The following is a 72,089-nucleotide window of genomic DNA, read 5'->3' on the forward strand; positions in this document are numbered from 1 at the left end:
AGGGAGCTCCTATACTGCCATCTGCCCAGAAAAACAAAACACAATCTCTTGGCTGTCAATCAGTTTTCCTTAAAGTGCCAGAGGCTGAACGATAGAGATCACAGTTGGTTTCTTGGTTTCTCCGATGAGAAGCTTTGATGTTGAGACTTTCATGGCAGCAGTCAACCATATTCTCTCCCCTTTCAGCAAACAAAGCAAAGATCTAGCCAGTTGCTCAGGTATTAGATTTACCCTCGCAGATTTGGGGCAAACTTATCCCAATGACCTTTATGCAAAGCCTTCTGCTACTTCTTATAGCTGCGGTCGAAGCTTATAAACGGTTTATCTAAAAAGACGAAAACTCTTAAACTTCGAAAAGTATGTAAATTGTCGTAAAAGCTTGGTTAGGAATAGGACTTTTTTTAGTTTAATTTTTAGTTACCGTTTCAGACATAGAGAAAAGTGACACAGTTTGTCTCTAATGTTAAATATTAGATACAATAATAATTGTATTTAATACAATTCTCAGGCATCCCCAAAAGCAAGGATTCCCTCTAAATAGGTGCATTTAGTCATCTGTAAAGGTGGAACAGATGAAAAGCTTTTATTCTGAGCCTTGACGAGTCACCTGAAGATGTGAGAACATCTCCGCATCTTAAAATGGCACAACTTGCAAAGATTCAATCAATGTTTTATTGTTTTTTTAAAGGTCCACATCTCTGGAGATTTCAGCAGGCCTGTGTGAGATTTTGCCACTATTGTCCATGTGTCATTGAGTTCTCACAGCAAAACACTTCATGAGATTTCAGTCATTTTTTTTCCCATTGCATCCAGGGTGTAAAATGTTGCCATCCTTTGCATTATTCTCATTCAGAGTAAAAGGTTTGTTTGGATCTTCCATGAAACAAATTGGTACAAGAGAAAATCTTGGACTATCATATTTTGGCTGCAAATAATCCAGACAATCACTATATGGCAACCAACAGATACAGAAAGTTATTTTTACTGTAATCTAGTGGTTCTCTTGAATTTTGCAGACCAGAGCCAACAATCCTACATAAGCCAGCTTCATTGTATTATTCATTATCCCTATGACAGAATAGAATAGAATAGAATAGAATAGAATAGAATAGAATAGAATAGAATAGAATAGAATAGAATAGAATAGAATAGAGCTGGAAGGGACCTTGGAGGTCTTCTAGTCCAGCCCCCTGCTCAAGCAGGAGAACCTATACCAGTGATGGCGAACCTTTTAGAGACCGAGTGCCCAAAAACTGGCCTTGCCCCCGCTCCGCCCCCACACCGTTCCCCACCCTGCCTGCCCGCAGGGCCATTCACCACCTCCAGGGCCTGCCACAGATTGCCCAGGCAGCCCAGCAGTGCCATGGCAGTCACACCCTCTGCCCACACCCCGCAGCATCAACTGTGCGTGATAGGGCATGAGGGCAGAGTCTTGTCTACACTGCCTGGCTGCCATGTCCTTGGCTGCACTGCTCCACATGGGCCACACTCAGGGGTGACTCCTCCAGGGGGGCTGCTGGTGAGGAGGGGGTCGTGGGGGGAGGCGAAGCTGGGGCAATGGCACATGTGCCCACAGAAAGGGCTCCGAGTGCCGCCTCTGGCACATGTACCATAGGTTCGCCACCACTGACCGATACCATCTCAGACAAGTGACTGTCTAGCCTCTTTTTAAAAATCTCCAGTGATGGAGCGCCCACGATTCCACTGGTTAATTGTTCTCACTGTCATGAAGTTTCTCCTTAATTCCAGTTGCTTTTCTCTTTGATCAGTTTCTAACCATTATTTCTTATCCTGCCCTCTGGTGCTTTGGTGAATAATTTGACCCCATCTTCTTTGTGGGGACCCCTCAAATACTGGAATACTGCTATCATGTCTCTCCTATTTCTTCTTTTCTTTAGACTAGTCAAACCCAAGTCCCGCAGCCGTTCTTTGTATGTTTTAGTCTCCAGGCCTTCGATCATCTTAGTTGCTCTTCTCTGAATTTTTTCCAAACTCTCAACGTCTTTTTTTGTGATATGGTGATCAAATTGGCTGCAGAATTCCAGATATGATCATGAATGTATATTGAATCAATGTATAGATAGTTGATGTCAACTTTGCATATATTCAGTCCTAAATCTGTTCCAGCCACTTTACTCATCCATTATTTGGATGTGTATGTGGGGGTATTTTTGAATTTTCTTGTTTTAATGCATACATTTTACATGCCATTTCCTTTCATATAATAAATACAACTTTCCTCAATAGTCTATTATTTTCATGCAATTTTCAGCCAAAGATAGTTTCTTAAAATGTGGAGCATGACATACTCCAAAGAACATCTGAATTCTGTTTTGCATAGTATTATGAAAAATGTAGATGTCTTTTGATTCCAAGTCTGTCCTGAGTTCCTGGAAATACTGGTTTTTCCCTGGACCCTGTTAGTACCAGGCAAATCTTCTGAACTTCGATTGCTGCTATTGAATGCTTGGTGTTGACTCCCTAATCGGACCTTGACCATGTTTCTCTCTATTGATTTCTTTCTTAAGTTGTCTTTGTTGGTCTTTGACACTGGACTCTTTGACTCTGCCAGAAAATAGTCACAAGATTCTGAGAGGGCTGTAATATTGTGAAGGACACTAAGCTTATTGAGCTGTTATTCCCTCACTGAGTGGGGAAAATCCAATAATTTCGGGTTGCTGCTAGAAAAATTATGTTTTTACTGTAGCAGTAAGACATTATATGGAAGCAAAGTTATTTCAACATAATACATGAAGAATTATCGTATCATGCATATTTTTAAGTAGAGGAAGCATAGAGAGATACCAGAGCCATAAAAATATTCTAGAAACTGCAGTAGGTAAGGTAGAGGAAGAATCAGACAGTTTCAGTCTTTAGCAGGAATGGACATCTTTTGAAAGCTTAGGGAAGCTGTTCACCCATCAAGGCCACAGAAAATATCTGGTAACATCAGCTCATGTCTGGAAAGTCACGGCCAAATATTTTAAACTGGGGAGTGGATTGTAAGAGGGGTGGAATATGGAAGTAGAATGTCTCTGAAAGCAAGCTACAATTATTACTCTATTTAGAATCAATAAATCTTTGGAACATCCTACTCTCCAGGATAAGATCTGCCCCCCACCCTCCTATCCTTCTGCAGGAGCCTGGAGACCTGGCCCCGCTGGTTGGGCTGGAGACCCAATGGGGGGAGTTCCACACTGGAGGCCACCTCTCCTCTTGCTCTCTGCTCTCCACCCGTCCATCTTTTTGTTATTGTATTGATGCATTCCCCTTGTTTTCTTTGTCACTGTTTTATTGTTCTATTATTTTATCTTTGTTTTGTGTAACTCCTCCTCCTCCTCCTCCTCCTCCTCCTCCTCCTTCTTCTTCTTCTTCTGTTTTAAGCCCGAGGGCAATATAGGCAGAAAATATATTCAACAAATAAATAAATCCTAAAAAACTGTGTGAAATCAGATTTTTTTTTAGTTCTTCTTGTGTTCTTTAAGGTGAGACAGGGGGCAAGGAGACCAACTCTAATTTTCTCCCCCTTAAGTGGCCCCACAACTGAACTTTATGACATTGAAATGGCAAATGTGATCAGCCTTTGAAATCCAAAGTGCACTAATGTGATCTTGGAAATCTGGGGGCACAAATGGGGTGCTGGGATTATGTGCATCCTGTAGGTTACCCACCCCTGCCTTCAGCAAAGGCAAAAGGGGAAGTCTCTTGCCAGCTTGGATTAGTGTTGAGGCCTGCTTAGTGGAATGGGAAAATGGCTAGAGAGAGTAGTGAGGCCAATTGATCAATAAGGTTTTATGTCTAATAAATCCAGTTAGCCTCTCATGAAGGATTCTTGGGACTAGAGAGTAGTTTCAATAGATTTGTACTGAACTCAGTAGAAAAATCCTCTTTCAACACTGCAAAAATGAAAGATATACATAAAAATATAGGAAGCTGTCTTTTATATACATATATTCTCTACTCTTATTTGCAGCAGCTCTTTCCATTATTCACTTGATACTGACGGTGCAACCTTAAATCCCAGGAATGGTTGAACTTGGAAACAGAACAAATGGTTTCCTATCAACAATGGATCCAGCAAAGTTAAGCATAGGTGACATATACTCCCATGAAATAACAATAACTTAAAAACATTGAAAATGCTCCAAAAGCTCAAAAATATTAAAATATTGTACATAAAACTTCAAGGGAAATCTATGTTCTATAAGAACCATAACCTAACTTCTAGGTTCAAATGCATATAAAATTTGAAATATCAATTAATCTCTTTCCTTCCTTCCATATGTACATACGTAACAGGTCTAATAGTTTAACAATGAATTATTGACAGATTATATAGCTTTGCATTCCCTTATGGCACATTATGAAATTAATGAATATGCAAACAAAGCTCTTATATTGCTAGTTGTAAGAAACTGGGTGTAAGTTCCATTTAGTAAGGCTTGATTCACATTATATTCATATTGGATTATCTGGCAATTGACGCATGAATTCTGCTTTTACAAGTAAGGGAAGAATACATTATGTACACTTTAATTGATGTTGTTGTGTTCTGTGCTATTATTAATTCTTTTTTGAATACCGTATGTGTTTTGTTGATGGGCAAGGCTTTCAAACCAAAGAAGCTGTGAAAACATTTACCAATCATTTCAAAAATAGTCTTTTCTATGGACATCAGCTTTGCCATCTGCTTGCAAATAAAGCAACTTCTCCTTGGCCTTTTCTCCAGTGCATTCTGGCTCCTTAGAGAGCATTCCTTCTCTAAATTGTATCCAATACAATTAAAGAACAGTGAAGATCCGCACATCTCACACAAAACTGCTTGGAAGAATGCTGCAACAGCTGGGGTTTTTTGGTTTGGTTTTTTTGCTATTGGCAGATAGATCCTGTTTCTTTGTGATGTGGACAGGAACATCTCAAAGGTAGTGCCAAGCTTTGACTACAAAAATTGGAAATGGACAAATGTGAGTGATTTCTTCAGTCACCCATCATGCAGTTTCTAGCAGAATATAGGTTATTTTGTTTTTCAAAGGAAGTAATAACTCTCAGTATGACAAGAATTAGCAAAACATATTTTGGCCGTTAGAGTCTAATTTTTCAAAAGGGGCCACAAATGTTGTCCATATCAGTTACAATCAATGCATCACAGATGACAAGGGATTAAAAAAGGAAATGTTTATTACAGCATATCAATGCATTATATTAATTTATAAAGCAATATGATTTATATAGAGATATAAAATACAGCTGCTTAATGATGTACAATTATTGGACACAACAGAAAAACTGACACAACTGACACTCATGCTTTTAACATGCATATTTGTGTAAACTGTAAGGAAAAAAAATACACAATATACTTGAAGAGACTTTTTGGATTTTCCCCCAAAGTATAAAAGAAAGTAGTGTCAGACAACTGCAATTGTACTGTACACTTAGGATACTGAATTCCGGTTATTGCACCTCAAAAAAAGATATTCGTGAGCTGCAAATGGTGCAGTGAAGGCCACCAAAATGATCCAGGGGTGGGAAGAGCTCCCATACAAAGAAAAGTTTTAAGAGTTGGGATTTGTAGCTTAGAAAACTCATATGAGAAAAGAGAGACATCTAAAATTAAAATACTGGAATCTTCCAGAGAAACTGAAAAATGGGAAATTCAGGAAAAACAAAAATAAGTGTATCATAATCAAATGAAATGGGATTGGTTTTACAAAGATACTGGGCAAATTTGTCATAGACAAAGCTATCAACAGCTATCTGTCATGAAGTCTATCTCTATCTCCAAGTCAGAGTAAGCTGGCCTTTCAGTTTCACTTGCTGGAGAAACATGGGAGAATCCCACTTTTATTCTAGTAAGCTTTCCAGAATTATCAGGTGGGTTTCTGTGGGAAACAGGATGTTAGAATAGATAAACCTTTAGTTCAGACCAGCAAAATACTTATAACATTAGAAGGGAAATGGAATGGAACTAAACAGTAACTGAATGGGATGTGCAGAAAAAATCCCCTCTTGATCTCAGTACATATATTCAAGATAGAAGAAGCTGTTTTTAGGTTTATCATCCAGCCTCTTTGCCCCAGCTTATTTTAAGATGTTTTTTTCAATTAAAAATAAATCAGAAACTGAATTCCTGCAAAACTAAGCACCGACTCCTAGCATTGTCTTTATTTATTTTAAGTCTTTATTCTTAAACAAAGAATTCTTAAAGGAGGAAAAAAGAATTAGCAAGATCTACAAGGTTTTCAGAAGTGAAATTGTTGGGCTATATATTGCTATTCACTTTTATTCTCACAGTTTAATTATAATAATTTATCAGGGAATCAGGCATCTAAAGGTTCAGGGTTTATATCTTCTTTAGAAACGTCAGCCCTAAAAGCACTTTTGTCTCAAGTCTCTAGCTTGGTTCAAGACAAAGCATACCAAGGAAAAATATCCCTAAACTACCTGCTTCAACCATCCCTCCACTTGCAACATTTACTTTAATTTGAAGTATTGTTTTAAAATCCTCACTTACGTACAGAACTACAAAACAATACAAAATACAGAACACATTTCTTTGACATTTTAACATATCCAGTGATAGAGTATGAAAACTTGGCATATAAATAGCATCTGAGAACTTGATATTTGGCAAAATTTGCATATTTTTTTAAAAAAAGTCTCAATTTTAGAAGTTCAAGCACTTGAACATGGCTACAATTGGAATCAATGAACTCAAAATTCAGAAATGTTGTTAAACTTCAAGAAGTTACCAATATTCTGATTCAGTGGTCCTTTGGGGCGGGCATTTCATTTTGAACATTTTTTCAGGTTTTAAAACTTGGTTGTGAATGTTAGAACTTATTTTTAAAATTAAAAATGTACAGGAAATGTTCTTATGATCGCAAAGTAGTTTCAACCCAAAGTAATCAGTAGATGAAATTAGGGGATGGAAGAGTGCAATCTGCCCGTGATTCTCTTTCTATCAGTTGTTAGAATTCCCATCAACAATGCAAAATAAGGTGTACACCTTACAACAGTTCATTTAATGACCGTTCAAAGTTATAACAGCACCAAAAAAGTGACTTGTGACCGTTTTTCACTTAATGACTATTGCAGTATCCCCGTGGTCAATTGGCTTGTATTTACGACGGTTGCAGGGTTATGTCATTACCTTTTGCGACCTTCTGACAAGCAAAGTCAATGGGGAAGCCAGATTCACTTAACCGTGATACTAACTTAATACCTGCAGTGATTCACATAACAACTGTGGCAAGAAAAGTTGTAAAATGGGGCAAAACTCACTTAACAAATGTCTCACTTAGTAACCCAGAAATTTTGGGCTCAGTTGTCGTCGTAAGTCAAGGACTACCTGTTTTTCAGGTTCCTTCCTTAAAGATGCTTATTATGCTTGACCTTCTACAAGATTAATAAAGGAAGCTTAAATGGCAGAAGGCAGATCTTCCCAACACATCTAAATCCTAGAGCAGACATGTCAAACTCGCGACGTCACGTGATGTCGCACAACATATCGGTACAGTTTTGCCATTGCCAGCAATGGGGTGGGCGTGGCTTCCACGTCCTAGAGGATTTTGAAGTTTATGTCATTTTCTTCCCTTATCTCACTCTTTGGGTTGCCGCCTCCTAATCCAATTTAGTATTCAATAATTTGTGCACGTTGGTAAGAGATGGATACAGTAATTCAAGAGGTAGAGCAACTGCCCCAAATCCCCAACCTCTTACGGATCTTAGAAGGTAACACTGGGAAAATCACAGAGCAGTGGGCTAGATGGATCATGATCTAAATTCAAGGCAGCTTTAGGTGGTTATGGCTCAGTGCTGAGGTTCTTCCTTTTGAAGGCAGTCCAATCCCTGCCTCTACATTTAAAAATCATCCAGGAGGAAGTAATGGGGAAAAACCTCTGCTCAAGACTCTGAAGGTAGTATTAATTCAGAATAGACAATGCTGAACAACATGAATAACTAATCTAATTTGCGTATAAGGAGGCGTCAGGCAAAATCTTGAAAATGCTTTTTTTTTCTAAATATAAAAAGTCTGTGATGATGCAGATTATCTGAAGCAGAGACTTTCTGTGTTAATCAGTGATGCTGCATAAATCAACACAATCCTTACCAAGTTTGCTTATTTAAAAAATGTGTATCCTGCATTTCATTTAACCCTCTTTTTACACTGATGTTTCTAACACTGTTTTTAAATCAACATTTAGTCATTAAGTCTTCCATTTCTCTGCATCTCAATCAGCCCAAGCAGTAAACTGGTGTCTTAATTCTTTGTTTGAAAACTAGCACGGTGGCTTTTGTTCTCACCACTTAAAAGGCACTAGTGTTGACTTAAAAATATGGAGGTTCAGGTGACATTAACTAAGCAGTCCATTAAGACTTAAATACCTGCCTTAAAAAAAGCATTCTAGAAAAATTATTTACAAGAAGCACCTTGTTTTGTTTATGTAGGCAGATGTGTGTCGGTCATATCTTCATAAGACATTTTTGGCAGATTACCAAAAGCAGCAGCACCAGAGCGATCAAAAAAAAGGTCTATATAGGGCAACCTTTTCTAATGGACTGAATTGCTGTCTTTCCTGGTGGCTGTGAATTCTGGGAATCGCAGTCCCCACACTGGAAAGTATCAGGTTAGAAAAGGCTGCCATAGATTCTTCTTTCTGTTCTCTGCTTACGCCAAGTCTTGTAAGTAGCCACTTGCCTGATTGCTTAAGGCAAGTGAGAATGGGAAGTCTGAAAACTTAAAAGAGGTGAGTCTCTCCTTCTCCAAAGCAAGCCCTTGTCATGATAAAAATGGTGCATCAGAAGAAGGAGATAAAATTTGCCCAATATTCTGTTATTATAAGGGTTTGTTTCAAAGTTTAAATCAGAAGTTGACTCATCTGGAGTGCCCCAACAGTCTATATGTTGCCCCCAGATTCCCCTAAAATGAACTAAACAGAAACTTTCATTCTATGGTATTGTTTGGAGGATTTTTAAGATCAGCTTTCCCTTTTTTGGAGGTTTCAAAGTCTAAAATAGATGACTTAAATCTCTGCAAGATTTTACCTCTTAAAATTCCCCCCAAACTCTTAAATTCTCCCCCAAACAAGCTTCCCACGTTTAGCCCTGTCTCCAAAATGTTGTCATTCCTTCACCTTGTATAACCTTAGAGTGGTTATCCAACCTCTGAAGCTGGAAAAGATGTGGAAACCTTGACCAGGCACAACATTATCACCTTGCAAGACATGCTCTCCCTCACTTGCTTGATCTCTCTATAGTCCTCAGCCCAAAAAGTAGACATACACAAACATGTGCACTCTGTCACAGAAAGGTTGCTTGCTCTGCTCTTCGAGATGTTAACGCAGGCAGTTCTGATGACAGGGCCCTCTTGGAGTCAGCATAGCTGCACAGCTCCCAAGTCCTGGAAAAATGTCCCCAAGACCCGCCAGAATCCTGACACTCACTTCCCTTACATATATGCGTCTCGCCAATAGGCAGAGATATTATCATTGCTGCTATCATTTGTTTTTTATATGCATTTAGACAGTAGTCATCAGTTTGAGAGAGCCAGACCGAAAACGAAGGATTTTCTTCTTAAGGTTATGGGATGCTTTAATCTTAACAAAGGCTTTGGCTGCATTTTCATGGAGCTCCGAAGCAGCAGCCACTGCCTGGATGGGAAGTGTCTGAACAAACTGGGACCAGAGGAGGCCCCCGCTTTCCTCAGAGTCACTGGTGGTTGTACTTTCACCAACAAACTCCACTCCACTTAAGCTGGACTCGCTGTCCCCAAAGCAGTTGGTGGTATAGTTGCTCCTTTCATCCTCGCTGGTGTCCACTACAGTGGAGTGGAAGAGGGATTCACATTCAGCTGAATATTCTGAGTCACTAGCAACATAGGCATAGGGGCTAATATAAGGATGCGGAACCTGTGAATAGACTCCTCCAGCTTCTCTCCTGTTCCTCCTGGCCCGCCTAAGGGCATCTTCATAAGATACCTCTGCAGAGAGTTTCCAGTGCCGATAATCAGCTCTCTTGTGCTTGGGCTTGGCAACTACTGGTTCTCTGCTATGTCCATGGGACCTCAACACAGACTTGAGTACGCCTGGCTGACGACTCAGATGGTTGGCATCTGGCTGCAGATGGAGACCTTTCTTCCCTCTCAAAGTGGTCTTTCTTGGCTTCTTATTTGTATCCAATTCATCCAGGAAGTGACACTTTTTGCCCACAGGTTTGGCCTTCTCCCGTCCAGTCTGAGGTCCATTTTCCAGCACTGTGACAAGATGAGATTTGTGTTTCACCATAGAACCTTTGAGAATTTTGACACTCCTGGTGCCTTTGTGAAGTCTGACTGTTTGTGGCTGAGCAGGTATGAACTGGGCATTCACTAGCAATCCCTCCTCCAGACTCTGAGATGATGAGCCCTCACTCTTAAATTCCACCAACGGTCTGCTCTCCTGACCTGACAAAACAAAGCAAGATGACTGCATCCCACTACTCTTAAATGACAGCTTTTTGGGAAGCTGGACAGCTTTCTTTTCTTTCAAGGGTGTTACGTGCTGTCCTGGGCTTTCTTTAGGACATATCAAAAAGAGTTGACCACTTTCCTTGGGAGCATCACTCTTAGTCACAGGGGATCGCATCACTTCTTGAGTTTTGACATTCTTCACTGGGGCCTTGCTTTGATCATTATTAGCATTTGGCGGGAAAACAGCAGGCGCAGGTATCTTTTTTAACTCCATATGCTCTACTTCCCTTGAATTCTGCTTTATGGGAGAAAAGGCAATGCTATCTAGAGCAAGAGTGGTTCCACTGGAATGTGAAAGTGGCTGATTGAGATTCTTGATGTTAGTGGTGTTGCTAGGCGCAGCACTAGCCATCTGCCGAAGACACAAGCTTCCATGTCTCAAAATCCCCTTGGCCAGGTCTGCATTCAAATTCGTTCTTGGTTTATTGGTCCTAACTGAAGGTGCCTTTTTTTGCACAAGGCTTAAAATATATCCATCCATTTTCCTGTTGGGTAGAGGACAGGACGGAGAACGAGAAGCATGTGAAAGACAAGAATCCACTGTTTTTTCTGAGCTGAGTTCCGGTTCAACATCCACAGCATTGTCACTGGTTCTTTCGACTTCTTCTCTTGGGGGACAACTGGTCACCGGCAGAAGAAACATGGGGCTCTGCACTGCAACAGCATGTAAAGGGCTGGGATAACGGTATACATCGTTTCCATTTTTAGACACCAGATCGCACTGGTATTTTGGGTGTACATCTGCAACAATGTCGAAAGAATCTGACTGTGGCATTGACGGGGAGGCCATCCCTGCTTGGTCATTTTGTTGGATTCCTTTGTTTTGCTCCAGCCAGCTGATGAAATCTGAAATTCAATGAAGTGGGGATGAAATAAGTAAGGAATAACATTTGGAGTTGAAAGTGGAAATAATAACTTCCACTATTGCAATTATCATCATTTGGATTAATCATAATACATGTCTGCAATAGTTAAGAATACTATTTTCTATAAAATCTGGACTGGCAATTCCTATCTCAACTTATTTATAAAGAGTTCCAAGCTGAGGATGACCCCCTTAGCCCACAGATTTGAGACAGAATGCAAATACAAATACAATACAATACTTCTCGAAATCAAAATGCACGTATAATAAGAATATTATAAGGGATGGTTTAACGACATTAAGTGAAATTTTTCTTTTCTATATTTCCACCCCGACTTCTGTACAGGATTAAGAGAGATAGGAAGTCGATGGTTGGACACCGACGTTGGATAAAGAAATAGGGTATAGTCGATGTGAACCCCCCTTTACTCTTATACCAATCAGGGCTGAGCCATATTTTGTTCAATCATCATTTACTGAGTAAACCATGATTGGCCCACAGAAAATATTGTTCTAAACCATGGTTCATAAGCTACAGTGTCTGGCTTCATACAATAGATCAAAATGTTGTTGGTTTAGTGTGTTGTATGAACATAGCAACTGATCTGTTGGATCATTAGATCCAGTGCTATTTATCCAACGGCCATCATCTCAGTAGAAGCTCATATACTGTATAGTAATGCTATCTTTGCCTTCTATCCCAGATCTATTGACCAGGAACAACAAGGACAAGGCTGATCAGGACCCAGAATAGCCCCAGTGGCTAACCTGGTGGGTTGCACGAGCTCCCTGGCATACGCCACGAAGGAAAGTAACCTTAAACATGCCTGGGTATTAGAAATTCTTGCTATACCTGCAGACTTGGGCCGTCCATCAGAGCCACTCAAAGATGCATCCAAAGAGCTGCAGAAGCAAGTACTGGAGTGACAACTGGATAAACATTCACTGAAAACAGAGTTTGATGAGTTGGAGAGAGATCCAGAAGCCCCATCACTCAGCTCATAAAACCCTATTTAAAAAAAACCAAAAGAATCCATTAAAGCAGCTTGTGGTTAGTAGCATGAGGAAGGAATAGGGGAATAATCTAGCATACTCTTCCTGAATCTAAAGCCTCATTCCAAATAAAGTGGGAGTTTGTTTAAGAAAATGAGATGGACTAGAGAGAATGTAGCAATTTGATAAATCTGAGACTAGATCCCACATCTACCTCTTAATGAAACAATGCACCTAGTAATCTCCCGTTTCTTTTAGTAAATAAATGTCAAATGCTACATCTGAATAGTGGCTACCACTGACTTTTTCTTTGGCAGACATCCTGAAATATAAGACTTTAGAAGCAATAGCTGTCAGATATAAAGGCCAGTAGAAGTAAAGGGAGGCTTCATTTGAAACAGTATAGACATCTTTCAGTTTCTGTATAAATAACTACACTTCCAACTATAACTGGACCTAAATTAAGACTCTGTAGCTATAATTCATGTCATCTGATCAAGCAGAGTTTGGCTGCAGCTTCCTCAACTTGTTCCTTACAGCATAACTGTTCTCTGTGGGATATAATTCCTTGGCCGTTGCCTTTTCCATGCATGATGGAAGGCATCTGAAGTTTTTATTTAATACTGGAGTTCTGTGGACCGTGCTTAGGAATGTCCTAGACGCCTGGGCACCCACAGAATGCCGCGTGCCCCCTTTTACAAGACCTAAAATCTGTTGATTATCATAGTCTAGCTTAGCTACATAAGATGCTTACCCGAACTGGGACGGCTATCCATGTCAAGGTGTTCATCTGTTGTCTTTTCAACATCCAGCCTCAAATCACTGATCTGTTTGTCCAGTTCTTGTAACTGGTTTAATAAGCCAGCATCTCTTCTTCTTAAGCAGTTCTGAAATAATAACCAGAGTGAAAACTGATATCAGTATATGACAGGTTCAGGAAGAATACACATATAGCAAAAACATAAACCAGTCCATTGTTACTAGATTCTGTTGAAAAAATATAGTTTCTAGTTTGGCTTTTTTTACTTACTGTCCCAAAGGCAACATGTTTTCCCTTTATACTATTTTGGTATTGGTGCGTATTTGGTGTTTATTCTTTCCTCAACTCACACGTTCCCATGGTGTGTGTTTTTGTCGTATCTAGATAATACATGCTGTATGAAAACCAAAGGTAAATGTTTAGGTTCTGAGGAAAACAATAATTCTTTGTCTCTAATGAGAAGATTATTCATTATAACTTCATAGAAGAGGTTAACAATGGTCTTAACATAAAGTGAGAACCAGTGGCAATTGTGTTTATGGATCTGTGACTATTCCCTTCTCTTGTTTCATCTTATCAAATGGCTGAATACAGGTAATCCTTGACTTACAAGCGTTCATTTAGTGATCATTCAAAGTTACAACGGCACTGAAAAAAGTGACTTATGACCGTTTTTCACACTTACGACCAATGCAGCATCCCCATGGTCACATGATCAAATCCATGTGTCAATTGACTCATCTTTATGATAGTTGTAGTGCCTTGGGGTCATGTGTTCAACTTCTGCAACTTTCTGACAAGCAAAGTCAATGAGTAAGTCTGATTCACTTAACAATCGTGTTACTAAACTAACAACTGCAGTGAGTCACTTAATAACGGTGGCAAGACAGGTTGTAAAATGGGGCAAAATTCACTTAACAACTGTCTCACTTAGCAAGAGAGAGTTTGGACTCAATTGTAGTCGCAAGTCGAGGATTACCTGTACTCATTGACATACGCTCCCAAAATTAACATTCTGCCTCCAAACAGCCCCACTCTAAAACTGGCTTGATTCTGGTATTTTCTAAAGTTCACAAATTCCCTATATTTGTGCTCAGTCATTTATTCTATCTTTAAGCCCCTGGCTATATAAATTCATTCACTCAATGAATAAGCAAGCCAATAAGCAAGCAAACAAACAAGCTGACTTTCAAGCATGCTCCATGTGAACCCAGCCAAGAATTGGGTCATTTTCTGATGCTCTTTTCTAGATCCTTCCTGCCCTCAGAATCATTGTGGCTGAAAGTCTTTGCACAGTGGTATTCCAGCTTTGGAAACTCGAAAACGTCCCCTAGTTGTGGCACTGGACTCATGTAGGTGACCAAGTTAACTCTGTCTTGTACAACCAAGCTCTTGGTTAATGGAAACCATTTTAATTATGGAGGGAAGGTTAATGCACACAATATTTATGCAATAACACCGATGCTCCATTTTTAGCTCATGGGTAAGGCTTTAGACCTAAGCAAGGTTATAATTGCAAATGTTTATTATAAGTTCACAGAAGAATGTATTTTTGTAATGGAAAGGATAGCCTTTAAAAATGAGGCAAGAAATTGAGTTTCATTCAAGGTAGTTAAACTCTGAACCCTTGCTGACCTTTTCCTGAACTTGCATAAAATTACAGGCTTACTCTTATAATACAGCTTTCCCAAGTCTGGCGCCCTCCAGATGTGCTGGGTTACAACTGGCAGAATTCCCAGCTCTGCTCTTCTGCAAAATAAACAACCCAAGACAGGTATCTTGGTTAAATAGTTGAGGCTAGATATTAGCCCATGCTCCTTGAATGGCAAATTATGATTGTATATCCTTGTTAAGTGATGTCATTGTGATTAGAACTAGATCATTACACCTGAAATCCAGAGTAGTAATCCCCTTCCTCATCCCCAGTTAGAGGAAAGGATTGGTTGCTTGAAGCAGTAAGAGCTGTTTAAGTAAAAGATACTCTTCATGCATAGTGTTATGAAATGAGTTTAAAATAAGCTCATTAACTTCAGGTCAAAGCAATCAGTTTTCCTGCTGAATCTCATAATTATACCTATCCCTCAATAACACTGTTGCACAAAGCTCTTATTTTATGTCTATCCTCTGCATCTTCTAGCATTTCATTTCTCTGAAAAAGCACAGAGAAAAGAAAAATGAGGAATTCACCACCTTATAGGGTTCCATCTGGCAGGCTAAATGTGTCAACCCTTCTGATTCTCAGCATGCTGTCATTCAAGGGCAGCTTCGGGCAACCCGAATCACTTAATAGTCCAAGGCCATTTGGACGCCACTTGTGAATGTGGAAGCACTTTTGAAGTGTCACTTAAGGGGCAGAGATGCTCAAGGTTTTTGCAGGCTCTCATTGTCACGTGACAGCATACAGGTTTATGGAACAATTTTTGACCAACTTGGGGGGGGGGAATCCACATATTTTTCACTTTTTCTCGAAAGCCACTCTTGGTCTATGACAGGGGTAGACAACCTTGGCTCTTTTATGACTCGTGGACTTCAACTCCTAGAATTCCTGAGCCAGCATGGCTGGCTCAGGAATTCTGGGAGTTGAAGTCCACGAGTCATAAAAGAGCCAAAGTTGCCTACACCTGCCCTGGTCTATGAGAAAGCTTGGAAGCAGAGAATAGGAGTAGATGTCTTTGGTACGCAATCCAATAGAGCGTGTTCATCCATTGGCGTGCAGTGGGAGGGGAAAAGAGAACCAGTTTGGTGTAGTGGTTACGGTGCTGGCCTAGAAACCAGGAGACCATGAGTTCAAGTCCCATCTAAGGCAGGAAAGCTAGCTGGGTGACTGGGCCAGTCCCTCTTTCTCAGCCCGTCCACTTAACAGGGTTGTTGTTAGGAAAACAGGAGGAGGAACAATTAATAGGTACATTCACCGCCTTGAGCTACTTATAAAGTAATAAAGGAGGGATAAAAATCTAATTAATAAATAAAATAAAAAACCTTTTCCTAATGAAAGAAGTCCTCATTGAACGTAGGCCTTCTTCCTCCATTCAATGAGTATAATTTTTTTTTCTCCATTTGCCTGAAGGAGAGAGGAAATATTTCCCTGTGTTACCCAAACCCCATTCACAAAGGTTTCTGCGATCTCTCTCTCCTCTCACCCTTTTGGCAGGGTAAGGGCAGTTACAGAGAGAAGGCAAACATCTTTGGTGTCTATTCACACCCTAAGGATAACCCTGTTATAGCAGTGCCAATGATATATATGCGCATGTATGCAAAATGTATGCCTGATCACTATGTAAAGGGCAATTCTAGCAGTGCACTCTCCCGTCCAATTCCTCACTTCAGTTCAAATCTATTTTCCAGCTACTTTTTCCTGATTAGTTAAATGCCCCCAGAAGTATCTGCAAGGGGTGCGTGTGTGTGAGAAAGAGACAGAGAGAAATCCAGATGGTGGCCATGTTATGCATTCAAAACTCTACTTTTTTATGTGCCTCGTGAGACATATAAGGGGAAATCTTTGATCAGTCCCCTCTTGCCTTTTGACCATCCTGTGTAACCAAAATGTACATCAAGACAGTTAAATTGCAAATTCTTTCATACAACGTGCTATGCTGAGATAACATTACTATGGATTCAGTTTCTTGTAGCTTAGGGCAGAGGTCACCAACCTTTTTTGATTGGCAGACCGGAGGGAAAGGGAGGGGAAAGCACAGGGCCGCAAGCATGCGCATGACGCAAATGGGGCAGGGCTAGTGCTTGTGTTCTTGTGCACAGCACCATTTCTGTGCCCGAGGCACAGCTTTGGCCCATTTTTGCACAGTGCAGCATCCCATTTTTGCACCCCACAGCACGGCAGCGGCCCGTTTTTGCGCCCCACAGCACAGCGGTGTCCCATTTTCACGCCCCACAGTGCAGCATCAGCCCGTTTTCGCACCCCAAGGAGCGGTGTCCTGTTTTTGTGCCCAAAGGCACGGAAGCGGCCCATTTTTGCACCACACAGCCGCAGCACTAGCGTGAGTGGGGGGGTGCGCACACGTGCATGTACTGGTCAGCCTGTCCTGCAGCCCACTGCCCACTACCAGGCCGTGGCCCACAGGTTGGGGACCCCTGGCTTAGGGGATTATGCAAACTCAACCTATTTGATTAATTTATGATTCGGTTTATTGTGAGAATCCAGAAAATGAGTTAATTCAGTAAGAAGGTAAAAATTATTGTGTATGCATAGCATAACTTAACATTCTCAAAAGCAACAACAGAAAGTCACAATACTGTAAACCTCTATTACTCCCAACAGCTCCAGATCCAGTTCTGACAAACTGACATGGATAGAGGACATGCGTGTCATAAGCTTGGCCCTATCAGTGCCAGTCCAGTTGCAATAATGTATATCAAAATACTCAGTAGATGAACATTACTGATCACAAAAGCAGAGTAAAGAACAATTAAAGCGATGATGATGATGATGATGATGATGATGATGATGATGATGATGATGATGATGATGATGATGTTGGAAGGGACCTTGGAGGTCTTCTAGTCCAACCCCCTGTTCAGGCAGGAAACCCTATACTAGAGGTGTCAAACTGCCAGCCCGTGGGTCGATTGCATCATATGGAGGCCACGCCCACCCCAGCTCCAGCAATGCAAAAAAACTCACGATATGTCATGACACATCACGTGACACAGCAAGTTTGAACCTGTGCCCTATACCATTTTAGATAAATGGCTATCCAGTCTCTTCTTAAAAACTTCCAGTGTTGGAGCATTCACCACTTCTGGAGGCAGGTTGTTCCACTGGTTAATTGTTCTAACTGTCAGGAAGTTTCTCCTTAGTTTTAGGTTGCTCCTCTCCTTGATTAGTTTCCATCCGTTGCTTCTTGTCCTGCCTTCAGGCGCTTTGGAGAATAGCTTGACTCCCTCTTCTTTGTGGCAGCCCCTGAGATATTGGAACATTGCTATCATGTCCCCCCTCGTCCTTCTCTTCATTAAACTAGATATACTCAATTCCTTCTTCTAGTCAAGTTCAACTAAGCTTGTATGTTGTTTTCTCAGAGGCTGTGTAGAAATGGATTGGCACTGTTTTTTTCTGGGGCGTTCACTGTCACTGACTTTCTGGCTTAGCCTATAATCCTAGCAAGGATGTGAGGTGTCATTCAAGTACTAACCATGTGTATCGCAGCTCACCTTTCTGAGATTAATCAACATCCCCCTCAATACCAAATGATATCTACTAATAAAACCTTTATCTCACTTTTTCATTATTTCAAAAGCATCCCAAAATGGGGCTGTTTCAGTGTATCTTGAGCAAGATTTGCTCATCAGTATGCAACACATCTTTTAAAAATGTTAAATTTGACAGCAGTTTTAAATTAAAACGGATGTTCTAAAAATGGATACCTATTGTTTAATGAACACAACATGGGAGATTGCAGAGCTGGAGGTTGGGTAGCTGCTACTGCAACTGAGTTTTAATCTCTTCTATTGCAATCCGGAATTACACAGGGAGAAGACTAATCTAGGATCGGTGGGAGAGACATTATTTCCTGCCCCCAGGCAATCCCATCCTGGGTCCAATGTGGCTCTCCCAGCCCATCAATAGTTGCTGGGTGAGACTGAAAGGCTCCTTACTCCAAACTCTAAAGATAGACAGATAGATCCTTATCAGAAGAGGAACATGGGGATGTGGGGAGCCGTCTCTGTCTGAGCCAGCCAGGGGATATGGTACAACTAATTTCTTTCCCCACTTTACAACTTGCAACACAAGCACTGGTGCTGAAAATATACAACTCTCATGTGTTCCAAAACAGCAGTGAGGCTGAATGATGGAACAATGAACAGGATGTTGCAGAATATAAGGCTTTAAGAAGAGCTCCGTGAAGGATGGGCCAAGAATTTCACAGAAGAGATGATTCTTCTTTAAGAGTTCAGGAACACTATTCAGCTTGAAGGGCTCTATATAAAACCCTTGGTCAAAAGGAAATCCAGCCCCAACTTGTTTTTACAGTCTTTTGTTCAATCTCTCCTTGAAGGGTCCAGGGCCCTCCCTTAGTTTGCTCATTTGGCCTTCTGAACTTTGCTTGATTCTGCTCTATTGCTATTTCACTAGATTTATAGTACAAGATTATTTATCCCTGCTACAATGAACCCGGACTAGACCTAGGCATCCTTGCCTTTTTTGCTCCACTGCAAATGTCTCTTGGGTCCCCAAAACTTAGCTGGACAGATTGCACCTTTTCATTTCCACCTCTTTGGAGTCAAGGCCCGGAAAGCAATAATTTCCTAGGAACAAGCTGCTTTCTTCCACCCCAGCCATATGCACACTAAGCCTGTCCCACACATCAATCAATCTTTGTCTCACCTGCGCTGGCAACAACAAAAAGTTGCTCACTTATGTCTTTAAAACCAGCAAATGTCTGAAGAAATTCAGAGCAGGCATTGGTTACTCTTTATTTTCGCATGAGTTGAAGGCTGCACTGTTATGTGATGAGAGGGGGGGGGAATATTAATTATATAAAACAACATTAAGCATTTGTAAATAGTTGAAAAATGAAAACAAGAGGTTTTTTTGAGCATTGCAACCTGAAAATGTTGTATCTTTGCTATCACATATCTTGTAATGCTTATCTGGAATTCATCCAATGCTTAAAAACCAATTAAGTGATTAGGATTTGCCCATCCAACAACAGATTGCATCCTTGCTCTTCCCCCATTTCTTCAGACACAAGTATGGGGGAAGGGCCTGTTAAGCTGGATTCATGAACTGGTAAATGTTTTTGGAAGGATGGCAACCTGCTATTAGCCTTGAAGGAATCAGTGGTCTGACCTCTTTTGAAGAAGCCATTTCTCAGTCCAACTGTAAAGGATAACCACCACTCTTAATTCCAGCAGAATGGAATTACTGTTCATCCAGGAACACTAGATTCAGATATAATAGCAACAGCAATAGCACCTAGCTTTATATACCGCTTCATAGTGCTTTACAGCCCCCTCTAAGCAGTTTAGAGTCAGCATATTGCCCCCAACAATCTGGGTCCTCATTTTACCGACCTTGGAAGAATGGAAAACTGAGTCAACCTTGAGCCAGTGAGAATTGAACTGCCAACTGCAGGCAACTGGCAGTCAGCAGAAGTAGGCTGCAGTATTGCATTCTAACCACTGCGCCAGCACATCTCATAACCCCAGCAATTGTTGCAGAGTTACACTCCCATAGAAGGAACAAGTTCATAATTGGGAATTTCTGGATCCTTGGTTCCTGGTGGGAAAGTAGGTGGAAGCTGCAGCTGAGGGTCTTCAGCCAATAGTGGCAATTACAGTCCTACATGGCTGTGAAGCCTTGGCCATTGTAACTCATGCCTAATCCACTGTAGACAGAGCTATCTTTGAAAACAATCCAAGAAAAACTGTTACAAAGCACAGTGAGTTGGAAGCTAGTAGGAACAAACCATTATTTTGATATAATACTTATTTTCTGATTCTCTGGTTGCTTTATTGGCTACCAACAGATCTTAAGAGTCCAATTCAAGATGCTGGTTTTTACTTATAAAGCCCTTTATGGCTTGGCTCCAGTGGGCATCTGCCTGGCTTAAGTATTTGTGCATAGAGAGATATAAGACCCCATTCCATCCTCAGCTCAGGAAATGTGGTAATGAAGATAATCCTTCTCCATAATAATTCTCTGCCTCTACACTTATGCTTTGCATCCTCCATGCTGATACATCACAAGGCAATTTAGACCATACTTGTAATTACACATTTGATAAATGACTGCTATATTTTTGTTGTTTTAATATGAATCAGCTCTCATATTTTTGCTTTATTGTATTGTAAACTATATTGTAAACTGTAGACAGTACTGTATTGTAAACTGTCAAAGTGTATGAGTGAAACAATATATAACATTGTTAAATAAATAAATAAATTTGGGCAACAAACTGAACCACTGAACTTTAGCAGCAACTGTGGCAGAGACATATAAGGAGCAGTCCTGAAGAAGAACATGAGGGTTACTGGTTGTTCACAAGTTTCTCTCCCTTCTGGAAAATATAATTGCTTCATATAATTGATGGCAGCTTCACAGAATGGCTGGCATCCCAGCCCACACACTTTGGAGACAAATTAAATCTTGCTGGAGTCTGCACTCAGTGACAACTGAAGCCAACCCTGGCATCAATATAGCTGTGCAATCTACATTTCGCATCTATTTTGGGGGTATACTTAAAACAGCTTCGATGTACATCCAAAAATTCTTGTGGTACAGTCTTTGAAATTTATATCCCCAAATATGCAGCAAGTTGATAGATGGTGATCTTCCATGGTGTTGCTGGAATTTAAAGCCTTAAAGTCTTCAAGTATGCAGTCGTAGTCTATCGCCACATAACTATTTTTCATCAGTGAAAGTTAGAAGTAGAAAGTACCCTGGTTTATGAAGATGTCAGCATCAGCAGCTGGACCAAACAGGAAGCACAGCCATATAAGCCAATTCTACTGTATTGAGGAGCTACATTAATAGGATCCTACAAGTCTGGAAAATATCCTTCTTCCACCATCTTTTTTACAACCCAAGAAACTAGGGAGGTCCTTCCTAGCCTAGAGAGCCTCTTGACCTGCTCACTATTCAGCTGCGGACTATTATCTTTATCCCAGAGAGCATCTCTTTAGCCTACCTCTTCAACCAAGCTCTTTCCCATATACTTCCCAAAGTTTGCTTCAGGTTTAATGTCTGTATCTGGGATGACTGTGAACTACTTAATGCCATCTAAAATTCCTAAACTGACATATTTCACTCTTAGTGTTAAAGCAATTCAGTACTATTTTTGGCAAATAAGTTAGACCTCATGATTTGTCCTTGGTCCTTTAGTGGCAAGGATAGCTAATTCCATTTATGCTCAACTGTCCCCCAGTTCCAACATCCACTATTTGTCTCAAGAAGCTGACCTGTAAACTTGTTTGGGCAGAATTGACTTGCTTAAAGTAGAACTTTACCACTGGTTCATTTCAAAACACTGCTTGAAGCAGATATTTTGCCAAAGCTAAGCAATGTCAGCTTTGATCAGTCTTGGGACTGGAAATAATCTAGAAACATCATATATGATGTTTCCAGTTTCCTGATGGAAGAAAATCAGAATAGAAATATGCTAATTAAACAAAATCAGATTAGTTTCCCCCATCTTATGTCCTCAAATGTGTTGGAATATAACTCCCGTAATCTAGCTGACTGGGAATTATAGGAGTTGTAATCTGATAGCTCTTGAGAATTTAGTCGTCTAGGGGAAAAAAAGTAGTCTCAAGTGATGCCATCTGTGAATCTGTTGGCCTTGATATCTGTGCAAGTGCCTTGATACACAACTCTTTTTCTTTCTTTTCTTCTGCACCATCCAAATTGAATTCAAGGCTGGGATCAAATCTTAATGAATGACAACATTTGCTTCAGCCTCCCTTAAAAAATTGGGAATGCTGGGAGTATTTACTTGCTTATTTTATATATTTATTTATTGAATTTAGAGGCTGCCCAACTCTATAAGACTCTGAATGGCTTAGCACCCAAAGGCAATAAAATATTAAAGCAAAAAGAAACACACATTATTGTCTGAAAAAGGACTTCCAGTGAAGATGCAATAGCAAACCACATGGCAAACTAGCCATCTCTGAAGGGCAGGGATGGCAGTTAAGACATGGAATGAAGTTTAAAAAAGACACGTTAAGATGGGACAAACTGCAACTGTCATTGTTGGGGACAAGATGAAGCCAAGGACTCCTGTATCTCTGATTTGGAATGTTAGCCCTGATGATAATGACTGATCTTTATATTACATAGACTGAAACTTTAGAAAGAGTGCAGAGAAGGGCAACAAAGATGATTAGGAGACTGGAGGCTAAAACATATGAAAAATGGTTGCAGAATTGGGTATGTCTAATCTAGTGAAAGAAGGACTAGGAGTGATATGATACAGTGTTCCAATAGTTGAGGGTCTGCCATAAAGAAGAAGGGGTGAACCTGTTCTCTATAGCATCTGAAGGCAGAACAAGAAGTAATGGATGGAAACTAATCAAGGAGAGAACTAACCTAGAAATAGAGAAATTTCCTGACAGAACAATTCATGGCTTGCCTTCAGAACTGTCTGGACAACCATTTGTTTGGAATGGTATAGGGCAGGGGTAGGCAACCTCGGCTCTTTTATGACTCATGGACTTCAACTCCCAGAATTCCTGAGTCATAAAAGAGCCGAGGTTGCCTACCCCTGGTATAGGGTCTCCTGCTTGAACTAGAAGACCTCCAAGGTCTATTCCAACTCTATTTATTCTGATGCAGTCTCATTAAGAACTAACGCTATTTTGCACACCTTTATAGATCAGTAGCATCTATAACCCTAACCCTAACCTTGCTTAAACTAATCCCATTTAGCAAAATAATGTCTGCATTCAGCCACTGTGATTTATAAACTATGGTTTACGGTTTAGCAAGCTATATATATATTTATTTATTGAATGTGTGTACTATTGAATTACTATTTACAGTACACAAAGCTTACACACTATGAATACCATAAAACCACTACAAAAACAGAAAATCCGAAATAAAACTAAACTAAATAATACACAATACCAACGAACTAATTAATTAAGTAATAAAATCTGTTTTCAGTCACTTTTTGGGAAGAGTTCATTCTTCATTAAGTTCTGGTAAACATCACCAAGTGGGGGGCAACCTATCTTCCAGAATAAGGTTTTTCCAGAGTGTGGATGCCATGATTGGAAAATGGAATTTTATGGCTTAGCCCCCTTCACCTCACAAAACTGGAGGACCACAAGCAGCTTCTCCAGACAAGTTCTCAGTCAGGCCCCAGCACTAATTGAAATAAATGTTCTTTAAGGCAGGGGTCTCCAACCCCCGGTCCATGGACCAGTACCGGTCCGCGGCATGCCAGCAACCGGGCCGCACAAGCAAAGCCCCATCCGCGAGATGCAGGCAGCACACAAAAACCACGCACTCTCCAGTCCGCGGAAAAACCTCTCTTCAGGGAACCGGTCCCTGGTACCCAAAAGGTTGAGGACCTGTGCTTTAAGGTACTTTGGGGTCAGACCATGTAGGAACTTCTGGGTCAGAACCAGCACTCTGAATTGCATCTTGTCGGAACTCAGTTACAGTTAATTCAGTAAAGCAGGGGTTGGCAGCAAATTAGGTTGCATAGTAGGGAGATTTTCCAAAAGTCTTTTGCTATGATTGCATTCTTGATAGATGACTACTCAAACTTTGCATGAAAATTTGTGAAAAGGGAATTTGCTACTTTTTTGAGAAAATCTGTTCCTCCGCTAAATAACTAAAACTATTATGAAGTTTTTAAATGTTATTTTACTTGGAAGCACTAATTAGGTTCCTATCTTCTGTGTAATAGTTTTGTTTCATTGGTACATTAACAACTCTTCAAATAATCAGATTTCTTGGCTTAATATACTCAGTTCCTGCAAAACTGTTCCTTCTGCTACTTGGTGGCTAGGCTGCTCACCTTCTTTGGTTACTTCCTCTGGACATTTTTCAGTTTGCCACACTGTCCTTGAAGCAGAGACTCCGTAAGAGTTTATAATATTGCAGATGAGAATTGATAGTAATCATGTGCATTAATTAATTTTAATCATTTTTTCATTATTTAATATTAATTACATTGCTATTAAATCAAACCCCACATTCAGTCTCTGGAGTAGGTCTTCAACATGTTATCTAGAGGCTAAATATGGACCATGGAATGAAAATAGCTTTTGCATTCCTTAAAACAAAGATACAACTTGTATTATAGCTGGATTCACTTCAGTTTTTAATTAAGCATCATGTTTGCCACTGATACTGTCATTTACAAATCATAGTCTATGACTTAGTGAAATATATTGAATCAGCTATGGTCCAGCTTTATGTATGCAAATCCCACAGCTATTGGTCTCAAAGTAAGAAAGGGGGGAAGAATTATCTTTCCATTTCGGAGCCAATACCCTCTTACTATAACAAATTACTTCCCTGTTTTGATCTCTTTCCTGAGGATATTAATAGGTGAGAATGGCTAGAATGATTAACATGCAAATAACCTTTTTGTATTCCTGCTTCTGGCTCAGACAGTAAAACATAAGCTGAATCACATTCATGCCTGCTCTCTTTGACACACAAATTAAACATCATTTTGGTCCTAGCCTCATTTAGTTTCTGAATTCTAATTCCATTCCTTGGATGCCAATTGGTAAAGGTTGTAAGAAAAGATGGAATATTTCCAAAGTCCCAAATGCCCCAGGAACAGATCTGTTGGGATATTTCAAATGCGACTTTTGTGTGGGAAGGGAAAGCTATTGCAGTTGACTGGCACCAAATCCACCAAAATCCTAAAGCACAAAATGAGGTTCTTCTTATCTCTAAAAGGACCGATATGCAAATGATGGTGTCTGTTGGCAATTGTGCTGGAGGGGGATAAAATTTCCTTCACATTGAGCTTGATTCCTGTGGTGACATCATGGACACATCCAGAATCTATTTGACAAGAAGACTCAAGGGAATTGCCACTGGCTTCTTCCAGGGAGAGAAATAAGGACCAAAAAAATCAGGGTGAATAGTAAACACTGAATTTCCCAAATCACACATTTTGGGGGCTTCTAACAAGTTTTCTACTACATTGTCTTTTCCCCATTTCCTGGAAGTTTCTTGGAAGTGTTAAATTTCGCATATCCTCTCAACCCTTAATATCAGGTTCAAAGTCAGCTTTGTATCATCTGCAACATTTCCTCTATTTTCTGGTTTTTGCCTCACTGACTCTCCAGAAATGAGTTTTGCTGGCACCGAAACCTCACCTCGCCAGAGAATTCAGATCTTTGTGGCACAAAAACCACAGGCACAACCACTTTTTATTGGCTGCTTAAGCAACAGCCCCAAGACTGTAGTTCTAACAATCCTTTTTGATTATGGATTATGGGTCAATGGAATTCATAAGAGCTGGATTTGGGTCTCTTATGACACCACAATGACTCCAACTGATGACATGTTTAACCCCGCCTTCCAGCTCAGCCTGGTCTTTTCCTACTGTTCCACTCTAGGAACTAGGATGAGATTCCAGTTGAGCAAATAAGCATTCAATTTTGATTTTTTTTCCCCCTTCAAGCTCTTTGTAGCCTCTGTGTTAAATGTGCTGCAATGAGCACTCTTTATTGACTTTCAGTACCTCACCTATTCATTTCTATAGGATTTTTGCAGCAAAGGTGTTTCCTGGGGAGGGACAGCATCCATTATCTCCAGTGGCTTAAGTCAAGTACATTTGCACCCATTTTGCAGAGTAACAATGGAACTCAGCTGATGGCTGGATTCGTTTAAGTCCTTTCCTCCTGCTGCACTACAATATTAATGCAAGCATCCCACATATGCTCCCGCAGCACTGACAGGAACTCAATAAGATAAATGCTTTCTTCCCGGTCCAACACCGGCTTTTGTCGACTGCCAACATCAACAACATTAACAGCATCTGCAGGAGGTGAATTGATTCCCTTCAGCAGCCAATCTAATATGCAACTTGATGCCCAACCAGACTCCTGTGAGGCTCCTCCTCAGCCTTTACACATGCACACACCCATATATGTAAACGAATGGAAAAACTGAGCTAGCTGCAGCACCAAAGCCTAAAGGGCAAGGAGGTTATTCCCACTGGTCCCATTCAGTGCAGTGGGATGACAAAAAGCCGCTCATTTGGAGCTGCAGTAATTAATCACCATATACTACAGGTATGGCAGCTATTGTTAGCAAAAAGAGGATGGGCCAAGGGCAGGCACTGATGCAGAAGGCTGGAAGGAGGAGGCCAGCTATCCTGCTCAGAAGAGACCATCATTAAAGTAATGGAAGGTGGCCACACAGAATTTGGTTCTTCTTAATATTCTATACATCCAGTCTTGGAACTGTGATGTTTTAGGAACAGAGAAACCACCTTTCAATATACTGCTTAAAAGTTCCTGGCTTTTCTCTTCTGGGCTCCCACCAAAATATACAGGAGGCGGCTTCCGTATTTCCAAGGGTGGGGACTTCAGGGGTCCCTCTCTGACCTCTTAATGCTCCACTGGAGACCCTCCCTCCCTACAGTCTGTCTGCCACAGACCTTGAGTCTAAGGAGACCTTCAAGGTACTTTCAGCACCTCGTGCATAAGCAAAGGCATCCATTTCACAAATGAGTTGGCATCACCATTCCTTCCATCTGACACCCTGGCATCCTCGTTTTTGCTAAGGTTCTTCTTCAGGGGAAGAGGGAATGAGGAAGCTGGTGCCTCTCCGGGTCTTCATCCTAGGATACAGCAGAAAAGGCTGCACTTTCCAGCAGCCCTCTTGTCTCCGCCAAGGCCCAAAACTCAAACTGCTGGATATGAAGGGCAGGGAGGAAGATCCACTGTTAACAGCTTGGAGTATCTTTACCTTGGGGGGGGGGTCCTGGCAGATCTTAAAACCTCCGCCTCCACCCAGGCAATGACCCTCATTTTTCAAACCCTCTTCTTCCCACCGACCCTGCCATGTTTCTCATACGCACAGCAAACGGCCTGGCGCAACTAAGGCTAAACAGAAACCTTTTCCCCTAACGAGAAATGGGAAACACCCCGAAGAAGTAGTGGCCGAATTTCATGTAGCCACGGTAACTAATTCCTTTCTGCGCAGAGGCACACGCATCTACCTAGACGCTTTGTACACGCTCAGAGACACGCTTCCCACGTTGTTTCAAGCGGTACGGAATTGGGGTAAAATAAAACCCAAAGCCGGGTTCCCGCCCCGCCCCCTCCTGTCCTTCCTCAGCTGATGTGGTCCATGAGCCCCCACGGCCTCCCCTCTCCCCCGTTTGGTCTGGCTGTGCCCCTGCATCGCGCCCACCGCCTTGGCTCGCTGGCAGGGCTCGGCTCGGCTCGGCTCACCAGCTGCCTCCGCAGAAGCAGGATGTTCTCCTCCAGGAATTTCTCTTCTAAGCTGCGCGGCGCGATCCCGGCTCCTGCTACGGCTCTCGTCGTTTCTCCGGAGCAGCTCCCGGCCAGGGAAGCGGAGGGCGCGGCGGCCAGTAGCCGCTTGACGCGCAGCTCCTGGCGCTGGCGCAGGAATTCCAATTCGGCCAGCCCGGCGAGCGTGGCCTCCAGCCGCTCCCGGGTGCGCAGCCGCTCCGCGTCCGTCGCCTCACTCCTGGCGCCGTCCCGTGCCCAGCGCGGATCGGGCTCTTTACCCGCCGCAGCCGCAGCCACCTGGCCCTGCTGCTGCTGCTCCGGCTGCTGCTTCCCTGGCTCCGGACTCGCCTTCATGCCCGAGCCCTGCTCAGCGCAGGCAGAATCCTGCACGGAGGGCACTGCAGCGGCACCGAACCTCCGGCCTCCGACCCTCAGCTGCGCCGAACCGTGCGGCGCCTGCAGCCTGCTGGCAGCCGCATCCCCGCTGCCCCGCCCGCACCCTGCGCCGCCTTCGTCCTTGCTGCTCCCGCTTCGCTGCCGTCGCCGCCTGGCTCTCTATCCCTCGGCGTCCTTCTTCCAATCCCCCTATTCCCTCCCCGGCTCCTCCCCTCTCCCTCCCTCCCTCTCTCTCTCTCTCTCTCTCTCTCTGTGTGTGTGTTTGTCTTTCTCTCTCGGCTGTTCTGCATTTCCTCGCCCCCTCCGTCTTCTCCGCCTTTCAAACCAGCCGGGCCAGAGGCGGTCCGAGGAGCAGCTCTCCTCAGGATCGCGCGCATCCAACCGCCTGCTTCAAAGAGCAGTTTGGCCGCCCCGTGTTTCCCTCCTTGATGGACTTTTCTCTTTACATGGTGGGATTGCACCTCAGATATTTCAGAAACCCAAATTCATCCTTTCAAAGAAGGGTTAGTGAGGATCAGAACCCCAATTCCTAGTTAGTCTCATCTGTTTCTGTATGAAATTCTTTCTTTCTTTCTTTCTTTCTTTCTTTCTTTCTTTCTTTCTTTCTTTCTTTCTTTCTCTTTCATTCACTCTTTCTGCCTTTCTTCTTTCTGCCTTTCTGCCTTTCATTCATCTGTATACATTTTCCCCACATGTATTGCTTTATTTACTCTGAATCTCTGCTATCTATCTATTTCTTTTTATTCATCACTCACTGAAAGGATTTCTAAAATATCCTTTTAGAGTTTCTAAGGTTTTAAAAAATTGTCCTGACTGGATTTTACATGCCATTATGGGCTTGAGGAGTGTGATGATTAATTCAGATCAATGCCACAACATTCAGCACAATAGTTAACACTCCTTTGTTATCTGATAAGGAAAAAATAGAAGGCTAGGAGAAAACCAAGTCTGATTGTCAAAAGTCTTTATCATCTCTGATTTTATGGAAGTCCAAGCATCTAATATCTGTTGGATCATTTGGTCATTTGATAGGGAGCAGACTGGGAGCCACAAGTGGAAGAGAAGAAAGTAGCAGCTTTTGAACTATTAGTAAGTGGTAGAAAGGTAAGCAAGGTCAACTAGGGTTAGTATTGGGATGGGAGGTCAGCCAGGAGGGGAGGGAGGGTTAAAAATACACTTGGGGAGAAAGCAATGACAGATCATTTCCTTATCTGCATGTCTTTGTCCATCAAAGTCACAAGGAGTGACATCAAGACAACCTGATATTTTTTGTTGTTGTTGTTACTACAGAAGACTTTGCAGTGGAACCAAGCATTCAGAAAGTGGTGGATCTTCTTCATTGAATATATTCACATGGAGGTTAGATAGCCATCTTTCAGGGATGTTTTAATTTGGATTTCAGTGCTAAGCAGGGATGGGATTAATGGTCTAGTGTCTCCTGCCAACACTCAGATTGTATGATCCTAATCCAGCTTCTTGTTCCACAGTGGAGAAGCATGTGTTTTACAGAAACCCCAAAAATAGTTCAAATAGATTCCCCCTTATTATTACATTTCTATTCCTTATTAATACTATGGTATTCAGTAACAACTGGTATTCATAACTCCTGCCTCCCGTCAGAAGCTCCCATTTCATTGTCATGAGCCATAAAAACATGGTTTTTATTTATTTATCACTCATTTTTATATGGCCACCCACATGCATATATTTATATAAACCAGAATTATGGCTATAATCATGTCACCTAAAGAGTAAAATGTTGCTTGTTCCCTCTTGCCAATGAACAGTGGAAGTTCCTTCCATGATATGTTTAGTCTGATAATGTGATCTAGGATCCCAGGCTGCATTTTTCCAAACATGTATGTATGCACAGGAAATAATAAAATGCAGTATGATGATTAAAATATAATAACAACAGTAAACCAACACAATACCCTTCAAAGAGCAAGTAACTGTGCTGGTCCATGTCTGTAATAAAGATTGAATTGAATTGGAGCAGATAAATAAGACCAACTAGCTGTGACATACAAAATGTATGTAAAATTCTGGGTAATTCTATAGTTCTGCGGAATTGAATGAACTTGCTGACAAAAAGGACATTAAAATCAATGTCAGACAAAGCACTTCCAAATAGGGGATGTCCCCACCAAATGTTTGCTCTGCCTAGAGTCATTAGATTGAAATAGAATTGATGTCACAGAAGACATATATACATATAACACGTTTGTAAGGGAGGGAGGGAAGGAGGGAGGGAGAAGGCAGGAAAGAAAAAGGGAGGGAGGGAGGAAAAAAGGAAGGAAGGACATACAGTATATGCTTATTTTAATCCAGCGGTTCTCAACCTATGGGTGGCGACCCCATTTGGGGTCGATCGACCATTTCACGGGGGTCGCCAAGCAAGGCTGTCCGCCATTTTTTCCCCCTTTTCTGGCGGGTGCCTTACCTCCCTTGGGCTGGGCCAGCTGGTGGTCGGCCTGCTCTGTCTCTGCCGCTTGCCAGCTACGCCTCAGCCGGTGCAGGGGGCGGAACCACGCATGTGCGGCGTTCCCGGGCAGGGAAAGTCCTCGACTTACGACCGGTTTAGTCCTCGACTTACGACCAGTTTAGTCCTCGACTTACGACCAGTTTAGTCCTCGACTTACGACCGGTTGGGGGTCGTGGCATTAAAAAGGTTGAGAACCACTGTTTTAATCAAACATATAAGTTGCAGTTTGTCTTAGTGGTTAGGTAATTAGTTATAACTCAATGTAGAATTGTATAATAGGAAGCTATGCTCCCATTCCCAGTTGCCCTTGAAACGAGGCTGAGGGATGCCAGAGGCCTCCTTTGGTAATATTTGAGGCTCTAGGTCTCCACACTCTGACACTAAGGCTATGCCATTTTTATAGCCAGTTGCCGATGTAATGCCGGGGAAAGTGGCTTCCCAGGGGAGAAGGGACAAGTGGGCTGAGGAGATGAAGGAGACTGAAGAAAGAAGAGTCCTTTGAACATAGGGCTGTCCCAAATTGCAAAGGATTGTGATCAAAGCTGCAATGTGGCAGCTGTTTTAAAAAACAACCCAAATCAATCTGGCAAGGCTATCACAATGAAGCAAATGTTACACACTTTGTACACTAATTAGTGCCTGTGGCTTTTCTTTTTCTTTCTTCTTTTTTTTAACAATAGTGATTTTTCTCCTCCCCTCCCACCAAAGAAGGAATAGCAATGGAGGGGATATAAGGGAATATTGGAAACTAAGACAGACATGTTTGATTCTGAATTTGGGATATTGTATGATGGGAGAGGAAGACACTTCCACAGACATGGGAGTGAGAAGAACATGGTCCTTAATTTCATTCCTCTTTGTCACTCCATAGGAATGGGTAAAAAAAAACCAGACATCCAAGATCACGATGCTACATTGAATAGGGATCAGCCAGCTAAAAAGATCACTGAGGAAGTCCAGACTTTCTTTCCTAGCTTGAAGTTTGATGAGTTTTTGAAATTGTACTTTGTTGTTAGGAAAGGCAACCCCGCAGCAGTGGGGTCATCGTCTCAGTCTTGCCAGGGATCACACAAATACACTTTTAAGCTAACCATGCATGTTTTAGGCTAATGTATTATGCAGAGACAACCCACATGCTTCTTATATGTGTTATGTGAACACAGTCAGTCCTCCTCTTCTTAAGAAAATGTTTGCCAAAACTGCCAGCCTTGCTGTCTAAAACTCTTGTATTTCTGAAAATATTTGCAGTCTTCTTTTAACTTAACCCTTTCATTTGTCTATTTGCAACTACAGCAAATACCGAATAGATTATAATCATTATTCAACTCTGGCTAAGACTTTGCAAATGGGTAAATAGTCGATGGATAGGCTAAATATCTGAAGTTATCTCACTCTGGGCTCTGTTTTAAACCCACGGTGCTTTTTAAAACATTGGTTCAAATAATTAAGTGCAGATTCAAATATATACTTGTGTCCTTCATCATAGTCTCTTCTAGTCTGCAAGCTGTTTTTTCTGTTAACCTTACATGAGGAGGGGCCTGGAGGAGAAAAGAAGGTCAAGATTAGTAAACTCTCCACCCCTTTCCTTTGTTATGATCAGAATGGGGATCTTTCAAAACCAGCTAATGCAGCGGTTCTCAACCTATGGGTCGTGACCCCATTTGGGGTCGATCGACCATTTCACGGGGGTCGCCAAGCAAGGCTGTCCGCCATTTTTTCCCCTTTTCCGGCAGGTGCCTTACCTCTCTTGGGCTGGGCCAGCTGGTGGTCGGCCTGCTCCGTCTCTGCCGCTTGCCAGCTACGCCTTGGCTGGCGCAGGGGGCAGAACCACGCATGCACGGCGCTCTCGGGCAGGGAAAGTCCTCGACTTACGACCAGTTGGGTAGTCCTCGACTTACAACTGGTTTAGTCCTCGACTTACGACCGGTTTAGTCCTCGACTTACGACCGGTTGGGGGTCGCGGCATTAAAAAGGTTGAGAACCACTGAGCTAATGCCTATCATCACATCTGTATAGAGAAAACCATTGACAAAAAGGGGAGAGTTTGGAGCTGTTGGTCCTATCACTAACCGTCAGGTGCTCAAGGGTCTTTCTCCCTGTGGCTTCTTCAGATTTTCAAGACTGGATGGAAGGTTCTACAAGAATTTGAGAAAAATTTGGTGAGCCATTTTTCTAACCCTAGAACTTTGCCTCTTGATCAGAGGTTCCAGAATATCTATGCTGTATCTATCAACCACCAGGATTCCCAGACTCAAAAACAAAGTTTTTAAAAACATGTCTTTGTAAAAATATTCCAGTCATTTTTAAGCACAAACTTCAATTGAAAGAACCCAATTAAAAACTGCCCAAGAAGGCTCCACATCAGTTTGCACCACTGAGGTGCCCTTGAGGACACAGATACTTCCAAGTGACCTCAAAGACTATCTAAAAGAATGCTACTGATCAGCTATCTGCAAGGAATATAAATCCTTCCATTTCCCCCCACCATCCAGTCAGAGCTGAAGAAGCTTCTTGGATGAGAAGCGAATCATCTTCAAAGAAAAACGAAGAAAGTCCAATTGCCTCTTAAAAAAGCATGTTTGGGACAACCATGACCTGGATGACTGAGAATCTCCATAGACAACAAGCACGCACGTATTGTCTTTTTACTTTCACATGGGGTACAAAGTCTGGTTGATCTAGATTGGCTCCTCAGGGTTTGGATAATATTAGGTCAAAGCTTTGTTCAGGAGCTGAAGGAGATGGGGATGGGTGTGGACACAGGATTATTGGGCCAAACGTTTAGACTTCAGAGGTCATACAAATCCAGCCAAAAATGTCACCATCTTCTTTGCTGCAACCAAATGGAGGCTATCAGGTGAGCATGAAATATTTCACAAAGCCTCTGTGTCTTGTCAGGCTCCCTTGTCAGGCAGGAAGCAGCCACTTAAGCAAACTCGCGAACAAACTAAAATCTGTTATGTTTGGGTTTTCCCCCCCCACACACACTTTATTTGGTCCCTTCTCCCAAATGGTCTGGTCCATATTCAACTGTCAGATTTACTGTTGTGTTTTTCAGTGTCACTTTGAGAATTCTGCCAAGATTAAATAATTCTGCTTCTCAAATCTATCAGCAGTGTGACCTGTGCGCATCACATTTTGCAAGAATACAGATCTCATGATTAAAAGTTATATGTCCCCTGGGGTAGATCTTTATGAAACCCAGTGGGGGGGGGACTCCAAATTGTGGAATAGAGGATTAAACTGATGGTAACAGTCCTAACTTTTCTGCTCCACATGGTCAGCTAGATGTAGATTTAAATATTTGCATTATATTCATGCCCTCCTTGCAGTGATCCTTCAAATGTGGTTAAACTACAATTCCCAGAAGTCACCACTCTTGGCTCTGCAACTTCCAAAACAGATTTTCAATGGGATGTGCATATAATTGCTATTTGCCTGGCAAAAATTTTGCAGAAGTGAAATGAGGGGAGGGGAGAATGAGAAAAGGCACCCATGAACAAAATCCTCTCAAAAGGCCACAAGCATAGATAGTGGAAATTTATCTTTTTAGAACAGCTGCAGGAATGCCATGACTACTAAGCCAGATGTCTAAGGGTTCTGAAAAACAACCAGACAAGAAACCACAAATATTGGGCTGACTAGGCCAGGATGACAGTAGCATGAAGACATTCTATTAACAAGACAACCCATTGCCACAGGAAAATATTTTTTTCTGGAGAACTTATACCACATTTGGTAGATAGGACCAGCAAGGCAGACAAGAGAAAAGAAGCAAGGATTTTCAAGGAGAAAATAAGAATCAGAAAGGTATTTTAATATGGAGGCAGTGTCTCTCTTTTTCTAAGAGAACAACTTTTTCCCCACCCCACACCGGTAGAATCTCATCTCCAAGCAGCTGATGAAGAAATTGGATCTCAAGCATTTTGCTGGTTGCTGTTTTATGAGGACCAGATGTGGAAAAAAGGGGAAATTCTTCACATAAACCAATCTCTGCTTCTCCCACCCCCCCTTCTAAGCTCCAGTGGTTACTTAGCATGAAATATATTTCATTTCAGAATTCAAGAATAGCCTGGAGACCTTGCATAGCTAATTGTTATAAACCATCTTGTACTGCCCACTACACAAAAGGGTCTTATTTATTTGGATGCCCTGTGTGTTGTTTATGCATATCTTTAAATCAGTGTTTTGGTTCAGTTACATAACAATAGCAATAGCACTTAGATTTATATACCGCTCCATAGTGCTTTATAGCACTCTGAGTGGTTTATAATGTCAGCATATTGCCCCTGATAATCTGGGTCCTCATTTTACTAACCTCAGAAGGATGGAAGGCTGAGTCAACCTTGAGCCAGTCAGGATCAAACTGTTGGCAGTTGGCAGTTAGCCTGCAATGCTGCATTCTAACCACTGTACCACCATGGCTCCTTTTCATTTCTGAACTTTGCAAATGGGTTGGATGGCTTCTAGTCAAGGATGGTTTAGAACAGGGGTAGGCAACCTTGGCTCTTTTATGACTCGTGGACTTCAACTGGCTGGCTCAGGAATTCTGGGAGTTGAAGTCCACAAGTCATAAAAGAGCCAAGGTTGCCTACCCCTGATTTAGAAGATTGCATGGTACATGCAATACATTAAGCAAAATGTATTGTTTAATGTATTTAATGTAAACAAAACAAAATATATTTGTTCTCTTGTGTGAATATAGAATCAGGCCAAATGAATAAAAATTAATCACAATTCTTTTTCAGTGAAATTGTTTGTACATTCTGTCATAAATCACCAAGGTAGACCAGCACACATTGTCTGAACCCTAATGGGTGACAGTGCTGTGTTTTCCTATTCACAATTCTATAACGGCCTCACCTTTTTCTTTAAAACTGTGGATGAGTTCTCCAATATTTTAAATATATATATATATTTAAGGGCACATTCACTTATGCACCTTTTCAGTGGCAAGGAATAACTTGCATGCTGCAAATACAGTGGTGCTTAAAAGTGTGTGAATCCTTCAGAATTTTCAGCAGTTCTGCAAAAAATATGACCTAAAAGGTGATCTGTTCCCCACACAAGTCTTAAAATTAGATAAAAAGAACCCAAGTAAACCAACACATTATACAGGTAGTCCTCAACTTACAACAGTTCATTTAGTGACCATTTGGAGTTACAACGGCACTGAAAAAAGTCATTTATGACCATTTTTCACGCTTACGGCCATTGCAGCATCCCCATGGTCACATGATCAAAATTCAGACTTTTGGCAACTGATTCATATTTATGACAGTTGCAGCATCCCAGGGTCATATGATCCCCTTTTGGGACCTTCTGACAACCAAAGTCAACGGGGAAGCCAGATTCATTTAACAACCATGTTACTAACTTAACAACTGCAGTGATTCACTTAGCAACGGTGGCAAGAAAGGTCATGAAATGGGGCAAAACTTAACAAATGTCTCACTTAGCAATATAAATTTTGGGCTCAATTGTGGTGACAAATCAAGGACTACCTGTACTTGTTCATTGTCTATGGAGATTCTCAGTCATTCACCATTGTCCCACAGATGCTTTTTCAAAAGGCAGCTGGACTTTCTTTGTTTTTTTCTTGAAGATGTTTCGCTTTTCATCCAGAACTGAAGAAGCTTCTTGGATGAGAAGCAAAACATCTTCAAGAAAAAAACAAAGTCCAATTGCCTTTTGAAAAAGCATCTGTGGGACGTTATACTTATTCATTTGTTTATTGAGACAAATGACCCAAAACTATAAATTTGTATGTGATAAAAAGTATATGACACTTTGCTTTCAGTAACTGGTGTGCCCTTCTTGGGCAACAATAACTGCAACTAAGCATTTCCAATAACTGTGGTTCACTCCTGTATCAGCTTGGAAGAATTTGGTCCATTCCTCCTTATTGAACAGCTTCCATTCAAGAATACTGGTGGGCTTCCTTGCATAAACTGCCTGCTTCAGGTCCTTCCACAATATTTCTATAGGATGAAAGACAGACATTGACTTGGCCATTCCATAACATTATTGTATAACATCTGCTTTCTTTGGTTGTACGATTCGTATGTCTGGGGATCATAAACTTGCTGCATGACCCTCTTTCTCTTGAGTTTCAATTCATGGACCTTGACATTTTGTGGTACAATTCAGAATTCATAGTTTCATCAATGATGATGCGCCATCCTTAAGGCAGAATACAGGGCAATAAATATGTGAGTAATTAAGCTAGGGGTCTTCAAACTTGGCCCTTTTATGACTTGTGGACTTCAACTCCCAGAATTCCTCAGCCAGCGTGCCTGGCTGAGGAATTCTGGGAGTTGAAGTCCACAAGTCATAAAAGGGCCAAGTTTGAAGACCCCTGAATTAAGCCATTACAAATAATCATTAAAAATCAATAGGAACATCATCGTCATAAATGATTATCAATTCCCAATGAAGTGAGTTTTACCTTCTGTTTTTATTCTGCCATTCTTCTAAGCAGTTTGGAGAAGCAAAACCAGTCTGGCCATTAAACAGAGTGGGACAGATTCCTTGGGAAATAGATCCTGGAGATCAGAGAACTGTGATGCTGGCAGAATTGTATGTGCTACATGATTTCCAAATGCAATCTCACCTTGCATGCTAACATTAGATGTCCTGCATGGTCTGCTTGGTTTCTTCACATTATGGGTATATCCATGGTCTTTTTGCCCTCCATTTCAAGAAGGAGAACACTTTAGGTAAACTTTCTTTTTAATTTATAAATATAATAAAGGAAAGTGTGGATGTAGGTGACAGAGCCTGCAATCTTCAAGACTAAGGAGCTGAACCCAAGATACTTTGCTGCTATCCTAATCTTCTGCCTCCAACTCTTAGTGGCTCTGAAGTTTTCACATCCTCTCTAGAAACTCATAAGGGCACTTCTGAAGCATTATCAAAGCCTTTTAGTCTATACTCTATATGATATGTTGAAAGGATTAACAAATTCATGGAAGATAAGTTCAGGGCTAACTTTAGTTCTGTAGGGCCACTGGACAAAACGTCTTCAGATGACTCCATCCTTTCTGGGATTCTTTTAAATTCCTTGGCAATAGTAACAAATGGCTAGTTTTAGGAGCTGTTATTTACATTTTCCACACTGATCTTGAGTTGGGGTTACACCCCAGGGCATGAAAGAAAATTAAAATAACACTTTCCAGGTTGACAAGCACTTTTAAACAATCAGGAGATGGGGGGAACAGATTAGGCATAATCCAGGAAGGCATTGTCATGATTATTTACATTTGATTTTTAATTTCTGATTGACCTCACCTGGGCTGGATAGGCCAGCCAAAAGGCTGGATGTGGCCTGGAGGGGGGAATGTGAAATGCCCAGATCTGCTTTACATTGTAACCCATGATTATATTTCATACACTGTCCCTATGTATGAAACAGTGTTGTCCCTGTCCAGCCCTTGTGAGGTCAATCAGAAATTAAAAATCAAATGTAAATAAGTGTACACCATGCACACAATACAATTGCATTGCTTTTATTTTGAAGGCAACTGCTATTTTTTGAATGCACATATGTGCATGTGTGTGTGTGCCTACAGACCTTCACAGTAATCAAAACCATATAATTTACTGCTTTTTTGAGCAGAATTAAGTTCGGTCTACTAGTTTGGCCTTCCACAACAGTCCTAGTTTCTCATCGGGTCCCTTGGGGAAACTAATTGCCCATCCCTGGTGTAAAGCAAGAAGTATTGGTCACCTTCTGGATGAATGGAAGTGGGAGGTCATTGGTGTTTTTTGACTTCCTTCATAGACCTCCCAGCAAATACCCCTGTTCCTTCCTCTGCCTACAAAATCTGAGGTGTCTTCATAAAATACTGTGAATATGCTATGAGGATTTATCCTGGCAGCTTGGATTCCAGTAAATCTCTGCATAAGCATCCTCAAGCATGATTTACAATTTAACCTTTTTTTTTCTTTCTGAGGCAAAAATACTCTTGAAACTCACACAGAAACATCTAGATTTCAGGGCAGATTAGCATGTCATTCCTACATAATCACCAACATACACATACACAGACACACACATTTATTTATTTATCACATTTACATCCACCAGACTCTTGGTGACTCACAATATATAGCAAAACAATAAGTAACAATTAGCAAAACAGTGTGTCTGGGCTATATCCCGCTGTCCTCCTCAAAATGGACTACAGCTGGCTGGGAACTACAACATCTGTGGGAGACCATAATGTATTGATCATTTAGTTCCAGACTCTTGAAATAGTTACTGATCATAAGCCCCACTGACTAACTATAGGGGTATCAAACTTCTGGCCTGCGGGCCGGACATGTCACGCAGAAGCCGCACCCACCCCATTGCCGGCAATAGCAAAACAGTCCAGATACATTGCGCAACATCACATGACATCGCGAGTTTGACATGTCTGGACTAACAGGAGACATCAGGAAGTCAGTTTCATCTATTTGGAATTCCTCAGACATAAGTGTCCATGGGTTGGATAAAAATAATTGGAGTGGTGGCCAAGCCTTCCCCTTTTCATATGTGTCAAGATTGGGCAGAACCTGGTTAACATAAAACTTTTCCTCCAAAAGGTCATCTGATTTCTTGTTACATCCCTGTGGTTTGGGGATGATGGAACTGTTGTACCTTTCATACTCCTGCCCTGAGCAGTTCTAATGATCTATGCCTTTATTTGTGGATTCTATAGTTATAAATATATGCCTTCTAACCTTGTTCTGAAATGCATTCATTTATTGGCTGTTCTTGCTAAAAAGCCAGGGTCTCTCCTCCCTCAAACTAGAATTTGGTTGCATATAAGGCCTTCCCAACTCCTCAAAATCCCTTCCTTATCATATGTGAAAGTTGTGACTATTCACAAACTTCTTAGAAATTCAGTAATGCAGTCTTCAGTGGCCATCAGGGAAACATCACTCTTCCAGCCCTTACTCTCAATCCATATCTAATTATGCTCTTGCCTTTTTGCCTTATTTTGAATACGGTGAAAAACATTTCTTAAAGCCATATTGCAAGGTGGGGTCATGGCAATCGAGGCTGCAGCTAATCATTGACATGGCCAAATCATGTTGAAATAACTTGAAGATATTTTATCCAGAAAGGAAGATTCTTAAGTATTGTATTGTGGAGAGGAACTTTAGAAAGAACATTCATCTGTGGGTGTTTATTTATTGTCCTTGCTGTTGACCAACCTGTTTCTGAACACTGTGAAGTGTTGATTGCTGTTATCTCTTTGTACTGAAGTAATCAAGGAGTGAGAAAGGGAGCAGGCGTGGGGTATTTTGAAGACTGCAAACAATAATTAGTATGCAGATTTGGAGACAGAAGCACATCTGTGTGTTTTGGTTGCCTCTGTGTTTGTTTAGCTGATTCATCTGTGGCTAAACTAGAGCTTCACTTAGCCCAGCAATTAGCACCAGAAATATAAATTTGGGAGGAGGCTAATTATCACATGCAATTTGCTTTTCTCTTTTTTCCCTTCAGTGGCAGTGACACTGTAGAGCACCCATGAGGGTTTCAGCTGGTGGAGCACCAGAGCTGGCTTTCTGAAGGAACTTTTCCTCCCAAAAGAATCTGAAAGCAAAATCTTCCTTTTAATTAAAAGACAGAGGCAAGCTTTTCTAAATAAGTAAGTACAAAACAATGCGCTACACAGTAAGCTGCCATCTCTAATGCATATATTACTTTAAAATGCAGCAAAATTAATTGGGCTTTCACCAAGGCACAGCTACAAAGGTGTCTGTGTTCTGGTAATTGTCTTACTTTTGTAGAAAGCCAGGAAAGAAGAGAATGAATTAAACAGGCTATGCGGCAGGAGCCAGAGGCAAATTATTTGGGTCAGAGTCCTCCAAATTCTTTTGCTGATCTCAGTTGTATGGAGTCCAGCCATCTTTAGTATTTGAAGTCAAGGAAGGCAGCAAAAAGCATGTGTCTATGGATTGGAGCAGATTTTGTTTTTAAAAAAGGAATAAATGCATAAAAGACATTCCGAAGATGGTTTTCACTTATTATCCCAACTAAATACTCAACCAACAATTCCATGAGATTGGAAAACAGTTTTTCTCTCCCTGCAATAGAATGGCAGAAGCTTATAGAAAGACTTGGGCCAGGGTTGACAATATAAATCTATGAAATTCATATTCTGCCATCTGCCAAGTGACCCAAGAGAATCAAATACTAATAGAAAAAAAAAATAAGCAACCCTTCTTATTAGAAATATAATCACTCATCAAATGCACTAGCACGATTGAGCCAACACCTATGAAAGTTAAAAAAAACAACCCTTCAATATTCATTACAACCAACTGCTCTGCTTACAATAAAGCGACTGTATTTTTAATCTGTTAAAATAATTGTTCTAGGTGGAATAGCTATATTCATTTTTAATGACAGCATCTCTGATGGCTGGCTAGGATGATGGAAGTTATAATTCAACGTGTCTGGTGGTACCAAACTGGAAGGCAATTCTATAGATTAAATTGAATTTAATATACTTTTAATATATTTTATTTATAAGTAAATTGGTATGACTGATTTAAAACTTTACAAATCCATTTACAGCTGACAGCCTCAATTATGACATGTTTATACTCATTGCTCTCCAGACAAAGTCATTTATTTATGCTGCACGACAACAAATAATTCAGAAACCATTGAAAATTCAAAGCTGATGAGACAGCACAAAGAGCAGACAACTGTAACTTTCTGAAACAAGGAAAAAAACCTTTTTTAAAATCAACCCAACTAACCATTTCATAGAAATTATCCTGAATGTTTGATTCTTGGGAATTTTCAGTTCCTTGTTAATATATCGTAGGTGAATCTAAACAATGCATTTGCCTATCCTTAATGAAAATGCTGCATTCCAGAAAAGCTTTTAAAATGTATGTCTCACAGTGGGTTCAAAATTTTACACAGATATGATAGATGTTATTCTGAACTTACATCCATGCAACTTCTCCCTCTCCTTCTTTCTTATAAGTGAGCAGATTCTTAGATTATTGTTTGTCCATGTCCATATAAACAAGCTTTCCTATTGTAGTAACAGGAGCCTCTAGGATTCCAAGGCAATTTGGGCCAGTGGTTAAGGTACCAGTCTAGAAAGCAGGTGATAATGAGTTCCCATCTTAGCCATGAAAGCCAGGTGGGTGACTTTGGGCCAGTTACTCACTCTCAGCCAAACCCACCTCATAAGTTCGTTGTGAGGAAAATAGGAGGAGGAAGTTTTGTTGGATATGTCATTGCCTTGAGTTATTTATAAAAGAATAAAAGTGGGATATAAATAAAATAAATTCCTTCTAGGCATTAATGAGAACTAGACTGCTGTTTCTTCAGCAAAAATGCTGAAACATGTGCCCTTAGAAGAAGACTGAATGGTATCTTCCTCAATTCTATGAATCCTAAGAATGACAATCCAAGTTTTCTCATTCCCCCAGTTTCTTCAGAAAGCAATGCTGGTTAGCTATGTAATTATTAGGAATCAAAATAATTTGATGGCACATAATGAATGAATCAATCACCAGTTGTGCCAATGTAGGCAAAGTCTTTTAAAGTAAAAACAGTTCAGCAATTTGACAAAATGAGCTGATGGGCTCCATCTTGCCTGAAAGAGGAAACAAGAGGCCAGATAAAAACTGGATAAATAAAATAAATACCTTGGATTCTAACCCTGAGCAACGAGTTGGATTTAGTTATCTGAATGGTCAACCACCAAGCCGGCCTATGAAAATATGATTTATGATAATTGTGTGAAGCCAATTGTGGATAATTCAACAAAACAGAGTTAAACAAATTCTGGTTGATTGCTGGATCAGCATAATTAGTTGCTAAGATCCACATGTGTTGAGAACAAAATGAATTAACAGGAAAACGTAGCTGCACTGGCAGGGAAGGGAGGGGAACTGGAGTAACAATCACTGGATTGAAATAAATGAAGAGAGGTAATTGGAAAGGAAACAGGTGGTGTAACTAAGTTGCTGCCCTCCAGAACAGGTTGTCATCTTCACACTAATGTTCAAAAACATTCATGGTATTAGCACCTCTGCTCTTTCATTTTGCCTTCAGACATATTGTTTTTCATTTACTGCTTTTTACCTTATATTTTATTTGTTTCATATTTTGTAAACCACTTTGGGATCAGATGCTTTTTCATAGCAATCATCATCATAAATAGTAATAAATAATTGAACCCAATGATCCACAGGAAATATATCAACAATTTCAGTTATTCATACATGCATATAACACATTTTGCAGCTTTTGCTGCCTTTTTTCTTTCATTCTTTTTTCTTCATTGTTTTATAAATAGACAAGAAAGAAAGAGAGAGATGATAGACATAAACATTTTTACAGTTTTATATAAAATAATATAAATCAAGGGCCTACTGAACAGTGTGCCTTACCTTTGAACAATATTATAAAGATTATAAAGATTTCCACTGCATATTAAGGGATCACGGGGTCATAAAAAGGGAGTTTATTAATTAGGATGAGAGGGATCACAACAATGATGATGACCCCTAGTGAGGCATTAGTTTGGTGTGGTGTGAGGATGATGCCAAAGGCTCACTGATAATAAAAAGTTCTCATCAGAGGAGTCAGACAAAGAGTATCTCTCCCATAAACAATATGGTGAGACATAATTTACAGAAATCCATATCGAATCATTCGTTGCCCAAGTCAACATGGACTGCGATAGATTTCAGAGTTCCTGAGATCTGACAACATACTTCAAGGAGGCAGAATTGAGGATTAGTTAACATCTAGTTAAAAAAAGATAGGTGGGCATGGAATATTGAAAATACACTACACAGTTTAAAAAGAAAAAAAGGGCACATAGGAAGAATATCTGAAGGGCAGTGATGAATATACACTGAAGCTAGTACACCATGAACTGAATACTGGAGAGGTCAAACTGGCCTATAAGAAAGACCAAATGAAGAATTAGAAAAGGGACATAGCAAAGCAAAGTATTATATGGCAGTACATTAAAAAAAATGTAGGCAAAGCAGATAACAAGAAGACCTGGCAATTGGTAAGAGTAGAAAAATTGAAGAAAGGCTAATTCTGGCTGTATAAGTACAAGCCTTAATAATAAATTCATGCAATGCCAGAATTGAGATGACAGCAACAGAAAGAAAATGCCAATTCTGCAAAGAAGCTGAAGAAACAGTGGACCACTTAGCTGCTGCAAGAAGATTATACTGACTTACTACAAACAAAGGCATGACAAAGCAGCAACAATGGTGCACTTGAAGTTCTGCAAGAAATACCATTTGCCTGCATATAAGAACTGGTAGGACCACAAAATAGACAAAAGAATAGAAAATGAAGACACTAAAGTGTTCTGGGACTTCAGAATTCAGACAGACAAGCACCTGCCACATAACACCGCACTTGCAACTGTCAGTAAGAAAGACAAAAAAGCCAAGATAGTGGACATTGCAGTACAACAGAATAGAACAGAAACAATGGAGGAGGAGGAGATTTTTTTTCTAGACTACCGATTCATCATAGCTAGATATTATTTTGGCAAGCAGGTAAAACACAGTCCTTAAGAACAGAATGAGTGCATTATGGGGCATCAAAACAACACAGTGCCATATAACCAGTAATTTTACAGGGAGGAAGAGCCAGTCTTCAAAGTTCTCCTGAAGGACAGCAAAGCCAGGGCTCTAAAGATCCGCAGGGGGAAAATTGTTGCAGAAGGCAAGTATCATAACAGAGAAGGCACACCTTCTGGGTCCCATAAAATGACACTATTTAATGGAAGGGAATCAGAACATATCAGATCTATCAGATCTTACTGGACAGGTAGGCATCATTTGAGGCAGATGATCCCACAAACATCTAGGGCCAATGCCACATAAGACTTTATAAATAACAACTAGCTGCTTGAATTGTTCCTGGAAACTTAGTAGAAACCAGTGCAGTTCACACAACAGAGGTGGTACATAGGTGTGCCAAAGAATGCCCATCACAACTTTTGTCATCACATTCTGGACCACCTGTAGCTCCTGGGTTGTGTTCAAGGTCAGCCCCATACAGAGATCATTGCAAGAGCCCATCTATGAGTGATATCAGGACTTCCCAATCCAGAAATTAGCAAAAGCATTTTAATGCAAAACACACACACTGTCATTTTATTTATACATTTTTTCTACAGTATAACTTTGGAACGATGTATGAAAAAGATAAAAGACAAATGAAACAAAGATAACATATTTTAAAAAATCTTATGAATTGCTGCCAGATATTATATATTCATTTGCATGGTATGTAGGGAAAAATATATAAGCATTCACATTCAAAAATCACAGATGCTTATTTTCAACACAGATGGCATAATCTAACCTGGAGGACACCAACTTGGAAAAGGATTCTGTAGGCACTATGCTGAAGCTATTAAAAAAAAGTGGGCTGACTGATTCCATATAAGGCAGTATCTTATGCTCCTATGAATCTCTATGAAAGAAGCTAGTTTGTGAGCTGGCCAGCTCAACTTCCTCATGCATATGCAAACATGCTATCCCCTGCTGTGATTTGGCCTAACCTTGTGCATATTTCAGATACCGGCAAAAAAGAGATAAACCCAGTTGGGATTAGCTAACTTGGACAGACTGTCTTTCTAGAAGTTGAGCTGTTAAAAACAGATGGCAATTTGAATACCTTTCTGGTGTAAAATATCTCAGTAGAAGCTCATTTCCATCGCTTTCAGAGACCCAAAAACTGTTATAGCCTGTTTCATTTTTTAAAAAATGGGAAGAGGAAAGGACCATCTCAACTTCCCAACAAATGTCCTACAATGCAAACTTTACAGCAGCCTTCCCAATGGGTCACCCTGAAGATGTGTTTGGATACCAGCTTCCAGACTTCCCAAATGTATGATCCAAAGACATATCAATGAAGGAGAATATTTGTAGCTCAGGGTTGAAATGAGTCATATGTAGTGGTGAGATTCAAATATGTGAACAACTGGTTCTCTGTGTGGATGCCGCTTCTGGAAGTCCTTTCTGGGCCTGGGCAACAAAAATTAGCTACTGGTTCTGCTGAAGTGGTGCGAACCGGCTGAATCCCACCACTGGACATAGGCATGCATTTTCAGAGAATTGGGGGAATTTATAGTGTCTGCATGTTTTAGCTGAGATTTAAACAATCCCTTGGGTGGCACAAAAGATGCCATTCCTGGAGATCATTCCCCACAATGCCGCATATGCTACCTCTGCATAGCTTGAGCAGAGCACACACTTATGTAGCTGCAACATTGAGAAAGAGATAATTGTTTCCAGAAGAGAAAATCAGTGATGACCTAAGATAAGAAGTACTTGGAAGTCCTGAGGCAGGAAAAAGCCAGTAAAATACATTAAAAACAAACAAACAAAGAAACCCTCAAGGCATGTCCCATAACCTCCATAATGTAGATCTATACCAGATGGATAAGAAAACATCTGCTCACAACAAAATCTTCCTATTGAGAGAAGTCCAGTGTTGTGCTGTTTCTCAAAAAGAAACCTTGACCATTCTTATTCCTGACACCTTGGTTTTATTTGAAATATGCTTGTGATTCTTTCTGAGGGCTGTGCTCAAACATGAACTCATATAACCAAGTGTGTTCCAAGGCTACTTATATAAATACAAGCTTAACTTTGATATATCCACTCAAGGAAAGTTGCTAATTGCAGTCATCCCACAGTAACCATTTACGAGGAAAAAAAATAGCAAAAGTGTTTGCTTTTTCTTATTTACTATTTCCATATTCTTAGCCATTATTTTTTGTTCACAAAAAAGGAACCATATTTTCCTTCATACATCAGGGGGGAAATGTCAAAAATCCACAGCTCAGTAATGTTTTTTTTTATTAAAAGTGAATTTGCCATCAGTTTGAGCTCAGTTATGCCGGTGATTTAATCTAGACATTTCCATGCAATTTTCTTGGCATGTTACAGAAATGGTTCACCACTACCTTCTTCACATATGTTTTTTTTTTCAATTTTCCGGAATAATACAGAATATTGGGAACATATGGCTTCTCTGTTTCAGGGCTTGGTTATATGCATCCACAAATGTATTCTGTCTGCAAACCTTTTTCTGAATTCATGGACGTCTGCAGAACTTGATCAAAACAACAAAACCACTGTACTGCTGGCTCCACTCCTTTCATACATGCATGTGACATCATAACATATGTACAAAAGAGGCAGGACTTCCATCATGACAGCACAATTTTATCATTCTTGCCTTCCTCTCCCTGCCCTAGTACAGATTCCACTGCCTCAGACTGAATCTGTGCTGTAAAACTCATAGATCAATGTTTTAGACTTGTCATTGTTTCTTGCACTGGTCAGATTACATGTATTGTGTCCAGGTCTGGCAACTACATTTCAGAAAGGACGCTAACATATTTTTTGATTCATGCTTTTTCCTTCTCTTGCTTTTTGTAACTCTGCCTGATGAAAAGTTTAGAAACTCAAAATCTTGCATTCTCTTCTATATAATTTTGGAGTGAATTTAACAAATGAATTCCCAACTGTGGATTTGGGACTTTTTGCCCACTAAGTTATTTTTAAAGTGTTGTTTCTTTTTATTAAACGTTGAACATCACTTCTACATATTTAATACTAAGAGACACAGATCTGCTCCAACAATGTTGGCTATGAATTTTCCTTGGCTTTAGCTCATTTTGGCTGTTGATTAAATATTTCTTTAAGTGAATACAGAAATACATTTTAAATTCACTACTCCTCAATTTTGCTATATTCAGTTAAAATGTTTGTGTATTTCTGACACTTCGGAAAAAGTTGAGTAAGCTACAATGAACCAACTGTAAAGACACGTAAATCAACATTCCCATATGGTTTGGTCTTGTCCTATTGTTACTGAGTTTGAGGCTGGCATCAACTGGAATTTTAGTGTACTTGCTCAGATCCTTGATTCACCAAGTCCAGTTTTATTGATCATGACTGGCAGAATATCAAAGGTCTACTTAAAGATGTATAAGTTGACTCTGGAATTTTGTGCATACCAAGGTGAATCTGAAGGCCTGGTATTCTATCCTGGTCCAGGCAAGGCTGGGTCAGTAAAGACCAACTGCATATTAGCTCATACAAGAGGTTTTAGGTATAAAAACTTTAATGCATACCTGTGTCAGGGTGCCCCCATCTCTTTTTGAGTTGGAATTTACTGAAATTGTCAGCTTAAGGTGTCCACTTTGTGCCTGCACAAAAATAAAGTATTTTGAATTCAACTCTCTATGAATCATTGCCTCATCGCTCTGGGTGAACAAACTAAAATGTGGTTTGTGGCCATCAAGTCTTCTACCAGTTTCTTCAATTTAGAGACCTAAATTGACTTAAGCCTCTTCACCACACTTAGTCCTAAAACCTTTCAATATAGCCACTGGAATCTTTCCAAAAGTTGCCATTAAGTGTAATGTGTAATGATGTGACATAACAGAAATATTATTAACTAAATGTAAAAGAATCAACTTACAATTAGATTTATTATTCCTCATTTATTTCATAGCTTATCTGTTAATTTAATTTTAATCATGTTTAAACAGAAAATAGATCAAATTTCTCCTGATTCTTCCTACTTTTTGCCTTTTGGAGTTCCTACTTTCCTTTTTTAGAGCACCTCCCCCAGACTCAATTCTAAAACTGTATCTTTGTTGGAAAATAGTTTTGCACTCCTGTATTAGGGAAAGTTAATATTAATTTGTGGTATTCTAACCACCTCTAATTTTTTTAAAAAGATCATAAAGTCTAAATCAGGGGTGTCAAACTCTCAACATCACATGACGTATCGCAATGTATCATGACTTTTTTGCCATTGCTGGCAATGGGGTGGGCGCGGTTTCGCTATGATGCATCCGGCCTGCGGGCCGGCAGTTTGACACCCCTGGTCTAAATGCTTATGAAAAGCTAAGGTTCTGATATTCTTAAAACTATTACAATGCCTTTCCAAGAACTGTGAATGGAATGCAGTTCTTTTCAACACTAGCATCATATTCTTGTAGGAAGTGATCTCTGCCTTGTTTTGTTTCCCGGGTGTATTTTTTAAATGAAGTGTTGTGGCTATATGGAGTCTCTTACGCACTTTCTGTTAAATTATACTTGTTAGCAACATGCCATGGGAAAACCGACCTCACTTTCCAATAGCAAGTCAACAGACTTACAGGAGGTGTTCATTGCCCATAGTCTCCATGGATAAGCCCTTTCTGATAAAAAACCCTGTGAGGTGAAGTGGGGAGAACTTCATCTGGCATTGCCAAGCTCAAGAAGATAAAAAGCAGTTGTGATGTGTCAGCATAGCAAATGGCCAAATTGCAGCAGCCCACAGGAAAGATGTATTTTGTTGTATATTTCACAGCTGTCAGTTCTGCTACTTACAAGAACTTCTCATGTCTTCATATCTGGAAGAAATGCTTTCTTTTCGAAAGACTGCTTTCTTCATATTCAAGTTTTAAAGTCGTAGATTTAGTCGAAGGATTTTTTTATTAGCCTTTGTGCCTTGAGATCCGTATAGGGTATGATGAACACATACAGATAGTTCTCAAATTATGACCACAATTGAGCCCAAAATTTCTGTTGCTAAGTGAAACAGTCATTAAGTGAATTTTGCCCCATTTTATGACCATTCTTGCTATGGTTGTTAAGTGAATCACTGTGGTTGTTAAGGTAGTAACATGGTTATTAAGTGAATCTGGCTTCCCCATTGACTTTGTTTGTCAGACGTTCACAAAGGGTGATCACATGGGCATGGGACACGGCAACATAAATATGAGTCAGTTGTCAAGTGTCTGAACTTTGATCCCATGACCATGGGGATGCTGCAATGGTCGTAACTGTGAAAAACGGTCATAAGTCACTTTTTCCAGTGCCTTAGTAACTTTGAACAATGACTAAATGAACTGTTGTAAGTTGAGGAAAACATACAGAGGAGTGCTTAACTAGTGATGACAAACCAATGACACACCTGCCAACAGTGATACGCCACAATATTTTGGGTGACACGCCAGTATTCACCAATGCCTGACAATTATTCTCAAAAGCATGCCCTGTTCTCAGGCAATTTTTGGAGGCTGCAAAGGCAATGCAAGAATGGGCAGGGGATGCTTTCATGCAGCCTCTGGACCCTCTGAAAATTGCACAAGAGAGCCGTGTGCTTGTACAGTGTTTGGAGCCTCCAAAATTGTGCAAAAATAGGGCTTGCTTTTGCATGGTTTTCAAAGGCTGCAGAGGCAGCTAAAGAGGATTCTCTGAAGCCATTTGAAGAACAAAGGTCTCATGGGACCTGGAGCAGCTTCAGGTAGGCCGCAGGGGCCTGTCAACAGAATCCTGCCTGAAAATTTGTGGCATATGGCAGATCCTGGGGAACAGTGCCAGACAGTGGCAGTGCTGGCACTAGGGCTGAAGTCAAGGCCTGGGCCTCTAGTTTGGACCCAGTGTCAGTGCTGCCAAGTGCTGCTGCTCAGGCTGGCCTAGATGTGATGGTGATGGATAATTGTTTCTCTTTTGTTGAGGTGAGGGGCGTGACACTCTAGCAGAGTCAAGTTAGGCGTTTTCCAAATGTTTGACTTGCTGAGCCCACAAGTTTGCCATCATTGGCTTAGACATTGTTTCCCAACTTTGGCAAGGACTTCAACTCCCAGGAGAATTCTGGGAGTTGAAGTCTACACATCTGAAAGTTGCTAAGGGTTGAGAAACACTGGTTTAAAGTGTTGGACCCAGACTGGGAATTATACACATTTTCATACTCACACTCATAGGAATCACTAAGATTATTGCCTCAAATCTCATTTCCAGCCAGAAAAAGGGATGCCTGTAGAGTCATGCTGAAGGGCTCAGGTTGGAAGTAGGAAAATTTGCTAAACGAATTGCTGAGGCAGAAAGTTGCAGCTGCAATGAGTGTAACAAGACCAGTAACGAATGGTGGGACTACTGCCTAGCAAAAAGAAAGTTACAAGTTAGAAGGACAAGACAGTGTTTTTCAACCTTGACAATTTTAAGGCATGTGGACTTCAACTCCCAGAATTCCACAGCCAGCAATGCTGGCTGTGGAATTCTGGGAGTTGAAGTCCACATGCCTTAAAATTGTCAAGGTTGAGAAACACTGAGATAGAAGGATGTTAGCCGAGGCACATAGGTACTGTATATGTGTATAAACTTTGATAATATCTTGCTTATTATAATAGTAAATCACACACTCCTTTTGATAAGAAAGCTTATTAGCATAAAGATGCAATGTATGAAGAAGGAGGGTAAAGTAGAAGAAACTAACCAAAAAAACCCCCATATGTCAAGGAACCAATAAGTGATTCTTAGGGTGTTAACTTCTTTAATCATAACTGTATAAAATTTGTGTTTGTGCATTGTTCGTGAGCTTGGCTTCTTTAACTGCTAAAACCCTTTTGCTGGAGGACTCCAATAAAAGAAGCTGAAAATGTTATTCCTTATGTCTGGTGGTCTTTATTGGTTTCAGTGCCAGGCTGTTTTGGGAACAACAATGCATCAGCTTGAAACTGCAAGCCCTCTCACTACAATTAGGTTTTCACCTTCTGACTCCACTGTTGGTGTCTCCTCACATCTACTCAGCACCAAATTTTTCAGACAAAATCATTCCTAGTTACATATTTTATGTCTTCCTTCTGTGAAGAGAAACAGCTTTTCTGTTTTCCCAGGAAGATATTGGCAGAAGATGAACTAAACAGTGTTTTGTTCATTTTCTTTTTGTAAATAAAGATTTTTCCATGGGAGAGATCATATTTCACAAAGTTTTGGCTTCATCTGACTTCTAATTTCTAAAATATTTATCTGCAAAGAAAACCACAGAGTCTTCCTCTGTTTCCACTGGGCCAAAAATTCATAGCTAACAATTGCATCTTTTTCTTCTACTTCCAAGTCAGCAGTGAGCCTGCACGACTTGGACCCTGTAGGATTTGATTTTTGCTTTTGTTTTAATTGCTCCAGTGGGAAGAAAACATCTTGGACATGATAGCTTCCCAGTCTCCTTTAAAGTTGAGCAACATAGAAAATGGCCAGCCTGAATGACTGGGTCACTGGAGATTGCATCTGCATGAGCAACTAACTGGGTCAGCTATATTGTTTGATCACTGCTAATGTGTTCCAAGTTTGTTGTACTGTTAATTTTGCTTGTAGCATTGTTAGCAGAAATTGCATGCTATTTATATAAGTAGGCAGTCTTCTCCAACTTAGCACTTTCCAGTGCTACTGGGACTGCAATTCCCAAGAGTTAATGGGGAATTCTGGGAGATATAACAGATCCAAAGCACAGAATGACCCCAACTTACAGACAGTTCCATCAAAATAGCACATGTAATGGTTACAGCTGTCAAAGGACATGCAAGCTGCGTGTTCTGTTGTCCGTCCATAGAGACAATTTGCTTCCTCAGGAGTGCAAGAGTCCAACTATATGTCTGAAAGTTATTTACTTATATAATATTTGACCACTGGCTAGGAACTTGCTAAAATAACTTGCTTAATTAGCTATCTACCTAGACCAAATTTAATTTCTCTTGAGTAGTTGGATTGTTGATATTCATCCTCCCTTCTGGCCCAAGCTTTCCAGATGTGGTACACTTCAACTTCCATCCTCCCCTGCCTTCTTGCCTGGGAATTTTCAGGGAATGGGTTTCTCAGCTAAAGCCAGCCATTTTTCTTCTTTAGATTTTACGAGATGAAAATGACTACAGTAGCTTGGTTTAAAATAATAATAATAAATAAAATAAATAACAAATAGTTCCTACACTATATCCTCGCTTTCACTTCTTGCAAGGAATCTGAATAATGAAGCCAAATCTAACAGGAGAGCATTTCTGCTTCTCTCACCTTACAGTGGAATAATAATGAGTGCTAGGATGAGGAAAACCTCTTTTAAAAAGTTCACACCTTAATTGTAATTGTCTTTACACATCACATACACTGAATTATCCTACTCTTTTAAAATAGAATTCTGGCTGCAGATTTAGCCTACCTTTAAAACAAACCCTTGTGATTACATTTATTCTTGACCTTCCCAATGTATTTTTTGCTTATCTGAAAGATGTGATTTCCCTGTTAGCACTGATAAGAGGAGGTATTATCAAATATTGAAAAAGGTTAAAGGGCCATCACTGTAAAACAGATTAATAAAACAATGGAAATTGGCTGTTATAGCTTGGGCTTTAATTATAGCAATATCAAGGAAAAGCACCTTTGTTGTCATATTGTAAATACATTATAAACACATTGTACATTAGTATGCTTTCTTGCTTGTTCTTTGCGTATGAAGTATATTTTTGCCCCTGTTTTCCTTCAACTCCTTTAGCTAATGGTACTTTCACATGAGTCTTTCATTTTGCACTCCAACTGCTTCATTCACAGAAATTTCACAGGGATCCAAACATTGGCATCTTCCATTTACAACTTTACCAATATCTTCCCCAAGCTGTTCACATATTTTTTTTTCCTTTCCACTGAACACCTATTAAAAAGAGAAAGGTGAATAGCTGCAGAATACCTTCTGAGTGCTAAGAGAAGTCTACTAAACAGATGGAAAACTTTAGATTTACTGGCAGAGGCATATGGAAGGGGTGTCAAAAAAGTCAAGATGATGTTGCAACATATGATAGAAGCTCACCCCCGCCCTTTGATGTGCGTTTGGTGCATACAGTATGTAGCTTACATAGAGGTACTAATACCACTCTATAAAGCCTTAGTAAGACCACACCTAGAATACTGCAACCATTTTTGGTCTCCACACTATAAAAAAGATGTTGAGACTCTAGAAAAAGTGCAGAGAAGAGCAACAAAGATGATTAGCGGACTGGAGGCTAAAACATATGAAAAGCAGCTACAGGAACTGGGCATGGCTAGTGTAGTGAAGAGAAGGACCAGGGGAGACATGATAGTGGTGTTCCAATATTTGAGGGGCTGTCACAGAGAACGGGGTCAACCTATTTTCCAAAGCACCTGAAGGCCAGACAAGGAATAACGGATGGAAGTTGATCAAGGAGAGATTCAACCTAGAGATAAGGAGAAATTTTCTGACAGTGAGAACAATCAACCAGTGGAACAGTTTGCCTTAAGATGTTGTGGGAGTTTCATCACTGGAAGCTTTCAAGAAGAGACTGGACTGCCATCTGTCAGAAGTGATGTAGGGTCTCCTGCTTGGGCAGGGGGGGAGGTTGGACTAGATGGCCTACAAGGTCCCTTCCAACTCTTGTTATTCTGATTCTGCTTACATTGCCAGGGTTGCCATCTTAGCTTCTTTTGACACTCCCCTCCCATGAATCTGCTGACCACAGGCTACATGTGGCTCATTTAGCAACCATTTAATATTAAGCAGGAATTATCTGTGATTTTCTTTTCCCCATCCCTGACCTTTGGAATACTCACCCCAGTGCTGGGATAATTAGCAAGAAGGGAATTAGTGTCTGTATTTACATTCATTGGAGAAGAAGGGATTACAAGAGAGTAGGCAGGCATACAAGCTGGTGGGGAATATATATCAAAAGTAATGCAATGGCACTAGCAGCACAGAATGAATTCAGGGCTGGGAGCTGGATGCATTCTATGTGAACAGAGAGGGCGTTCCCCATTATAGGCCTGCTTATTCCCCTGTAATCCTTTTCATCTCCAAAGTTTCCATTCTGTGAAAGAGGAAAAATGGGTCAAGCACAGGAGACATTGCCTACAGAGATTGTTTGGTTTTCTCCCCCCCCCCACTTTCCCTCCTGCGCTTATGCAATCTTTCCACTCTGGGGTGAGAAAAAAGAAAAAAAAAACTAAGGCAGTAGGCAATCTCTCTTATATCTGACCAGCTTTTTCCTCCCCTCTCCTAGCAGAACATAAATATTGGAGAGGAAGGGATTACAGGAGAATAACTAGGCACAGAATGGAGAATATACCAAGCTGTTTGTGTAGTGTGCTTGCAGCTCCCAGCCTCAAACATGTTCAGAACTGCCTCATACTTTTTTGATATGTATTCCCATTGTGTGTCTGCTTCCTCTCTTCTAATCCATTCTTTTCCAATCTGTCTTCTCTGCAAGGAAGGGGGAAAAATAAAAGGAACAGATCAGGCAGAGGGCAATGCATACTAATTATAATGCCAATCACATGACTGAGGGACACTGCAAAAGTCATAAATGCAGGCATTGACCGTGAAGTTATTTTTTTAGTACAGTTATACTGGAGCTTCAAATGGTTGCTGAATAAGATAGTAAACAAGATCTACCTGTAAATTCCTGCACACCTGCTAATCAGCCATAATCCGGATATTGAGACAAGATTGCTCTTCCAGCAGTTAATGGTAATCTCTCTACCACAGGGTGATTCAAAACACAATTTCCTTGTTGTTATTAGCAGTCAGGAAATAGCCCTCTAAAACAGGCCCAAAGTCTATTGCCATGTGGCCCAAAATCCAATGCTGCTCCTTCCCCACCCTGGCTGAATATGCTTTTCTCAGCCCACAAAGCATGCCCTAAAGCTAAAATGAGCTGCAATTATTTGATTCTTGACGGTTCTGGCTCCACAACCCACATCTCCAATCTTTCCCTAACCTCTTATTATCACATTATAAACTAATCCTGCATATGCAGACTCAGAAACAAGTCTCACTCAAGACTTGAGAAAAACGGGCACAAAATTGTGTCCTCCATTCTTTCAGTGTTCTATCAACACAAATGTTCTCCTTCCCTAATTTCTCTGCTCCTTGAACTTAATTAAGATACTAAGGAAATCATCAGTCATAGGACCTCCTCCTTGTACTGCATATGGTCACTTTTCTAGAAAGTGAGAGGTGGGCTCAAAGGGCTTAAATATAGACCTGGAGCTCAGCTCATGGGAAGTTTTTAGTTGTTATTTGGAGCAAAATGTGGTGAGGTCTTGGCGGAATGGCTGTTCACTAGAAGAATCTGCTGCCGGTCTTTGTAACAGAGGAAAAGTACAAAACCTGAATGGAGGATCCAAGCTTTCTAGAGAAATGATTGTTTAACAAATCAGTGTCTGAGCCTTCCAGAGAAAAATAAAAAAGCAACAGTGCTACTGTAGACTAGAGAGTGACTGTCTCTTTTTGTTGTAACTGAATTGGAAACTAAGAGGCTGGGCGGGGTGAGCTAGTTAGCAAATAGTCCACAAGACTGCCTGGCAAATTGCAAGGTAGCAGAACTTTCCCAGGCAAGGTGGGAGGGAGTGGCTATAAAGAAAATCAGTACCTTGGGAGCAATTATTTAGCCACAGAAAAAGAGGAAAATGGAAGCACAAGCTGATAGATTTAAATAGAGACCTGCAGAGCTTGGTGAAGGAAAGAAAAGGAAAGGAAATGCAGTATTTAAGAAAAGCAGAAAGTAACAGAGCAGCAATTTAGGAAATAGAGGTTTTGTAATATGCTTTCACATAAAATAGCTTACATAAGCCTGGTTAGTAAAATTCTCTCAAGAAAAGTAGTATTGAGCACAGGCTTTGCGTTAAAGATAATCTTAGCCCAAAGATCAAGAAGCAAGCAGATGATAAAGAACTCTGGCTGAGATTTTGGTCAGAAACAGATTTGGGCTACTATTGATGAGAGAATCTAATGAGCTGTTAGATAACTTTCTATGTTCCTACATATCCTCACACAATATGTTGATGTGCTAGCACTGTCTTCTCTAGTTTCCAGCAACAGCAGAGACTCAATGGTCTAAGAAATTGCCAGGGTGTAATCAGTGCTAGTCCTTTTCCAATTTGTTAGGGTTTTTTTAAATTGTAGTCCCTGAAATAGGACAAGTACTTCAAATAGGCTCTAAGTCAGAGTAGAGTGGAACAATTACTTCCTGCAATTTGGATTCTCTTCTACTGTTAATGCTTTCCAATTTAATATTTGACTTTTTAACAGTTGCATCAAATTGCTGGCTCATTTTTAACTTATGGTTGACAAAGACATCCAGGTCCCTTTCTGGATATTTGTAACAAGCCAGATTTCAATATTTTTCCTTATATTTTCCTACTTGAATTTGATCCCTACATTTCTCCTTGATAAATTCTATCCTATTGATTTCCATCAACTTCTCAAATCCATCTAGATAATTTTGATTTTCTTTTCATTATTGGCAGCTTTGTGTTATCTGCAAAACTGGTATCTCCTAGATTCTGCCATCCAAGGCATTACAAAAAATGTTGAACACATTTCTGTGGCTTTTCACTTAATTCTTCCTCCCAAGTTAAAGTAGAACCATTAATGAGTACTATATTGACATATTCGATCAGCTTGCTAATAGTAGCGCATCTAACTGTAGAATATCCAGCTTATTTTACCTTTTAATAAAGACTATCATAGAACATTATAGCTATGGCAGTTCACTGACAAGCCTGTTGTTCCTGAAGTTCTCCTTCTCTTTTCCAAAAATAGCAATGACATTTGTCTCCTCCAGTCTTCTGGGACCTCACAGTCCTTCAAGAGCTCTCAAAATTTACCAGGAGTGGTTGTTCAATCACCTCTACTTCAGGTGACCCCAGGTATTCCTTCACCATCCTGGGATCTAATTCATCTAGCCCTGGAGACTTGGAATTCATTTAAAGTAGCTAAGTTCTCTCTGACCTTATCCTAGGCTGTAGTTCCCTCCTTACATAGTGGCAAAATCACAACCAGCTACATCTCCATTTTCTTTCTGAGAAAACAAATGCAAAATATGAGATAGCCACTTCTGCCTTAGCGCATCCTTTACCATTTGGCTATTCAGCTCCCCACTATCAACTTCTATGGACCTTTCTTCAGTTATCCATTTATTTCTAACATACCCAAAGTATCCTTTTTTTGGATGTGTTTGGTATCTTCTGGAACCCTCAGCTCATTGTATAGTTTCAGAAGACAGCATTGTATTCTTTTATTATGTTTTCCTTTCATTGTCCATACATGCCCTGTTTCCTCTTCATCATTCCATGAAGGCCTTTTTAGAATTGTTCCATTTTGCCTTCTTTGGGTTTGTGATTGTACAGCCACCCATCTCAAACCAATGATTCTGAATTGCGAACAATCATAAAAACAGTGAAAACACATGGACATCGCCCAGATTAACAAAGTGCGTGTCAGATGTTGGGGAACCAGGACAATGATAAGTGGGCTACTGAAGCAAACCATACATAGACAAGAAAACCTGGAATTGATGGAATGAATGAATAGAAATAAAAATGGAGCAACACCATCCGTGCAAGGTCTCATGGAATATTCCTTTATTATGATAAAAGCCAAAAAGTAAAATTGCAAATATGCTGAGACTCCAATATTAATCAGGAAGTTGGATTTTATGCTACAGCTGACTTACTTTATACCATAACATCTGTACAAATGTCAGAAGTAATAACATGTTTGGTTTGACAGCCTTCCCCTTCCAACTTAAGGAACCACACTTGGGTTCCATTCTTTCTCAGTTACACTGACCTTCACAAAAGTATAGATAGCAATCTGTAAATTACATGGAATAAAAAAACTTTGTCCAGCTGCAATTGTAGGAAAGGGTTCTAATCCAATGACACCAAGCATAAAGAACATGTAAGGACCTACCTCAAATAACCACCCGAGAAAGCAGAACTCTTGAAACAGGCATTGTTTCAAAAGGAAACTTTTATCAGGGGCTAGTGACAGTAGGGAAGTCAAGGCGAGATCTGGAGAAAATCCCGCTTCAACAGTATAATTAAACCAGCAATATTCCTCCGCCCACCAAAGTCATAATGTCCATTTGAAATCCAGCCAATCCACAGGTGGCACAATGAGCAGGTAACTGGTACAGTTGGCATGCATCTCATGGTCTTCTCCAGTTTACACATTCCTTTCTCAAGTGGATAGAGGCAGAAGAAGGAAAGCAGAAAGGGAAAGTTATCACAAGCAAAAGAAAACATCCCCCCTCCCCCCAGCAGGCCCCAAAGCAAAGCACAAGAATATATATGGAAGGGAGACAATAAGGGTTTGGGGACCTGACAGAACTTCTGAGGCTCAGTCCTCAGGTATGGCATGAAATCCTACGGATGTTGCTAATCTATTTTAAACATTACAAACGTAAGAAAGATCAATGTTTTACTGGGCAGTCTGATTCTCTCTTCCACTCAAACATGTGATTTCAAAAAATAAAGAAACAATACCAAGACGTAAACTTTAAAAACACAAAATATTTTATTAAAAATGCACACACACATATATAAAGTTCCTAATGATAAAAGATTAGTCAATTCTTTACAATAATATGGCTGGCAACATTTCTGCACCAAAAGTTAGCCTGTTACATTATTTTCAGACAAATATCTGTCAACATCCTCTCCCCAAAATGCCTGTAGGCCTGAATAAGCCTGCACATTTCAAAATGTGTCTGCCCCAGAAGAGTCTGAACTCCCATGAACTGAACTGAAGCTCAGAGTTTTGTCCTCTATGTCAGCAGATGGCACCTTCACAGCTACTTTACCTGGTGCAGGAAGGGAACTTAAAAGGGATATGACCTCTGTCCCTGAAACAGAAAGAACATTTAGTCATTTGCAGACCAAGTCACCCAGCTACACACTGAAAAACGCCAGCCTACTACTATCTTCATTTTAGAACACACTAAGATCCTACATGTTTGTCTGCTGCCAAAAAATCATGAGACTGTTTTCCACAGGGAACTAAAATCATGATTCAGATTTTCCTGGATACATTAATAATTGGTAGCATTGAACAATATAAGTAACAGTTCAACTGGCTATTTCTTTCTTCTAAAAAAAGTGGGAAAATCTTTCCAAATAACTGAAAATCAAATATTAGATGGTTTAAATTTAGTACAGTTATGTAGATTATTAACATCATCATCATCATAATAGCTAAAGATGAGATCTTATTTACAGACAGTATCTTGGCAGCTTTATTCGGCCAATGAATTTTTATTTTTTCAGTCTGTTAAAATAATAGTTTCCAATTATGTTCCAGTCCGCAAATTTAAACCACAGATTTCAGGAACAATGTAGGAATGAATACATGTTTAAAGTCTATTTAGTAGCCTTTTGGCTTTTTCTATTAATACTAGATACACAAGAACAATCTTATCACTGTACTGAAAACAGATCATTCTCTCTCTCTCTCTCTCTCTCTCTCTGGCTCAATATAGCATATGCTTAACTAACTTTGTCTGAAACTGTGCCTAAAACTAAACACAGAGCAGGAAATCATTGTTATACTATGACATCCAATGATTGGATGTAAACTAGGCTAATACAAGGCTCATGGTTGTAAATTATATTTTAGGAACCTGAAAATGTGGGTTGTGTTCCAGGATCAGGCTTGGGATTGTTTTCCCTTATTTTCAAGGCAAACAAAATTATAATCTTCCTTTCTCATTAATATGCATATCAAATTACATTTTATCTTCAATTCTAAAGGACTGAAAACTCTTTCCCCTTCCCTTGCTTAATTATCTAGCATGACTATGTAATGGTAGAAGATTTATGTAATCTGTTCCAAATTGTGCTTCAGAGACTAATAATTAGCTGATCAAAACTGACATGAAAGCTTCTCTTTTAATGTTGTGTTCAAGGGGTGGGTGTCAGTTTCTGAAGTCTCCATCTGGACTGCCCAAAATGCACCTCCAAAAGATCTACCTCCAGTCCATCTTGTTGAGAGTTAAGAGTCTCGAAAAAGCCCAGTTCTTTATTACACATTGAGGTGCTATTCTGTGTCCTATTGTCATGTAAGATATTAGAACAGGATTGGTCAATCTTTTATTTTTGCTATTGAGGGATACTGTCAACCTGGGCATAATCTGCTGGATGTAACACAGTGTGTATAACTGGAGGAAGTTGAAACAAATCTCTTCTCTCCGGTTCGGAGGAACGAAGAGAAAGTATCTGAAGATAAAAGAGGAGAGTAAGAGTAAAACTGTGTTCGACGTCTTTTCCTTGTTGAAAATAGTATCCAGAGGTTGACTAGAGAAGATCTCTTGAAATCTATGATCTGACACCTAACGTGTGACGGTGGTGATGTGATCTGTATACATCACTCCGATATACGTTTACTTATCCAACGTGATAAAAAAAAAACCTTTTTTCCTGATGTTTTGAAAAGAGCACAGGTTGAGACAAAAATATTTATGTTTCCAGGGTCAGTACTGGACATTAAATATTTCTTTTCAGGAATATCAATATACCACAAAGAGCTCCCATTGCTTTTGGAAGATGTTAAAGTATGTTTTGAACATACAGCAAAATATGTAGGTCCCAACACAGAGAAACCAAAATCTAACAGGCTATCGCTCTATACAATACTGAACAATCATAAATTTTCTAATCACAAGAGAAAATTGCAATGCTTAAGTGGGCAAATATCTTTATTATTTCACTGAATATCTACAGGCATATTCCAAAAATCTGACTTATTTCAATATTCTTTATAGTTTGTGCACTTTTCCTTCAAGGCTGAGTGACAGATGCTAGATGCTGGTGAAACATAAAAGAATATTCAGATGTCATAACGCAACTACTGTATATGTTTTATAAGCATGGTCTTTAAAGCAATGCTGTCAGAAAGGTTAATGAGTTGTGTCTATCCTTAATGGCATTCTTTACAGTAATCACCCAGTCTAACAACTTAAGGGCTATTCATTTAAACAAAAAACAAAAGCTAAGAAACCTGAAAAATGCTTATTTGGCTACAAGCTAATATAGAAAAAGAGTCTAGCAAGATGTTGAAAATGCTATAAACCATGTGTAAGCACTAAGCCTAAACATTTAAAATCATATTTTATATAGTCTAGTCCTGTGCTTCCTGTAAAAACTTACCAGGTCTTTCTCACAGGAGGTTTAAGGGCCACAGTTGATCTTTGAATGACATTATCAATGATGGTATTCCCATAAAAAGGATGGGTCCAAGAAAAAAAATGACATAATTAAAATGTAAAGTTAAATAAAATTATACAAGGTAGAATATCCTTCTGCTAAAAATTGTACACTGATGGCAACTTCTGGAGAGGCATTGACAGGCTACATTTGGCACTACTATGTATAACTATAGAGGGTATATCTCTACTCAGAAAGAAAATCAGTACTAGTAGACAAGAGAACATAGGATCCAGGGACATGCGATAACAAAAATGCCTGCTCAATATGAACAGCAGTGAAAAAAACCTCTAAATCTTAGTGGAATTAACTCATCACACTTTGTATTACTGTTTTAATTAGACTCTGGCTTAATAAGCTAGGTGACTTGTAAATGTGTTTTGAACAACCATGATTTGCTGACTAAACTATAATAAAATGTAACATGGCTAAGCAATATATTGAAAACTGATAGAGAAGGTATTGAATTGTTTTAATCTATATTTATATAAATCTTTGTTGGCTCTCACCAACTTTGCACCATCTGGATGTTTTGGGACTTCAAGTACTAGAAGTATATTCCTAGATTTAATATATATTATCCCAAATTACATTGACTTCTGACTAGTACTTTCAAAGTTTGAACATTCATTATTTTTGCAATAACATATCCAGTTAAGTATCCTCACAATTTTTGCAAGAGTTTTCATGCTTATAAAAAAATAACAGCACACAACAAACAAGATTCTAGGTCTACACTATTCTCATCTTCTATAGCACTAATGCTATTCAGTCATTGAAAATCAATAGCATCAACAGCAAACAGCACCCCAAAATGTCTTAAATTTGCTCATAAAGTTTTCCCCTACTTTCTTTTGCTTTCTATTTCAGATCTACACAAACTGTACTTAGTATTCCATGAAAATCTACTCTCAAAATAGCTGATATTCTGTTTTGGAACCATTATTATTATTTATTAAACTTATATGCCGCCCTTCTCCCAACAGGACTCAGGGCGGCTTACAGCATATTAAAACAATACAAACACTATCCCCAATAAAAACCAATTAAAAACAAATATTTAACCGCTGTGTTACCATTAAAATTCAATTAAAATTGTCCCTATTTAAAATTCTCCCTAGGCCAGACCCGCTTGCTGAAAAAGCCATGTCTTGAGGGCGCGGCGAAAAGATAGGAGATCCGGAATCGTCCGGATCTCGGGGGGTAGTTCGTTCCAGAGGGTGGGGGCACCCACAGAGAAGGCCCTCCCCCTGGGGGTCACCAGCCGACACTGCTTGGCCGACGGCNCCATCAACCTCCAGGCCAAAGACTTTTCAGCATTGAAGGCCCAGAGGTTCAACTCAGATTCCTTTTACCCAGTTTGTATTAATTACACCTGTTGCCAGAGCTCCCACTGTGCCAAAGCAGACACTTTTCAAACACAAAATGTACACAAGTAGTATAATGGGTTGGGTCTGAAAATGGTTTCGGTATGAAAGATGCTGCTTCCTCTGAACATTGCCCAAACTTACCTTAGCCATCCTATTTCATTCTTTTAATCTGTCCTGTGCCAACTACGGTACTTTTCCTTTCTCTAAATAACTGTCTTTACATACAATAATAAACTTTACTTTTGGGACCCTATATTTTTCAACAGTCTAAAATCTTTGAATGGTCCTTTGAAGAAACACATGAATTTAATTTAGTTTTCTGCTACAACTCATGAATAAGCTACTTGTTCACACTGAGAACATTTTGTCCTGACATATATGTTGTTGCTATATTCTGTGCAGCCATTTAATTGAATGTTATCCTCTATTACCTGTCCTGCTTTCATCTATCACTTGATAAAGTCTTCTGATAATGATTCTTATATGAGGTTGGCATTGCTATTCATAAAATCATCACAGATTTCAGACAACCAGCTAGGTTGGTTAGATGAATCTAAAACTTAGAGGACAAACATGCAATAAAGATTTATACATATTTTCTCTAAGGTACTGCTTCAGCTGCATTTTAGCAGCAATCGAGGCAAAATGTTTCTCTACTTAATGTTTATATGGATTTTACATTTTGGGGGCTTTGTAATGCTGTTCTTCTTCCAGATTTCACTTTAAAAGAATAAAGAGCAACTTGGGATGCTTCCTGCAGAAGGTTTTCCCAGTTTACTGCTTTTCCAGATTATATCTGATTACAATTCCCACCACTCCTCAGACAACATTACTAATTAAGGATCAAGGGAATTATGGTTAACATATCTCAAAGGCATCGGTTTAGGGAAAGATATCTTGAAATACGGACAAATTCTCCTCCCAGATGTATGAATGTCAACTCTACACTGCCACTATTTTCTCAAGCGTGTCCGTCAGATATGTTAGAAATTTCAGTTTGCATAATATCTCAGCCAACATGGCCATCAAAGTGGAAGTTCAACACATACAGAATTGATCAAATTTGGAAGCCTACACTATCACATCTGGAAATGGACACATAATATACTGACATGAAGGCTGCTTTGCCATTAGTATTTACATTTCTTTCTTTCTTTCTTTCTTTCTTTCTTTCTTTCTTTCTTTCTTTCTTTCTTTCTTTCTTTCTTTCTTGTATGGCACATTCACATCACAGTATTTACATTGACCAACTGGGAAAGAAGATGCAAGGAATGCCATACTTTGCCCAAATCACCCAATTTGATTTGTTCTATCTTAGAAATGTTGTCTACACTTCTAGAGATTTTAGAAATACTTTTCATGGACAAATTGGTGAGAAAACTCCATACAATTACAGCATTTTCTTACTGATATGACTATGGTCTGTTTTAAAATATTTTCCAATCCCACATATAAGAAGGCAGAAGGGGGAAACGTATCACTTTACAAAGATTACAACCTAATACAAAAATAAAATGGCTGAAATCTATGAAAAGAACACCTGGAAAAACATATCTAGCAAAATATTCATCTTCCATTAAGAACAGGGCAGAAAAAGTGACTTGTTTCTTCTACTGCCAGGTTCTGACTGCTTGGCTTTGTTGAGTATCAGCTTCAAAGTTTGAGTGTTGTTGCCTTAGTGCCCTCCAATGAGTTTGTTTCAAGCCTGATCCTAAGAGATCTAAGTAGACAGCTGCAACCTCCCAACTCAATGCTTTATAGCAGTGTTTCCAAACCTTGACAATTTTAAGGCATGTGGACTTCAACTTCCAGAATTCCACAGCCAGCAATGCTGGCTGTGGAATTCTGGGAGTTGAAGTCCACATGCCTTAAAATTGTCAAGGTTGAGAAACACTGCTTTATAGGTTTCCAGAAAAGAAGCAACAATTCTTTTGCTCTTTATACAATCATATCCTTGCTCCTCTTTGTTTTTTTCTCTCTTCCTTTTGCCTGCTTAAAGCACCTGGATTGTATTTATATATACAATTATTTTGTAAAACACATAACTCATTGCTGAGGACATACTGGCAAGATTTACTGCAGCTCCTTAAGGAACATGGCAGCCACTCTATAGTTAGACAGCAGTATCCAAATAGGGAAGTTATATTATCCTTGCTGGAGTAGTCATTTTTATTAGCCTGATGAAAAGTACTAAAGTACTAAAGAAAATGCAGAAGTTCTAAAGAACTAAAATATCCAACCTGATTCCATCTTCATAATTTGAAATGTTTGGATTATTAGGCAGCTAACTGAAATGTATAACAAAAATAACTTCATCTTGGTTTTGATTCATGATATTAGCTATTGTTGTTCAGAATTGGCTTACTGGTAGACACTTGCTCAAAAAACTACAATTTATATCCTCCCCGCCCATTTAGTTTAGCGCTATATGAGAATATTTGGAAGAGGACGAGAACTTAATCGTGGTGATACCGGTAGTAGGAAAAAACAATCTGGATAGGTAGAGGTCAACCTGAGATTCTATATGCTTTAGCTCTTTTTCAGGGAGATTACAAATACATGAAAGGCAACCATGTGAATAGATATTGTCTTACACACATACTTGCCATCCTGATGAGGTAAAACCCATACATACATTTACTACTTGAGATGAAAGTTAGGATTAGAAATTACAATGTGTTTTCTTACCACAATTAACATATCTTGCTGGCAGCATGATTAAAACCATGATAAAGTTGATTTCAGACAGGAATTAAAAAGGTGAGTAAGAAGCAGGTATAAATGCTTCTGCATTTAGATTTGATATAGAAATGGCTAGTTTATACTACTATGTAAAAGTAAAAAGTTGAGGTTCTATGTCACTTCTTATTCTACTGCACCAAAGGGAGTCGGAAGCCAATGCCTTTTCCTTCTTTTTCCCTTCGTCTCTACACTTCTCTCTTCCCTTTTCCCCTCCCCTATTTTTCCTATTATTTGCTTTTGTATTTTTGTGTTTTATATTATAAACTAATAAAAAAGATTGACATGAAAAAAGAAAAAAAATACTAATATATAAAACACATATAGAAGGAAGAGTTTCCACAACTAGAAGCATATTGGTGCCATAAAAGTAATACTATCTGGTCCCTCCATAAATAGGACCCAGGCAAATGCCAGGTTTCTAGGATTGTGTACTGACCAATACTTGACACTTTCGATTTAAAAAAGATTGTAATTACAGTTGACATGGCAGTTCCAAGGTGAGCATACTGAATTATAGCGCCCATTAAAATTATATTTAAAAAGATGCATTTATCTCTGGAAGACTCAGTTCTCTTTAGGTCCAATTTAGCACTTTTACATCTAATGCTCAATGATATGTAGCATCTTTTACATATCATATCATCAATGAAAAACTATGCCTTTTGTTCTTCCCTACATTGAAATAGTTTTTGTTTGTATTTTTAAATTTTCTTTACATTGCTTAAGATTCTTTCAACAGCACAATTGCAATACCTCATCATGTTCCAGTTGTGATATGCTGGTAAAATCAAGAAGACGTGAAATAAAGTGTTTCTGAAATATATTAGGCTTTCTAAGGGGTGAGGTATGGAATGAAGAAATATGAAGTAGTATTTTAACAGGCAGTGGTAAGTTGTTAGTGTTGACTATACTTGCTGCAGATGAAAGGGCAGTTACTTCTTCTAATTTTCAATTAGCAGTTTAACACCCCTGGTGTAGTCCTTGGTGCTCTCTGAGCTTGGTTATATTCTCTTCTACACACACAAACACTTTTTAACATATATATTTCTGCATTAATTCTTTGTATTATCCTTATTTGTTTGATACAATCCTTAATAAAATTATTGAAATGAATTATATTAGACTTCCTGAAATTTAAGAAAATATGGAAGAGCTACAAGGAAATTCAAGAATGATACTGACTGAAAGATGGCATTCTATATTAAACACTAATAGTAGAAGCAGTCTTAAGGCCTTCACAGCCACTGCAAATTTTCAAGTTAACAAGACTGCCAACACACCCTAACCACTTAATTACTTTAGTTAATTAAGAAGGAATGTTTTTCAAACAAATAGGGTGGCTCTGAATCTTTATGTCTAAACTAGACTTGTCCTTTCCACATATCTGTTATATAAAGACTACTATCATTCTTCTAGTTTTTTTTAAAAAAATGATAAAGAACACTGAAAACCCAGCACAATTTTATTGCATCTGTTTAGCTGCTCACCCAAGAACTTTAGCAAAACTATTTGCTAACCAAGGTTAGCATCAGGCATTTACAAGTAAATCTTTTGTATATTCCTAAAGGTTCCAGCTGATTGAGTACACTGAATAATGTAGCATTTAAAATGTATTATAAAATTGTGTTGACAAACTAATACTATAGAAAGAATCTTGGAAGCAGTCCTTTTATCTGCATTATGAGCATGGATGAGGGAATCTGAAAATTTCATCAAGGGGAGTGAATTTGCAAGGAACATCGTATCATTATGAGGAGAACTAGTATTCCGAGGCTTTTCCATATATTCCCAGGGTATTTTTTTTTAAATTTTTCAGGAACGACCCAGACAATAAACAATATGCCACAGATTTTCACTGTGTTTTTCAAAGTTTTCATAAGTAGCGCTCAGGCGTTATAAAGATGTTCCTTGAACCACAAGAGCCAATATAGCATAGTGGATTAAGCGTTAGCAGGAAGTCCCAAGTTTGAGTCTTCATTTAAAAATAAAACTTTAGAAGAATAGCTCATGCTTGGACCAACTTATATGCAGTTGTTGTGAGAATGCAATCAGAGGAGGTGGAGAAGGAGCCCTTCCCACTGCTATGTTAAACATCTTTTCCAGAGAAAAAAGTAAACTAAGCAGATACAGGTCCTTCCTGGAAGCAGAGTCTCAGGATCCTAATTATACATCATGTAAGAATTCATATAGATATACACACTGCCTGCCGGCCTGCCCACCGGCCTGCCCACCTGCCTACCTACAGTCATCATTTGTAAGCAGTTTTTCACATGACTTGTATTTATTGAATTTAAAAAATTCAACCTTATCCCCATTAGTTATTCAACAGTAATCATCACTTAAAGAAGCAAATCCCTTTATTGTTCCATGTCATATATAATCTTGGATAATGTCAAGAAATTAAGTGTGCTTGTGCACATGTGCATAAACTTGCTTACACACTGTTTTTTTTATTAGAAAAAAAAGGTTTTCTCTAGTGCAGGAAACACTTGCAAATCAAAAAAGGTTAAACCATGTAGAGATTATACAAGAATGAAAAGTTCACTGGAAAGGAGACCTTACAGTTGAGTTGTGAGATTTAGTAATAGTGTACTGATCATCATTCACACATAACATCACTGGAAATAAAAACTGGTTCAAGTTCTAAGTTGTCATTGTTTGGTTAATAGTTTCAAGCTGCTGCAGCACAGCTGCACCAATCCAGCCAGACAGATTTTCACAGCAATGCTTTGATAGCATGGGGGCCCTTAAGTGTCAAGATATAGAAAAAGCAGCAGTTGTTGGCTGTGAAAACAGTCTGATGCAAACCAGATGGGGGCTCACTTGATGGGCAACATAAAAAAGAAAACAATGGATTCATTCAACAAAAGTCAAGCCGCTGCCCAAGAGAGAGTGAACAGAACACAACAGTCAACCGGAATAGAAGAAAACAAGAAACAGTTGTGAGGCTCTGGGTGAGGAGATCCACGGCTCTTCAGACTAAACAAAGTTTTGATTTCTAACCCTTATTAATTCATCTCATTCCAGATTACCAATATCTCTTCCCATTTTCCAATATCTATGCAATTTCTTAATTTTGCTTTAAGCAAAAAGCACCTTAGTGTATAAGAAACTTTATAGGATAATTAGTTATGTATTATGTATCAATGTATTTTGAAAAGTACCTAACAAAGCAGAAGGGTCGGCTGTTGATTCTAAAATGGCTCAGTTATTCACCTATCAATAAATAGCACTGCTGAATGCATTTTTCATTAAGTAATCAGAAATGGTTTGGTGCATGAGAAACCTGACTGCTTGGAAATTCCTGCTTGTCTGCCACAGTTTCACAGTGGTCTAGTTCAAATTATAATCACATTAATAAGTATAAAGCAAAATGCATTAATCAATATAACATACTTTTCTAATACAGACATTTTAATTCTAGCCTAGTGCCAAAAAAAAAGAAAGAAGAAGAAGACTGCCAGGTTGGTCTTTTTGTCAAGGCATTCCTTAATTATCAGTTTTGGAAGAGGAGAGAAGGGAAACACAATTTAAATCCTACATCAATTTAGCCAGACCACGCACCTAGGAAGTCAGCTGTATTTCACAAAAACTCATGCCTTTTGATAACATTTGTCAGTCTGAAAACTTGCTACTAGACCAGTGATGGTGAACCTTTTAGAGACCGAGTGCCCAAACTGCAACCCAAAACCCACTTATGCATCGTCGAGTGCCGGGTGGGTGTGGCCCATTGGCTGGGCGTGGCCCATTGGCTGGGCGTAGCTGCGGTGGTAACGGCAGACTGGGTGGGACTAAAATGTTCAATCAATCAATTTCAACTTTGCATGATCTTTTTTTCCCGCAAGAAGTTGAAATTGACTGATTGAACCTTTTTTTTTTTTTGCACACGGCGACGGAGGCTTAAAGCAAAAAGGTTTTATAAAACCCAGCTGAAGGCCTAGGACTAGGAGACGGCACACGTGCCCACAGAGAGGGCTGTGAGTGCCACCTCTGGCACCCGTGCCATAGGTTTGCCACCACTGTACTAGACTCCTCCTCATATTAATAATGATCTAATCACAGTCAGTAGCAAGACCTCCTCATACTACTGTTACAAAAGAAGATGAATTCAGTAGTAAAATTTAAGAGTACAAGTAACATGTACTTTGCAAGACTAAAGGGTTTATATTATGCTCATATTTAGTTATATATTTTAGTTGTCATAGCAGTGTAGGTATAAGTCAGACTAGAGGGGAAATACAAATTTATTGTAAGAGAGGGGTCAAACACGTCATCAGTCATGAGTCCCTTTGCGCCCACAAGAGATCTAAGGCCAGTCTACCTTAAATTCCACTGACTCTTATCTATTGCCAATTTGCTTGGACCAGTTAATAGCTCAGATTCTTGTAGAGACCTTAAGCTTGCTATAAATCTTTATATCCATTTGAACTGCCTGGACTTTCTGATTTACCCAGCTCAGTAATCTGAACTACTAACCTATAATAATAATAATAATAATAATAATAATAATAATAATAATAATAATAATAATAATAATAATAATAATAATAATAATGATGATGATGATGATGATGATGATGATGATGATGATGATGATGATGATGATGTTGTTGTTGTTGTTGTTGTTGTTGGAAGGGACCTTGGAGGTCATCGAGTCCAACCCCCTGCTCAGGCAGGAAATCCTATACCATTTCAGACAAATGACTGTCCAGTCTCTTCTTTAAAACTTCCAGTGTTGGAGCATTCACCACTTCTGGAGGCAAGTTGTTCCACTGGTTAATTGTTCTAACTATCAGGAAGTTTCTCCTTAGTTCTAGGTTGCTTCTCTCCTTGATTAGTTTCCATCCATTGCTTCTTGTCCTGCCTTCAGGCGCCTTGGAAAATAGCATGACTCCCTCTTCTTTGTGGCAGCCCCTGAGATATTGGAACACTAACCATTACTAAGCAAATTGGCAGGAGATAAGAGTCAGTGGAATCCAAGGTGGGCTGGACTTAGATTCGTGGCTGATGATGCATTTGACCCCTCCCTCGGGCTCAGCCTGGTCATCTCCTACAGTTATTTTTTTCTTTCAATAATCATTTGTAAGGAGGGTCCTGAATCAGGAAAATGTGAAATTAATTGCAGAGGTACTGCTGAAAGTCAATGTAGATTTGAAAATTAGGCTTAGGAAGGGCTGAGGGCTGGCTGAATGCTAACCTTTCAATAATGCCTAAACAAAGTCTCTCTTTCCTTTCCATCCCTGTCCAATTATTTGGGTCCTTTGCCACATGAACACCCAGTTATTCCCATTTTTCTACTCCTTTTCCAATCACCATTGTTTTCTTTCTTTTTTGTTGTTTCTTCTGGAGGAATATATATCTGAGTATATATTTTGGCATTTTGGTTTTTGTATTATGAGAAACAATTGTTGGTATATGCACATGAAGATTATCAAATTTTACAATCGGGATAGTTTATTTTCAGGGAAAGATTCAATTAAGATTAATTTTGCCCTGGCCCTACCCTTGTTCAGAATGTGGCTTCTGCAGGTACAAATTGATACATACATACATTACATAGGATTGCCTTCCTGCCCTACCAAGAGCAAAATGGAAGGAATGTATGATATTTTTTCCACAGAAATGTGATACTAAAGCAGAGAAGGCTAGTATAAATAACTTGGTTTTTTTTTTTAAAAAAGCATGATCTATTTTAATAAAGAATTCATTAAGGCCTGCCAAAAACACAGCAAGCAGTTGAAAACTACCATTATTCTTTAGAGGGATGAGGTACGTGCAGCATATTGAAACACTGGCAATTAGATTGTTACCAAAATAGGCATGACTTTCATTTAAAATCTTAAATGGATTTCTGAGTTAAGTGCTATGTTTCAGTGAATTAATATAGATCTGCTTGATGCTGGATTATATATAGAACAAAGCACACATAGTCTTACAATGATGGAGTGTTACAAACATCAAGCCAACATTGTTGGAATTATATATACAATATTAATACATCCTCTTTTGCAACCCTAGGGGTGAGAACTAGGAGTTACACTGCAATGAGTTATGGGTCAAAAGTAAATTCACTTTGTCCAGTTCTATGTGAAATAAATTATCTATTTTAAACAATGAACTGCAAGGGTAAAGAAGGATATGCTTTTGAACTATGCCGCAAATGGGAAAGTTATTACTTTCTGTTTGTCTCATGGCAATTAAATGTCAAGAGTTGG

General features: G+C 39.7%; 2 protein-coding genes across 2 annotated transcripts in view; both read right to left on the reverse strand.

The window, feature by feature from the left end:
* Positions 1 to 9,521: 9,521 nt before the first annotated feature.
* Positions 9,522 to 28,398, reverse strand: DACT1 (dishevelled binding antagonist of beta catenin 1). Its single transcript, XM_029285105.1, has 5 exons — positions 28,382 to 28,398; positions 28,024 to 28,282; positions 13,123 to 13,255; positions 12,229 to 12,384; positions 9,522 to 11,356 (listed from the first exon to the last, which is right to left on the reverse strand). Exons 1-5 carry the CDS (start codon positions 28,396 to 28,398, stop codon positions 9,522 to 9,524), a joined length of 2,400 nt encoding a protein of 799 aa, XP_029140938.1.
* Positions 28,399 to 59,096: 30,698 nt separating this feature from the next.
* Positions 59,097 to 72,089, reverse strand: part of KIAA0586 (KIAA0586 ortholog) — a 70,437-nt gene continuing 57,444 nt past the window's right edge. The window contains exon 32 of the mRNA XM_029285103.1: positions 59,097 to 59,406. Coding sequence (XP_029140936.1) covers positions 59,261 to 59,406 — 146 coding nt within the window. The 3' untranslated portion in view covers positions 59,097 to 59,260. The remainder of the gene's footprint in view (positions 59,407 to 72,089) is intronic.

This window comes from Protobothrops mucrosquamatus, unplaced genomic scaffold (assembly GCF_001527695.2).
Source record: "Protobothrops mucrosquamatus isolate PMUCROS unplaced genomic scaffold, P.Mucros_1.0 scaffold1287, whole genome shotgun sequence".
NCBI lineage: Eukaryota > Metazoa > Chordata > Lepidosauria > Squamata > Viperidae > Protobothrops > Protobothrops mucrosquamatus.

Excerpts from the sequence above, each read along its gene's own strand:
- DACT1 (XM_029285105.1), bottom strand. Across the intron at positions 13,256-28,023 it reads TGCTTCTGCGGAGGCAGCTG|AACTGCTTAAGAAGAAGAGA; the intron begins GTGAGCCGAGCC and ends TTATTATTTCAG. Across the intron at positions 12,385-13,122 it reads GGATAGCCGTCCCAGTTCGG|GGTTTTATGAGCTGAGTGAT; the intron begins GTAAGCATCTTA and ends TTTTTTAAATAG.